This window comes from Fringilla coelebs (genome assembly GCF_963513975.1).
Source record: "Fringilla coelebs genome assembly, chromosome: 10".
NCBI classification, from domain to species: domain Eukaryota; kingdom Metazoa; phylum Chordata; class Aves; order Passeriformes; family Fringillidae; genus Fringilla; species Fringilla coelebs.
In genome coordinates this window covers 25,405,552-25,459,577 of record NC_140036.1, presented here as the reverse complement: position 1 = coordinate 25,459,577, position 54,026 = coordinate 25,405,552, and the positions used below count along the sequence as shown (strand labels likewise).

At 40.1% G+C, this 54,026-nt stretch overlaps 2 protein-coding genes across 2 annotated transcripts; one reads left to right on the top strand and one right to left on the bottom strand.

Annotated features, from left to right (window-relative positions):
- Positions 1 to 2,292: 2,292 nt before the first annotated feature.
- TM4SF4 (transmembrane 4 L six family member 4) lies at positions 2,293 to 6,814 on the top strand (the record flags this gene model as incomplete). The annotated part of the gene is made up of 5 exons (XM_084212203.1): positions 2,293 to 2,463; positions 2,713 to 2,802; positions 3,674 to 3,807; positions 6,393 to 6,582; positions 6,797 to 6,814. The coding sequence occupies 5 exons, from the start codon at positions 2,293 to 2,295 to the stop codon at positions 6,812 to 6,814; spliced, it is 603 nt and encodes a 200-aa protein (XP_084068329.1).
- A 3,970-nt stretch (positions 6,815 to 10,784) lies between these two features.
- WWTR1 (WW domain containing transcription regulator 1) lies at positions 10,785 to 50,928 on the bottom strand. The gene is made up of 6 exons (XM_084212564.1): positions 50,313 to 50,928; positions 29,003 to 29,139; positions 19,331 to 19,485; positions 14,601 to 14,734; positions 13,932 to 14,044; positions 10,785 to 12,865 (listed from the first exon to the last, which is right to left on the bottom strand). The coding sequence occupies exons 1-6, from the start codon at positions 50,699 to 50,701 to the stop codon at positions 12,681 to 12,683; spliced, it is 1,113 nt and encodes a 370-aa protein (XP_084068690.1). The 5' UTR covers positions 50,702 to 50,928; the 3' UTR covers positions 10,785 to 12,680.
- Positions 50,929 to 54,026: the final 3,098 nt, after the last annotated feature.

Sequence of the window (54,026 nt, the reverse complement as noted above, 5' to 3'; positions counted from 1 at the left end):
GATACAGTTGAACAGAGGGGTCTGGCTGGACTTCAGTGGCACTGGCAATGTTAGTGAGTGGAGGAAGGGAAAGTGCAGGAGTGCTGAGAACACCTGGCAACAGCCTGATGGAAGCACCTGCCTTTGAACCTCTTGCTGTGAATCAGGATGGCAGGGTGCTGGATGCAATACAACTTAAAACTTTTCCTCTTTACTGCAAACCCCAATTCACAACTGAAAAAAAAAAAAAAAAAAAGAAGCCACATTGTAGTCAGATAGAGAAGGGGAAGAAAACCAACTAAGACTTATATTCTAGCTACAGCAAACATTTTCCCAGTGCCTGTTACCAAGCCACTGTAAGCAGGAGACAAATTACAGATGTTCTCTACCAAATGGGAATGTTGTGAAATCCTATTTAATGTATCAGGTGACATACGGAGAGTTTTCAGGTTCTGAATCTTTGACACAGAATCAATGACTGGCTGTTGAAGGGCATGAAAACTGCTTACACTGGCCCAACCAACGTCCTATTGAATACCACACGTAGCTGTGCCTCAGGACTTTTCTTCTTTGCTTGTTCTTTGATTGCATAATAGCTTACTTCTTGGGATGAAAAGCTGAATTTATGAGCATGTGCCTTTCAAAATGCTATCCTCAGGGGCCATATGTACGTTGCTGTTACATCGACAGGACCAGCGGCTCCTCTCTCCTTCAAGGACCAACCAACAAACCAGTGGCAGCACCTTGGGCACTGTCTGCTCTCTGCAGAGGAGCAGCAGGGTCAGACACACCACACCTGGACACAGCTGGCAACGCTGGCAGCTCCCAGGGCTGGCCGAGCTGCTCGGGCTGAGCAGTGCGCGCTGCAAAGGGCTGTGCTTTCCAAACTGCACCAAACAGCATCTGTCACTCTAGCAAAAACACTAAGGGGAACCATGATAACACATGAAAAACAAAACCAACACAACCTCCAGAAACTGTCTGGTAAATCATCAGCTGCAGGCTGCTGTGCCAACAGCACGGAATGCACTGTGATTCACGGGGACCTTCCAGTCCGCCAGGAACAACCACTGCCACTGTCCAGGCTGTTCTGCTGGATCTGCACCTCACACCAGAACCTGTTCACTGAATTCCTCTTGCATTGTGTGCCAACTTGAGAAGCCACTAAAATTTTTTCTTCATAAATACCTGAATAAAATCTTTTACAAAGTAAACTAGTGTCATTTCCTCAGAAATCATGAGTCTGCTCAGCACTACAGACACTGCAGTTCCTAGGACTGGTCCTCACAAAAAAAAAATCATCCTCTGGTCTCCCTAACATAACAAATGCATATGATTGGCAGTAGCGACAAACATTTCTTGCCAAACTTTTTTGAATAAGCTTAAGTTTATGTGATATTAAATAATCTCCTATGAAAGTAAAAAAATGTGTGAGTTATCGTAAAACATGGCATATGCCATAATTTCAAAATACAATCTATGGAAAATACTGTCAGGTTTTTGTTCATCTTCATAACTTAATATTTGGTGAAGAGGGCTATTAAATATTAGAGCATTTCTAATTCAGTCTTTCCTGCAGTCTTCCAACATTTAGCATATGAAATTACAAAATAAACATATAATCAATCTTTTGATTCCAAAAACAGAGAAGAAACACATGCCCTGAGGCACAGTCCAATTACCTAATTTCAATAAATAAGTGCTTCTCATCTTGATGCAACCCAAGAACTTTCTTGGGTTTGTGGATGTGTATCTTTATGGGTCTAAAATAGCTAGTTTCCCTATTCTTCCAATTACAGAAGTGTCTCAGACATGTAAAAACTTGGACTATGAATATGTTATTCATATCAGCTGACTCATTACGCGTTTTTTTGCCAGTCCTTGCAAAATAAGTTTTTTTTAGTATGAAGAAAGATCAGGTGTTGTAAAAATGATGATCCAGAACTGAGACAGGTATCAACCCATGACCTGAGCCCAGATTATGAAATGTGTCAGCCACCGTAGTAAAATATTAACAGATTTTGTGGGTTGTCATAGTAAAATGAGAGGCTGCCCTGAACGTAATTTCATTTACAGACGCTCAGAAAATTGACACCACAGCTGCAAGGACATATAAAAAACCAGTAGAGTGCATTTTCAACTGACTGCAGGAACACTGACAGGAGCATTCTACAGGCTCAACTCCTCTAACACCTCAACAGAAACTGGATTTTGCAAAGAACACCGAGCAGCTTCTTTTTATAAATCACTTTTGAGAACATCTGAGAGATTTTATTTTATCTTCAATTGTGCTTACAATTCCTTTAAAGAAGCATGTGCACGGGTGGCTGTGCCAAGTGCCTGGGAGGTACCCTCATCCCCCTGGCCGTGCTCTGCACCCTTGCCAACATTTTGCTGTTTTTCCCTGGAGGAAAAGTTGAAGAGAGCGCACACATTACAGATGAAGTTTGGTACTTTGGAGGGATCTTGGGATCAGGTATATTGGTAAGTGTCTAAATTCAGACATTTCTACCTTCCCCCCACCCGCAGCCATGACTTGCACATTGTTGAATTTTCTCAGGACTGCAAATTCCTCTTTGATAAACAAATAAGTTATAAGCAATCCAAAGGTTTGGCAATAAGTAACTTAACCTAATGATAAGGGGAAAAAAAACCAAACATAGAATTGCTATATTTAAAAGAAGATGTAATTTAAATTCATCCTAATTCAAACTATATTTCTATTATTCATAGATGATCTTCCCTGCCTTGGTATTTTTGGGCCTTCAGAATAATGATTGCTGTGGATGCTGCGGTAATCGGAGCTGTGGAAAGAGGTTTGCGGTAAGTCAAAGGAAACACGGCAAAAAAAGTAAAAGCTAAATTGTTATGATATATGTATTTTCCTCTCACAGTCATTGTGAGTTTAGACAGAGGGACAAACAGCCCTGCCGTTTGTTTAAGTGCCGGGAAGTAGAAATTACAGGCTGTAAAAATTGTATTATGCCTCTGATGTTTTACCACAGGTACCACAACAGTATGGCCTCATTGGCTTTGCTATCAGGACAGCAAAAGGATATCAAGATACTTACAGTTATTATCACAATTAAAATTTAGTTCTCTGTGTGAATTTATTAGTTCTTGCATGCATTTCTTACATATTAGTATATATGGAAAATTCTGTAATAGAAAACCAGAAAAATAAAGACATACTTTCTCATTCATTCCAATTGGACTACTAGAGCTTACACTAGAGCTTACACTACCTGTGAGGAGATGAAGTATAGTAATATGAAACCTAAAGGGAGACTTGGGAAGGAAAACTATAATTATTTGGTCCAACTATAACCAAGATACCAAAGCTAACTTGTAAAGGATACTGTAGATTTTTTTAATGCCTTGAGTGGTCCAAGACTTTAGTCTTGCTTGCAGTGTCCTGAGAAGAACATCTGGGGAGCAGGAGGCCCCAGAGGGGAGCAGTGCCATCTGCTGCCAGCCCCTGCCTGCTCCTCCTCAGCCACACAGGGCCCATGCTGCTAAAGCTCTAAAATACCAATACAGGTATGCATTACACATTTACTATGCAGTGAAAACTAATAGACTTCAGCTGTTCAGGTGTTGATTATTTGACTATCAACAGCTGAATTTAGAGAACATTTCAGGGAACAGCTGATTTTAGGGAACCTAAAAATAACATTCTTTTTCTCTTCATCAGATGTTTTCTTCTATAATATTTGCTGCTGTTGGACTTCTGGGAGCTGGATACTGCTTTATTTTGTCAGCAGTAGCCCTAAACAAAGGCCCTAAATGTCAAAGTCAAGGAGATTGGATCTACCCTTTCCAGGCTGGGTAAGACAAGGCAATCAGAAAAAAAAGATATACATGTTTAAAGTTTGTGAGATGATTTAAATTCCAAATCCATTGTATAAAAATGGGAATGTTATTGCTTGTCCAAATTATACAAGCTCTTACAAGTGCTTGCAGCACACAGCAAGACTTGATAAGGTTCAAGAGCATGGATGTAAAGAATAGCAAGTACAATAAAAAGTACTGAGTCCCAAAGGGGCCAATAAAGAGAAATGCACAGCCTCTTCCTAGGTTATTCTTGGGATGATAAGCAACATACAGGGATAAATTCCACTTTGATGAATAGCAATGGCACATGGAGACACCTCTCAGAGTGTCTTGAAGGAATTGGCTGATGTGATTGCTAAGCCACTCTCCACATTTGAAAAGTCTTGGCAGTCAGGTGGAGCCCCAGGTGTGTGGAAAAGAGGAAACAATACACCCATTCTTTAAAAAGGGTAGAAAGGAGACCCTGGGAACCATCGGCCTGTCAGTCTCACCTCTGTGCCTGGGAAGATCAAGGAGCAGTTCCTCCTGGAAGGTCTGATGATGCACGTGGAGGACAGGGAAGTGATTTGGGTCAAGCAGAATGTCTTCACCAAGGGCAAGCCCTGCCTGACCAACCCAGGGGCCTTCTATGATGGGGTGACTCCATCAGTGGATAATGGAAGGACTACCAGAAGTCATTTATCTGGACACAATCCCCCACAATATCCTGCTCTCTAAATTGGAGAGAGATGGATTTGATGGGTGAACTGTTAGATGGAGAAGAAAGTGTTTGGACAGTAACATCCAGAGGGTGGTGGTCAGTGGCTCGGGATCCTTGGACAGCAGTGACAAGAGGTGTCCTTAAGGGATCCCCACTGGGACTGGTGTTATTTCATATTTTCATTAATGACACAGACGGAGGAGGCTACCAAGATGATCAGAGGGATGGAACACCTTTTCTATGAAGAAAGGCTGTGAGAATTGGGATTCTTCAACCTGGAGAAGAGAAGCTTCAGGGTGACCTAATTGTGGCTTTCCAGTACCTGATGGGAGCCTACAAGAAAGATGAGGGGGACTTTTTATAAGGGCATGTAATGACAGGACAAGATAATGGCTTTAAATTAAGAGTAGGTTTAGATCAATTATTAGGAAAAAAATTCTTCCCTATGAGGGTGGTGAGGCACTGGCACAAGCTGCCCAGAGAAGCTGTGGATGGCCATCCCTGGAAGTGTTTGAGGCCAGGTCAGACAGAGTGTGGAACAACCTAGGACGGTGGAAGGGGCCCCTGACCATGGCAGGGGGATCCGAATGAGATGATCTTTCAGGCCCCTTCCAACCCAAACCATTCTGTGATTTTATGATTACACTGAAATTTAATGGTATTCAAATAATTACTACTAAAAATATAATAGATATAATATTAATAACTATAATCTATATATAATTTTATTTTGGCTATGGCATTTGGAAGCTGCTTGGTCCTCACGCTCTGCAACTCAAACATGTTCACTGTCATGTATATTTATCACTTAATCCCAGCTATCCCACTGCTCAGACTGATGTCAAGACAAGTTCAACAAACAACAGGCCACAATGTGCTACTGAGGAGAGCAGGTGTGATCAGAACAGAATGGCAAGGGCTGCAGTAAACTCTTCATTACCTCAGAACCTTTAATGCAGTCTGCCTCAGTCAAAGTGACCTGGAGGCATTTTTTACACAATACACCCAAAAAAAAAATTACTTGAAAAGAAAAGAAAAAATAAAAGAAAAAAAAATGAAAGAAAACAAGAAGTCTACAGGTAGAGGATTATTTGTTCATGGGCCAGGGAGGGCCAGAAACCAACTCCCTTGGTGTCATTCTGAGTCTTTGGAAATAGGCTCTGTTTCAAACATAGTTTTGATTGCAGTCCAGAAATCACTTGACAAGAACTCAAACAAGTCAGCACTAAGAACATGCAAATGAAATATAGACAGTGGTTAAGCAGTTTACAATTAAATCAAAATGTGAAGGTAAAAATTATGGAAGTTATTACCTTTACTTTAGATGAGGCATATAGAACAGCAAAAGCTGTTATTTTCAGCTCAGTGGGCAATAGGTGACATGCATAATTTCATTATTTGTTTTGATAATTCAGTTGTTTTGATTACAATGTACTCCCTTGTTCTCAACTCTGCTTTGACATACTGGATTACATGCCCTGATCACAGTCACCCACTCACCCCCATACACAAAAAAATGCTGTAATCAAGTAAAAGAAGCAAAAATGCCCCTGACAAAACATTGGAACAGATAAAACCCATTTGGCACATGCTTGGCCAAGATAATTTCTTCCCAAAACACCAAAAATGTTTCAGTTGTATCAAACACATACTTGTCTCCAATTGCTCCCTTCTGATGTCTTGTTTTTTCCAAATCACTTTCTTCAACTTATCTAGAAGCTAAACTGAAGTGAATTTCTGGACAGGTAGCAGCAGTGTGACAATGGGAACGCAGCGAAGCGAGCAGAGCCTGGGCCGTGCTGCAGCAGCGACAGCCCCTCCGTGGTGAGAGATTCTTTGTGAGTTAATGCAGCCTCCTTCCTCTTCTGTTCTCGTGCAGGGACTACCTCGGTGACCACGCACTGTGGGAAAAGTGTGTGTCGCCTGACAACATTGTCCCCTGGCACCTGACCCTCTTCTCCTTGCTGCTGGTGATGAGTGGGATCCAGGGCGTGCTCTGCGGCATCCAGGTGGTGAACGGCCTCCTCGGAACCCTCTGCGGGGACTGCAAGTGCTGCGGGTGCTGTGGGGTGAGCGACTGACGGCTCTCCTTTCTTATTTCGTGTACATCATGATGAGTTACAGACAGTCAGAAAAGCTGAACTGCCCTTCCTCCAGCTCCATGATCATGTTTTCTAACATACTGCCAAAACCATACATTGCTGCCATTAGGAAATAATACAAGCCTTTCAAACTCACAGCAAGGGCAGCCAGGAAATTACCTCCATGTTTTTATTCTTCCAGGGAGAAGGAACTGTCTAACAAATAGGAATACTGCAGACAACTCTCCTCATCCTGGGAGAATCCCTTCTGCAGCTGCTCCACAAAGCAGCCATCAGATGCACTGGCTCTGGCTAAGACGATGAGAATGAAGGGCTCCTCCTCCCACCACTGTTATGAAGCCCTGACTCCCTTTCCAGCCTTCCTGAAATCCCTCATCATGGAATAAAAATAAGTGAAATACAACTCTCACATTCATAATTATTTTTATAAAACAGCTTCCATTTAAAAAGAGAGCATTCTCAGGCAAAATACAAATTTGGTTTACAATTTCTATTCGGGTCAGTTAAGTAGCTTGTAAATCCTCAAAGCTTCCAATCTACACATGAGCACAAATGCCGTTTATTAATGTTTTTGTAGAAGTTCAATTTAGCTCTATTTGGCACAGCACTATGAAAGAGAGAGGAAAGACAATAGAGAGCTAGCCCAAAGGTAAAAATACCTTTTAGAAAGAACTTTTAAAACTTTAAGAGAAAAAGCTACTTCCCGAAGGAATCAAGGAGAAAATAGGAGGGATTGGAGACATTTGTGGGATTAAAATAAACTAATATGCTTCTTTTAAAAAATTCTGAAACAAATTTTTGCATACCAGCCTGCCAGGCTGGATGTCTCAATGCCTCTCAACATTGGCCAAATCTGTTCTGAATATTTTCCTCCTGAAATATTGATTCTGTGGTCTGTGCTTTCAGAAAATGTATGTCATGTATTGTGTATTTCAGCATGGGTATTTCTGAGATTTTACAAAGAATACTGATATTTTTTCTTTTGACTACTATTATTTTTACTTCTGTATCAGTGTATGTTCATTGTTCTACACACTGTAACTGGTCAGGGTTCCTGAGGTCTGTTTACACTTTCAGTTATCCTTGTTTGTGCCTTCTTTCTTACCATCATCTTTCTGTCCCTTCTTAGCACTGCAGTCTCTTTATCTGTGTCTTCTTTTCAATAATTAACACTGGCTTTTTATGACACCAGGAGATACCTGAAGAATCTGGAAGTACTTGAAAGCACTGGAAGCTCATAACAATATGCAGAAATGTTAAACAGTTTGATATAGGCACTTAGAATTATGTGCTACAAGATGATAAATTACAAAAAAACCTCTTCAGAAACAGCTGTCTGTCCCACCTGTCCTACTGCACTGCCCAGGAACTTGAGAGCACCCTTTATTTCAACACACACTGTGCAACCATCTCATATCTATTCTTTCATCTGTGGTGAGCAGCTGTCCTGCACCTCATCTCACATTTGTCCTGTTTGATTTTTATGAAGCCTTTGGGAACAAGGAATGTTTCTCATCAGTGTTCAACAAGGGGACAGGTAGCTGCACAGTCTACAGCTTTGATATATCAATAAGCAGAGTACATCAATCTTTGTGGGAGATGGGATAAGAAATAACAGGCAGCAAGCTATGATACCTAAAACCATAATCAATGAGCTACTGCTTCTAAGAGACACCCAGCTACACGATGTCTTCCTCATACGAGCTAATATGTAACTGACACTGACACAAGGTGCACACATTCCATCCTGAGATCCAGACTGCATTCACACCTTGGCCTTCAGGTGTTCTGAAAAAGGGTAAATGAGCCAGAACCAGCAGCCCAGCTGAACCCATGCTTTGGAGTGCCAGCAGTGATGTTCCAAAATCTACTCAGTTAAACTAGCATCTGAGGCTCTCCCCTAGCACTTAATTTCAAGCAAATCACACACCTGCAGTGTCAATTCTGCAGTAACTGGAGATTGCTCGGTGTTTTTACTCAGCAAAGCTTCCAGTAAAATGAAGGAGAGGGATCAATCCTAGAAGCTCATAACAGAGAATGACATAAAAAGCCAGTGTTAATTATTGAAAAGAAGACACAGATAAAGAGACTGCAGTGCTAGGAAGGGACAGAAAGATGATGGTAAGAAAGAAGGCACAAACAAGGATAACTGAAAGTGTAAACAGACCTCAGGAACCCTGACCAGTTACAGTGTGTAGAACAATGAACATACACTGATACAGAAGTAAAAATAATAGTAGTCAAAAGAAAAAATATCAGTATTTTTTGTAAAATCTCAGAAATACCCATGCTGGCTGAAGCTTCATTATTCACCCATTAAAACTGCCTGCTGGGTGAGCAGGGTGCTGAGAGCATGGCAACTTCAACACTGCCTGGCACTGCTTTAGCTGAGAGCTCTCACGAAAGGATACACACTGCTTATCCAACAACTCAGATTACAACATGTGGGGTACAAGCACGTGAATTTGAGCTCATGCACTTCAGTGGGACAAAACTGGTTAAGCCCCTGCACAAATAAACCATATACAGTTAGTCTTTCCGGATTGTCTTCAATAAACAGACTGCAGAGAAATGATAAATTAGCCACAGGACAGGGTCATCTTTGGGGGAATGATGCATTAACTGGAGACTCTTTGCAAAAGGTTCATTTCTAAAGCAGGGAAGTAACATATACATTGTTGAAAAAATATTTGCTCAGCTCAGAACAAGGGATGTTTTCTCACATCATTCCAGTCTTGAATGTTCATCACCTGTCTCCAGTTCAGCTTTAGCTGCCTCTTAATGGATTGTACATCACTCATAACCAGTTGCAAGGCAAACAGTGTCAAACCCTGGAGCCACTCCAGCTTTCAGAGGGTGGGAAGGTTGGCTTCTTCCGTTACCCTGACATGGGTGGGGTCTTTGCCCCCATATTTTAATTCAAATGTATATTGAATTGAATATACATATTGAATAGGTATATTCATATATGAATAATTGACTATACAATATAAAATTGAATATTTTAATTCAAAATGCATGCCTTTTTCACAGAATAGTATGTCCACACCTTTATTCTAAGCAGTGCTTTACAGTTCCCTGGGAAGCCCATACTAAAACCTTCAAATCCACCCCCTCCCCTAAAAAAATTATTTTAAAAAAACAATACGCATCCAAAATCTTAAGCTCATTTGTATTTTTTCATGTAAAAGATCAAAGGAATAATAAAAAAAAAAACAAACAGAATCAGACCCAGGATATAACAGTTTGATCTGATTGCCTCTAGTACAATCTATTGCTAGGTACTAAAAATTAAAAAGAAATGCTCACACAAGTCCTATAAAAAATGAAAAAAATAAATAAAATAATTAAAGAAGTAGCATGTACATGGATGTATGTATTAAGAAACAAGTTTATTTGGACCACACACATTTTTCTGTAATTAAAATAGAGATTTAAATCCTTCCCTTCCCCCAAACAGCATTTGTTGACAAAAAGTCAAACCCAATCCCTCCCCAGGTTACATTCTAACAGTATTACCAGAATACAAACTGCAATTAACCATGGCCCATTACTTCTGTATCACCAAGACTTACATATGCCCCCTCAGGGATGGTCACAGCAAAATTGTCCAGCTGGCACACTGGTTGTATTCATACTACAAGTAGACAGTACAATTTAGTACAGTAAATGCTCAAAACCTGAAATAGTACAGTGAAATATTTTCAACAATAAATTTACTTTCATATTACATATGCTTTGAATACTGAAAAATTCTGCCATAAGCCTGTTTAAAGCCATAAACTTTTTTAAAAGATAATTTTGAAAAACAGATTTTATTGTCATTGCACTTCATCGGATACATTATCTCCGTAACAAACTTTAAAAGCTGACAGTGTAAAGAATTACTCCTAATTTAACCAAGATTTGTTTCATGACTGAGTAAAGATCTAACCTAAGAAATCCTCAAAAGAGAGAGATTAAAACTAATTACAGTAATATTGGTCAGCTCTGCCCAGTCCCGTTTATTGAAAAGAAGTTTATGCTATCTCAACAGTTAGCAAAACTAGCAAGAATTAAAAAAAAAAAAAAAACTAATAACCCCCCCAAAAGGATAAAAGAAACACAATGCCCATTCAGCGATTAAATTCTGTGCAGACACAACTCTGCTTGTTACATGCCTTTCTCTATTTAAAAAAAAAAACACAAAATGAGAACATTTTTTAAAAGTTACTTTTTACTATGTCATAAAACCTCACAACTGTAGGTCTTTGCCTAATATCTCTTTTTTCAAAATTTCAGTGTGTGTGCTTTTCATTTTCCATCCTGTGACATCATGTACACTTCGAAGTTCATCACAGACACGGTCATTTACTTTATTGAGTGCTTCTCTTATGTTTTTCACTGAACACTGGAGATTCATTTGCTATGTATCCCTGTCTGCAGCCATCCTTCCCAGCAAGGATTTACATTTATTACCTCATCATTCACCTTCCAAATCTACTCTGTATCCCCACCACTTCGTCGCTGACCTTTTCACCTACCTTCACCCAACCAGATGGAAAAAGGGTCAATATTCTGATGCATCAGTAAGATCTTGCTAAGTGTTATCAGACCTGGCAAACAGACATTTACACTTAGTGCTACATCTCTTCTCTTTACATAGACTGGATTAAGCTTAGAGAAAAGTTATAATGCCTTTCATAAAATTACCTATTCTTCAATACAAAATGCTTATATCCATTAATTATAAATAAGATAATTTCAAAACATTTAAGAATATTCAGGACTTCATTTGCATTTCAGGGGAACTGCAGACTTAATGTTCTTGATGTCTTCTCAGTCCCAAACCTCTGACGAGGAAGTTTTATAGGATATATAACAGGCAACACCACACAGCACATGCCTCGTGTCCTGTGCACCAGTTATGGGAAGTGAAAGACATAAAAACTAAGCAGCTTTACCAGGTGAATCCCAATGCTGCTTTAGCAGTGCCCTGATAAAGTTCCTGGTTCTTTTTCATGTATAGAACTACATGTATTTTTACACTGTCAGTTAAAAACATCACTGAAAACAGTATGAGGAAGGTTTTCCTCCCTCCATGTGTGACATTAACAACTTGTGCCACCAGAACTGATTTTAAAAGAATATTTTTGCACTAAAGATACTTGCCACAGATTTTATATATATAAAAAATTGCTTGTTCGTGTGTTAAGTTACAAAACTGTAGTGCTTAATATAATAAACTAAAAAATCTAAGATTTTTTTTAAAAATGCTTGTTTATAATACATTTCTTTGTTTTTAAAAGGCAACAGTCAGTACCAGCCTGGTTTATTTTGTAACAATATTGTAGTGTAAAAATGTTGCTAAACAATTCTGGTACTTTGAGACTAGAAGTAATTATTTACTGAAAACTATACAGTAATTTACTGAAAAAAAGAAACTGCTATAGCATTGTTTGTGCCTTCACAAATATATAATGGTAATTATTATGCTTGATATGGATCATATTTGAACTGTATTCTATACAGAACAGTTAGTCACTAAGAACTAAAAAATCTTTTTAAGGCTTAAGTAAGTTGATTTTAAGAAAGCTTCTGATAGTATTGTCATAAACATAATAATAAAAATGCTCTCATGCCCTGATGCTTTGCACTTTTTTTGAACCAAGTGACCTAGGAGTTAGCTTTTCTGATTCACAAAGGGCCTGTGATGTCAATCAGCACCCAGGGGATCAGTCAGGGATATGTACAAACATCAGCAACTTTCTGTCCTAAAAGTGAAGCATTTCTGCCTGGTTTCAAAAGGTAAAAAAGTACACAGATGTGTAAAGTGGTATGGGTTTTTTTAAAGAAATATATACCCATGTATGTATTTTATATATATATATATATATAAAAATGTATTTCATACTTAAATTAGTATCAATCAAATTCAGACAGATATTAAACTGACCATAAGATGATGTAACAAAAGTCAATACGGCAGTATGTCGCATCTCTTGAGGATATTCAGATATTCTATGCCTACCCCAAGAGCAAAAAGAAATCTGAATTGCACTGTAGGCCCAACAAGCATTGCTTGGTTACAGCCAGGTAAGGAAGGGCTCGTTTTTGTTCAGCACTGACTCCACGTCGTTGAGAATAGGGATCAAGTCCTCTGACTCCAGAGTCCCAAGGTCAACGTTCGTCCCGGGAAGACAGTCGAGGAAGTCGGGAAAACGAGTTTGCTGTGGATTTACGTTCATCGTTGTCTGGGCTATAGTTTCTCCTAGGAAAAGTAAAGAAGAAGTTTTGAAGTACCAAAGTCTTATTGTGGGTAATTTAAAACAACAGAATTACATAAAAATGTATTCTCCCTTTCCCGTGAGCTCTTGGGAGCACTCCTACTCAACACAAATGTTATCTCAAAACTGCATTTAAGTATAGAGTACATATCCTCCTAAGAACACATTGCACATCCTTGCTTTGATCTCAAAAGCACAAAAGGTCCTTTCCAGCAGAGCTCAAAGCGTCCAGCTCTGGTCTGCCACTCAGGAAGCATAACAGTTTCAAGTTTGTTTCCTGGTCTGCCCAGGAAGCAGCAAAGGAACCTCATGTAAACCTGCATCCTGATCCCTGGCACCAGGGGCAATGCTGTCTGTAGGAAATAACTGAAAAAAAGTGTTTTACAGCAATTTAGATCTGTAATATTACTCTTTTTTCCCCCCCCCATAAATTAATAAGAACAAGCATGAGAAGCTGTAATAGATAAATCTTTCATTCTCTGCATAATACTGAATTTCTAATGACTTCAAAAGGAAGTTTAGGTGAGGAAGTGCTGAGAATTTCACTCTCTGAAAAAACCCTTTATTTCCTAGGAAATTACTTCAGTATTTTAAACACCATGAGGACACTAACATAAAATAAATACGTATCAAAATGTAAGCTAGCTAAATGCATTCTGTTTGAAGGCAAATGCAACTTTGCCAATGTAAGAGACTTACAAGCAAGACTGATTTCCCAGAGTTAGAAAATGTATTAATTTGTACATGTAACCCATAATAAGCTTTTTAGTCCCCCTACCGTGGACAATATGTATAAAAACAGAAATTAAGGCTTGCATTTTCCAGGTTTTATTTTGGTTAATATCAGTCTGAGGTAAAAGGGCAGAATCTGGATCTAAGTTAAAGCTGAGAACCTTCTGGGCACTAAGCACCTTCTAGGCACTTCCTCCCACAATGTCAATCTGTTCTCTTGATTAGGAAAGCTGGAGATTATCATCCAGTTATGCAATTCTAAAACATTACTAGCCATAATACATGGATTATACTTTAAGTTGAATGTGAGTATTCTACCTGTATCCATCTCATCCACGTTGCTGAGGAAATCTTCAGGTGTTGTTGGTATACTGTAGCATCCTAATCCCAGGCCACTGTCTGTACTCTGTTCCCTGGAGTGGTATGGCCCACTACAAATTGAAACATGAAAAACACTCAGCAAAGATGCTCTGATAGACACAGTTCCTGAGCACAGTGCTAGAGGAGAACACAGGTGGTTACATACCACAAATAGATACTGAGTCATTCAGCCTCATCCTGTAACTGCTGACCACTGATCAGCCAACATAACATTTGGGCCACATCAGCCCAAACAACAAAGTAATTTAAGCGAGGTCACACTTAAATTTTGAAATACACACATGCATATATAACTCTCTAGCTGAAATCAGTTCTGACAGCCTAAAAAGTTGTGTGTATTTATACTTAGGTAACATACCTATTCTACCTAGTCTTCTACATACACTAACAATAGAATTAAAACCACCTGTTACGATTTATTGCTTTTTTTTTAAAGATTCCTTCTTGAAGCATAAACTGAAAGATTTCAGACCAGCCACTCAGCCATCCCACCTGTTTACAGGAAGTAAAAAAGGAAGATGATATAGGGACTGTTTTAGAGAGACACCTGTAACAGCCTAGAGAAGGCAACAGAAGCAATTGCCTAATGAAGAAAAATGAACTTGCCTGTTCAAGAAAGGATCAGATCCATTATTTGTAATAGGCCTCATGTCCTGTGTCATGGCAGGGGTGTTCACAGCTGTCTGAACTGGGACCATGTTTTCTGGGTCCATAGGAAGCTGTCTGCAAAGAGCAGCCTCCTGAACAGACAAAGAAATACCAGGGAAGGGTTATTCCAACAGCTCAGAAATACTGTAGTCTTGTAACAACATATATAACATATGCACTGAAGGAAAGTAATTCTGAGTGATGTCACTAATGAGTATTTGTTTACACTGATAGGAAAAAAACCATGATTTAGGCAGTGTCTTTCACGCCCACCTGTGCTGGCTTAAAGCACCATAGAAACTAGCTGTCAGTTCTATCATGTCTGGAAGCCAGGCCTGTAATTCAGCTACCATAAAGTACTTAACATGTTACAAGAAAACTACTGGAACCAAGACTGTCATCCAATAATCTTTAGAATGAACGCTCTGCCTAATAATAAGCATTTGCTTAATGACCTGTCTCATCTCTACTATCTGCAGGATGACAAACAAGCAATCAGAGACAAAGGAAACTTATTTTGCAACCCTTCCTGAAAGACAAATTCTTCCAGCATTATCTCTGTGAAACACACATGACATCTAGTGGTACAGAGTTCTATATAGAGATTGTCTGACTCCAAGTGGATGTTCCAAACAAAAATCCTAAGACCTTAAAATAATAAAGCTGTATCTATTTTTACCATAATTAATTAAACTTACTTTTTTTAATGAAACAAGCAAAGTAAATATTTCATTTAAATCCTAGTAGAAAACTTCTCTCCTCTGACTCAACCATTCGGTCTCTCCAGCACAGAAAGGATTAACAGGTCTTCAAGGCTAGAATATGATGTTTTACTATGTTTTCAATTATTTGTTTCATTGAGGAGGAATGGTTTGGTCTCTTTGTGACTAATGTAGCCCATACTGGTGCCCATAAAAGCAATATTTCCTTTATAACAAAATTATCAATATATTAATTGATAAATTACAATTTACATTAGATGGTGTCAGTATTTAGCAAGTGTTAAGAACAAACATTCTTAAGATTCTTAATAGATTATGTATGATAGGTTTTTGATTAAATTTGTCAAGTGACAATTTTAATGGTGACATTTCTACTTAGAATTTAATCAGCTGGAGTCTGTGAAAATGCCCAAACTGCTGAGAAGGGGAAGGTGTTTTAGTTGTCTACATGCAGATATTTTCAGTACTTTTAAAAAAATATAAGAATGACATCTACAGCCACACGAGATTTAGACAGGCCTTCCAAAGCAAAACATCTGTAAGCTGAAAAGCCTGCACCACCATAAAGAAAAACTCCCACTATCAGTTACATAATCTAACTTCCTGTCTCTTCTTTCTTGCAAAAAACACCATATTTATTATAGTTACTTGATTGACTCTCCCTTGGGGAATGGCTCACCTCCCATGCCTTTATTTCAACATATTGCCTGCTGCTTGTAATATTAACTCCATGTGTACTTTTAAAATGTGGAACAACAGACTCTTGTACACTGGAGTCAGATTTGGCTGGGGAAGCAGAGTACTGGCTCCACCATACATGACATATGTTTTTCTGCTGTAGGTCATTTGTTCAGAAGTCACATTGCAATTTTATTACTGCTACAGATGTCAGATTCCTTTGCTCCTTTGACATTATTACAGCAAAGGTAATGGAGAAATGGATCAACTACACAGTACCCAAAGCTTTATGATACCCTACTATGTCCTGTTCTCTATCCTAAGCATGACTACAAGGTTTTTAAGAAGAATACTTGTAAATCTCCTACCCTAGGATGAAAGTCTGGCAAAAAATGGCAGAGATGTCCTGCAGCCCTGTGAGCAGCACTACCAGTCTCAGCCACACCAGTGAGCTCCCAGTCTCTGAGTGTAGGGGGGTGCCTCCACTTTGGCCAGCAGAGACCATCCCTGGCATTCAGCTCAGAAAGGACCAAGTGCCTTTAGCGGTCTGCTTGGCACTATGATGCACAGAAACCCAAAGAAGACTTTCAAAATAGGTAACAAAATAAAATAAACTAAAAAACCCCACAGTATTCTGATATCAAAAAGTCATGTCAAAAACTTCATGAGTGGTTATCTTCAAAACACTTTTAAAGCTTCACAGTATTACAGTGAGTGAAATGATTCACTGCCTCAGAACACAGTTCTGATGTAAACCCTGTTTCAGCTGTATGCCAGACAAGCACAGAAATTTCTTGTCAAATTTCCGGGAGCTCTTCTGGGCAGAACTGATCTGAGTTCCACCCTTAGTTGCCAAACCCTCATTTCCAGCTGGGGGAGATGAGTGAGAGCATTTTTATAGTGCATTTACATCGCTGGTAGATGCAATTCCTCTTCTGCCAGTCCTCATACTTAGGGTGGAAAGCAGGAGATGAAGACATTGCCTGTGCCACCAGTAAATCACGCCCTCGGCCAGTCTGTGCAGTGGAAGGAGCACAGCACAGGAGCACAGGGGCATTTTTCTCTTCAGGCTGTAGCAGGCCAGTAAAGGTCTACTCTGAGAGGACAAAACAGTGATAAATGTTCCTCTGCATGTTCCTCCACTGCTTCTTCAGCCTCTTCTAAGCCCCTGCAACCTTCCGTGGGCAATTTCTGCAATAGGAGCCCTGGACCAGAAAGAAGCCTCCGAGAAGTACTGCCTTTTTGGGACTATTTGTACCCTCCAAATGTATACACAAATACAGTGCATAATGGCCCTGGTGCACACAGAGAAGTGCAAGGGCACCTTCTCTGCAGGACCTTTCAGAGATTTCTGGCTGACATTACCTCTACCAACTTCCATTTCCAAGAAGCTCTTTAGTAGTAAGCAGATTCTCTCCTTTCCTTTGGAAAGCTGGCAAAACCAAATTAGTATAAAAGAACACTAACTCCTTACAGAATGATAAATCTGAGTAAGGAAACCTTTAAATAGATGCTATCATACTGGTTTTCTGAAATGCTGCCCTTCTGGCATGTACTCAATCTAGAGTTCTAGGGTTTTAGCAACTACATGAAGAGGAGGACAAAGAAGGAAAGAAATTCCCTAAGCCAAGAGCTTCCAGAGCCATGACCCCTTCCCGGCTGGGCATGCTGCTCCACCCCAGCAGCTGCTGCCAGGAATGGCAGTGGGGAGCCAGCAGCTGCTACTGGGCTGAAAGGTTTGTGACCCTCCAAAGAATCCTTTCCCTCTCACTCAAATGCTCTGCACCTCCTCACAGCTGCTAGCAGCAGCATACACCCTCACTCAGCACTCCTCCCTTAGATAGGTTACACTAGAAAAGCAAGGGAGGGTCAGGACAAGAGTAACTGTACTTGGACACTGATGACCCAAAAGGATAATTGCACCCTCAGCTGCCAGGACTCAGGCTTCTGAGGTTACTGGAAGGAAGTTCACAACATTCTGTTAGGAAGAAGAGATTTTGCATCTTGCTTTCCTTCCTAAGAGTTACACCAGCTGTAAAACTTCAGTAATACAAAGTGGCACTCTACTGCTTCATGCAATGTGGAGCTTCAACAAACACTACCAGGGCAGGGTGGTACTGGGCACAGTAAGTGGAAGCCTTGACTGAGTATGGCACAGCTGCAGAGTGCTGTGAATGTATTGGTTTCAAAGACAGCAAAGCAGAAAAACCCTCCCTTGTGTTATTTGCACAACTGTTTTGAAGCCTAATTTGCTCACCTTGAAAAAAGAATAGAGCCAAAGAGAGTGAAAATAACTAAACATGTTGTTAGCATGATGACAATCATGACTAAGCTTACAACAAATACCTTCACTCTCTTCTCACATCCATCTCTGTCATGAGCTCTTCTCCGGAAAGGCAAAGCCGCACAAAAGACTTGAAACCACTGCCCGTGTCAGAGACTGACACTTTAATCTTGTGGAAGTTGCTGTTTTTAAAGGTTCTTAGAACTGGTAACTGCAGCATTTGCAAGGCCACAAATAATGATATGTTTCTTGATAAAGTGTACTTCTTTCATGCTGTTTCTGAGAGAAACAGATTATCTTTTTTTTCCACTAAGGAATTCTATTAATGCGCCATACAAACACAACACCACTAGTGGACTTGTCTGTAACAGATGAAGCACAATTCTTAAAACTTTGTTTTCTTAAGGCAGTATCAAGGAAATTACATATCTATTTTGTAGAGTATGAGTCATTATACAGAGCTGAAACTTAAGAATTAGAACAATAAGCAAAACATCTACAAATAACCAACTCTGAAAGGTCTTTAGATCAGAGGTACTCATGTAAGATGTGAGCGTAATTTTATTTTAACTAAAAGGCAAAGGATGCAAATTAAGAGAGTGCAGATTGGAGTCAAGAACAACTTTATATGTTCTGCCTTTATCTTTGGTGAAGCACGAACACGGTCTCCTATGCAAAGCAAGTTAAACTGCACATGATTCAGTGTTGCCCTAGTTGCTTACAGACAGACACAAAACAGAATTTGGCCCTTACGTGACTATTAAGAAAGACTGCTAAGAAAGATGCCAGGTCAGTTACTTCTGACTGACGGCCATCCTGTGCTCCGTTCAGTGCTAGTTTTGAGAAAAAAATGAAATTATCTGTTTATATTAGCTTTTTGGTTACCCTTCTGTAAAACCACAGTTAGCCTTCACATAAAGCAACAGAGCTACTAAGCGTACTTGTTAAAAACGATGCATTGAACTAAAAGCTCTTGAACGAACTAAGAGTATCTTTGGCGTTACCTGTCGCAGTAACTCCTCCTGACGCATCCGAATTCGCTCCCTCTCCATCTGGATTCTCTGGAGCCGCAGTTTCTGCTGCTGCTGCTGCGCGGCCAGCGCGGCGGGCAGGGCGGGGGGCGGCGGGGGGCGGCTGTGCGGCGGCGGGGGGCCCGGCACTGCGGACGACAAGAGCGGCTGGCACCGGGGCGGCCGCGCTGCCCGGACACCGGGCCAGCACACCGGCTGCGCTGCAGACGATCGAGAGAACCACTCCGTCTGGCAGGTCTGCACTAGCACTTGCTTAATAAATGATTTTGTATGTTCGGAGTGTATCAAACAGGAATATTACAATATTCAAATATTTACCTAATGAACTAGTAAATAACATTTTTTAAAATTGAAAATTCCTAAAAATGTGTGCCTATAAGAGGCAGCAAGCTAGTAAAAATATTTCAACATTTTCTTTATTGACAGATTTAAATTAATTATTACGGGAAGTAATTTCCATTTAACAACTGAAACCTTTTCTGTTAGGATATGACCCATCAGTCCCCCACCTATGGTAGGATATTCTCAAGGTTGACAGGGGAAGAACATCATAGATGGCAGGGTTAGAAATGGGACCTTTAGTAAGCAAACCTGAGTTATACCCAGGTAAACCCCTTCACTTGCTGACAGAAGGCTGTTGCTGAGCTAGTTAATACTGCTTAGATTGTTAATGATTCTTATATCAGCATCATCTTCTCTGATCCAATTCAGAAACTATAAATCAGAGCAGAATCCTCTGTGAGATGGACTTTTTTAGTCATAGAACTGCTATGAAAGAAACTGTAAGTCTGTGTAGCTCTCTGTATGCCACTCTGGCACCAACGCGTCACAAAGCTAATAGAATGCCCTGTCACCTCAGGCAGCAGGTATCCCTCCTGACTTACCAAGACAAATTTCTTCCTGTTTATGGTGCTAAGAATAGCATCCAGCATTGAAATCCTCCAGACAAGTCAGGAGTGAAACACAGTGAATTTTCAACATTTTAACTCTACGGTTTGTTCAGGACCCAGGTTAGATTTATTACTAATGCATATCAGGCCTAGCTGCATGGACCAGGTGAGAATTAGTTCTGGGCCATCTCCAGGACCAGTCTGGATCTAAGGGCAGCTTTACTACCTGTAGGTGGTGCAAAGCCCACACTAATAAATCCTTCTGGACCTTGTGGAAAGCATGCAGGCAGATCCAAACCATCTTTGCATCTTGCTTCCAGAAGCAGGTGTTCTGGAGAGTACTGCACAGATTGATGCCTGGATCTTATTCCAATAGATGCCAGTGTGTCATCCCACATGAGGTTTAGACTGGAGATTAGGAAAAATTTCTCTGCCAAAAGGTTTGTCCAGCTCTGGCACAGGCTGGTCAGGACAGTGATCCATCCCTTGAGGAATTTAAAAGCTGTGTGGTTGTAGCACTTGGCTGCTTGGGTCAGTGGTGGCCTTGGTAGTGCTGGGTTAATGGTCAGACTCAATTATCTCTGAAGGCTTTTCCAACCCAAATGATTCGTTGATTCCAATTCTATCAGATCTGGCCTAGATCTTTATGCAATTTCATATGCAACACTACAGGTAATGTCAGGTAGATTTTGTCTGGCAACCCTACCTACTTGGGCAAGCCCAAGCACCCAGGCAGAACACCAGCCTCTTCAAAAGAAGTGTGGCAAAGTGTGATAGTACAGTTATTACAGGACTAAGACTTTTTACTGCTTTACCAATTTTCACCCTGTCAGTTTTTCAAACAAGAAAAAAAATGGAATAAACTAAGTTGCTTTTCTTAATGGTAGAGTTACAATGATATGCATAGGGCAAATGGAAAAATATTGTATCTGGAACACTTTTAAGCATGCTTGATAGGTCTGATACTGTCTAGACTTCAAATTAACAGTGCATCTAAATACACTGGTAGAATAAAAAGAATCCCAACAATGGACAGATTACCCTTGTGGTACATACTTGAGCTTAGTTTGTAAAAAATATTTTACCTAAGTGCTTTTCCTGGGACTGCTCAATTGAACCAGAACTGAACCCAGGCAGTAAATGTGGGTCGGTATACAGCTGGTAACTTCAGGTCACTAATGGTCTGAACAAGCCCAGGGAAAGGAAAGTCTTGTGTCAGCCCCTGTGAGCAACTTAACAAACAATGACATTCTACAAATCTCTGTTCCTTGTGATACAATCATATGGCACATCTCTTGTGCTACTTATGAGGTTTTAGTAATTCCTGCTTTAATTTATATTTCAGCTCTGAATTTGTACTTGAATGGTATGAGGATCATAATGAAGTCTGGATTAAAAAAGAAAAACATGCAGTTCACATTCCAGCCAGGCTGCCCAACACAGAGCCCACTCTGACACCACCAGACACACCAGGGACCCCTGACAGCTTCTCTCAGCCAGAGCTCTGCAAAGCCTTTGGACCACCGGGCTGGTTTTAGAGGTTAAAATGTTACTGAAGGAAAAAAAAATCGGTCTTCAGTAAGCTTCAATTCACTAGGCAGGGTCTGGGACTCCAATGTAACATTTCTAAAGTTCTGCAAAGAAAAAAAAAATTCAAAAGCTCAAATCTACCACTCTGTGGTAAAGGAGACTGGGTCTGACATGAGAGGAGAAAAGTATCATCATTACAGCAGACAGACTCAGGATGGCCTTAAATTCAGTTCTCTTGGGGAAAACCTAATTTATTTTGCAAAATGAAGTAAGTCTTTCAATAAACAGCCATTATGCAATTATCCAGCCCAAAAGAAAGCAAGTAAAAACACGGAGCTAAGTTCCAAACCTGAAGTATGCAACCACAGTTCCATTGCAGTCCATGAAATTGCAATTATTTAGTTTACATCCAGTTAGACCTACATGGTTTTCTTTTTCCAGTTAGAAGAAAAATAAAATAATTCTTTTATTGGTTTTGTTTGCATTTAAATTAATACTGATATTCTAGTGAATTAGGTTTTCTTACATTGTAGAAGACCTTTCTGTGGATGACTTTGCTGGATATATACTAGGCAAGGATTATTTTGTGGACAAGAGACATGCAAGTTGCAGAAGCCAAAACATGCAAGTGTCAATCATTTTTGACATATGCATTGAACTGATTGCACCTACTTTTATTATTTAAGTGTCAGAAGTGTCTGGACACTTATTATTTAAGTGTGGGTCTTTCTGCTCTGTTTATAGGCAGCCCAGACCCAAATTCAGATGAACCAGCCAAAGCCAGGTCTCATGCAACACAGTCTGATGAAAAACAAATGTCTACAAAGGTTAAAAAAAAACCCAAAAACTGAAAAACCAGCCATACTACAGTTCTGACTTAGTCATGGCACTGTAAAGAAAAAAAGACTGGGCTCCCCTCCTTTTCTCACTCCACTTCAGCCAACAAAGAACTGCTTGTTTCATTTATTTCCCAGAAAGAAGCATTAGCCTTCTAACAAGGTCAGCAAAAAATGCTGCTTTTCAGTTCTGGTGCATTTTGTTCCAAAAATCTGTAAAGTATTAAAGCAAAAAGTTGCACTATCCCAGTGCACAGAGACTCCTTTATTCAGACTTCTGAGCTGAAAATAGCTATATAGAAATTTCTCAACAGTTTCAACTGTTATGGCCTGTGATATCCACATTTAACTAATCTTTCCTGTCTTCAATGATTTAAAATTTAAAAAACCAGTACAAACAACCTGCAGGTGCAACATCAAAGCTATGATTTAGCAGAAAGTTATTTAAAAGATTGGAGATTTACTCTGCAAGCACTTTTAACAATAAATCAGTAACAAAAAGTGATGATGGGAGCTGCTTGAGTGGACAAACAGCTTTAATGCTAATGATTAATTACTGATGACTGTTAGATTTAAAATATTTAATAAGTTATTTCTCCTTTTGCTTCATGCAGTCTTCAGCTTTTACATTTCATTTCCTTTGAAACTATGGAAATGACCCTCCACTCTTGCACTGGTACATGTTTGGATTACTAACCTCGAGGGGAAATGCTTACACCAACAGGAACTTTTTTGTGTCAAAATTAAAAATTGCTAGAATTTGAAAAAATGCCAACATCTCTCTTAAACACATCAAACTTCAGCATTTCAGATTTGCTAGATGGTCAGTTGCTGGTTTGAAGGTGTATGTCCTTTGATTTAATTTACCTGATACTGAAGTTACTTCCTATTAGACTCTGGACCTGTAAACCACGGTTCTTAAACATAAATAAACTATTCCATTTGATAAATCACTTGTTAGAGATTTTAATTGCAAACTACCAAAATCCCCTCATTCTTTTGAGAGCTGCATCACAAAAGACTCATTCCCACAGATGAACGTGCAAGTCCTCTATAATGCTTTATGGTCTCAGAAAGTAATCATCAGAAGCAGGTGCCAACATTATTCACACTGACCACAAATGAATTGTGTTTGCTTCTTTCAGGATATCCAGTAATTAAAAATTATCTGGAACAGGAAGCCTTTCCACCACGCAGGTGGTATGAGGGTATGGACTACAAAGAGGGAAAAACATATTCCTTTCTAGCCAAGGCAAACCAAGACTTGAAAAATCCTGGACATTAGTGAACACTCTTCACGGACATTAGTGAACACTAAAATACATATAATTTGGTTTTGAACACTTTGGGAGTTTCTGTGTTCTTATCTCCAGAGACTGCTTTGACATAGTTACCAAAACTGCCTTTTATCATCCTTAAACAATAGTAGCTACACCTCTTGTATCATGGCAGGATATGGAAACTTTGGTTCATGTGTTTATTGTTCCTAGACAGGATTTTGGCATTGTTTTATTGATTGGATTTCCTGGCTGGTTAACAAAAATTAAAGCAGAGGTAAAGTTAAAAGCAGAGGTAAAGTTAAAAAAAATTAAAGCTATAACTCCCAGTTGTCCAGACCCATTTGAAATACCATTACCAATACAGCTGAAAGCTAAATCATGGATGATTTTCTATTAAACAACAAGTGTCACAGGCTCTTCACAATAAAAAATTCTAATCTGCAATACCCAATGTCCTACATCTTAGAGAACCAGTGAATTAATAGTGAAAGCCATCCTGCTCGTATCACTTGGGTCACTCCTGCTTGTGGGTCTTGACAGAGTACCTCCTGAGGTAAGGTTCTCTGCTTCAGAAAGGAAAACAAAAATTAAATAGTTCTTCACCTGGAGTTTTGATACAAGAAGTAAACATGGTTGAATTCTCATGATCAATGCATACAGTGACCCTAAACAATTAACATCAGGTTTTCCACTGTCTTCTGCCTGAACTAGTTGATTTATAAAATGAAGATAAATATTACCAGCTTCTGCCAGAGAAGAGCCATGTTATTTACACATAATCTGATCAGGTGAAAGTGGAGATGTCAAGAACAAACTACAGTACATGTGGTACCCTTCTCCCTCTGCCAGAAATTCTTCTCCATTCCCACAAGTTCTCTTTTGTACCAGAAGGAGTAAAACCAGGCAGACCTTTCTGTAATTGCTGCTGCTGGAGTGTGCAGTGTGAAGAAGGGGACAGAGGTGTCTGGGCAGCAGGGAGCACCAGGGACACCCCACCTGGCTGGGCTCTGGCAGCTCGAGTTAGACCAAGCACCAGTTTTAGCCACAGTTAGATAAATTGAAAGCCCCTATCCACACCCAAACAAACTCAGAGGCCTTTCACAAAGTGGCAGTGCCCAAAACTCTCAAAGAGCAAACTCTGGGCATTGCTTAACGCACATTTCTGTCACTCACACGGGACGTAGAGTAACTGTGCCTTGCAGCCTGCAACTGCTATTTGCTCCAAGGCCCAAAGCCCACATCCAGCTGTGCCCCAGGGCGGGCAAGAAGTCTGCTGAGGTTTTTTGCAGATAGGATGTTCTTTTTGTATGAGCTTTTTAAGGAACTCACATACAAATTGAAGCTAACTCATACAGAAAATGTAAATACTATTAGAGAGGTTCATTATTTTATGGGAAAGTAAGTTGCAAATTGTTAAATTTGGAAAATATTTAAATGAAGACCAGATTGTGTTTACCCACTGGGTGAAGAGTACAATCACAAAAGAAATCTGTTTAAAACACTTTGAAGGGAGAAGGATGGAAATAACAATGATTTTGAGTGTTGCTTAATGTAGAATAGAGAAAGACTACAAAACAAGTAGCATTTAATTAAAAAGGTCTTGCAAAATAAAATCCTGTAAGGACCTAATTTTTCCTCTAAATCTTGCTACATGTAGTCCAAAATCACCCTGACAATCTTTTGGCAGCAGGGAATGCCATGGAGGCAGAAGGGCGTGTGCAGCACCCTGAGGCAGCAGGGTGACCCTCAGCTGGGGCACTGCAGCTGCTCTCGCCCTCCTCCCAGCACAGGGACCTCAGCCTGATAGCTAAAACAAGGATTTAGAGTAATCCCTCCTTCCACAAATGGCCCTTGATTCCACTGCAATAACTGATTGGCAAAAGATAGGTAATACCTTATCAATCAGCTGGAAAAGACTCTGTTTTAGAATGGACAGAAAATGAGGATCTCTGCAGAATCAGCATCATGATAAACAAGTTTCTGAAGATGCAAGAAATACACTGTTTCTGCTTGTCTTTAGTCTGACACTGATCACTTTCCGTTTGCTTCCAACAACAAAACATACACTGAAAACATTCCTGTTGATACTGGGACGTCCTTACATCTACAAATATACATCTACAAATCACCTTAGAACAACAACGATGGTAAAATGTTAAGAAAAAACCAAATTGAACGAGTCTAAATCTGTGCTAACCTGCCAGAAAATGTTTTCAATCTATGTGACAAATATTCCTTTTCATTCATGAAATGTCACTGAATTTAGTCATGGTGTGTAAGTTAGCACAGAAACCTGCCTAGCATATATTACTTTCTTGTAAATTCAACAAGATGCATCAAAGGAAAAAACACCTGATGCCTTTGTTCTATAGCATTTAAAAGGCAGTGCTTTAAATGTTAGTGTGAAACTAGCACTAATGAAGCGTTCACATATAGCTCATAAATAGGCAACATAAAACTATAGTAAGAGAAAAGCTAGAAAAATACAGCAGATTTTTTTATAGTATGACTACTAACTTCAACCAACTTTTACTATATGCTTTTGTATGCCTCCAACACAGGCATACTACGATTTGGTATCACTTAGTCCCCCTCTGTGCTTTGATAAAATGTTTGTAAGCGCCTTTGTACAATTCCCAGCAAATATTGCTGAAACAAGTTTATAAACCAAAGCAACAAGCTGTACAAAACAAACCATATTTTCCTCCTCTTCATAAGCAGTACAAGGAAAACACATGTGTTAGTAATTGGAAGTGCAGACCAGTGTGCAGACCTGAAATACTTAAAGCCTTTTCTTTTAAGTGGCATTTCTTCAAAAGAATAACTTCTTTTAGTTCCTACGGTACAAAAAAAAAAAAAAAAAAAAAAAAAAAAAAAAAAAAAAAAAAAAAGCTGAGGCAAAAGAGAGATGCAGTGTCTTCATTTGCTGCAAGGTCACAAAGCTGGGGCCAGAGGAGTGGTGTGGCTGCAGCTCCCACCACGTCTGTGAGCCGCGGGCAGGATCCCCCGAGCGGGCACAGGGCTGAGCGCCTGCACCCGCAGCACAACCGCCCTGCCTCGGGAACAGAACTCAAAAACAGAGGAATTCTGCTTCAGCACTGGAAATGACAGCCCCATGGATCTCAAACTGCCACGTGCAGTGCTCAGGGGCTGCAGTGTTCTCTGCAGATTACTGCAATCTTTCTGTGTAATTCCTCTGTGCGTATTTACATGCATATACACGCACTTTCTAGATTAAATCTTGCAAGATAAATTTTTTAATAAAATAGTGTCATCTTTAGTGTGCCTTGGAAAGCCATCACAAGGAGAAAAAGCTCACCAAGACAAACTGATGGAAGGTTTTCTGGAGTAAATAAATATGGATACTGTGCAGATTTTTACATACTATTTCTAGTGGGAAATTCAATCACCCATCTGAACCACTATGCCAAGAACTACATATAAACCTACACAAAAAGTAGAATCTCATATTTTACATATATATATATATGAAGAGAACTGGATGAAATACAGACTGTATTTAATGGGACAGATTTTGAAGTCTGTGGAAATAGCCTTATTGGGCACATGAAATACCTTCAAGAGCAGACTTCATTAGGTATAGACTTTTATTTCAAATCCTTTGAATATCAAGAAAGACCCTCCTCTAAAATTCAGTATACATGTGTTTCAGTCCAGGATTTGGCTTTCATTCACTTCCACTAATAAACCAAGGGGAAAAATGTTCTGCACACTGCCCTGATTTATGGTACTGCTGTTTTTTAACTAGGGACAACGCAACAGATGTTAAGATAAGTGGAGGAGTTGGTATGAACAAACCCCCTGCTGTCCTATTCTTACCTCTCAGCCATTCCAGCACTGCTATAAACAGACGGACCCACACGCAGCTGTGCTCTGAAGCCACAGCAGAGCAACTGTTAGTTTCACCATGTGCTACGACACTCTGCAGATACCCTAAACTTTCAGATTTTATTTGGGTTTCTTTTGCAGATATCCACTCTCACATTATGGCTTGCTACTGCCCACTAAATCTTGTAATGTAACCAACACTCATATCCAAGCAAAGCAGTTGATGAGACAAAGGTAGAAAAATAGAACTGAAGCTAATTACCTCAGAGGTCTTAGGTGTTTCTTATAAATTTAAGACCAAAGTAAACATTGCACTACTTCTATTGGTGATCATTAGCAGACAAATGTTCAGCGTTTTCTTGTCATGTGAAGAGACAGCACTCATGAACCACACTGCAAGTGGACAATCAAGAAATCATGAGATCAACTTGCCAAAAATTAACCAGAACAAGAAACTGCTATGTGTTTTAAAGTCTCCCGTTTTGACATCTTGAGCCTGTACGCTCATATTCTTGAGTACTAGAAAAGTTAAAGCTCCAGAAGTGAAATATTAGGGATTATTTGTAATTCTAAATTACACGTGAAAATGTTTTCTTCCATTTACAAATTTACTTTAAAATTTTTGAGTTTTAATGGCTTTACTTTCACTAAGGCTTAAATCTGGCAATATCAGATTTATGTAAGTTGACGATTAAATTTACACCTGAAGTGCTTAACAGAAACAGCGAGGGAGCCACACCAGTGGTAAGAATTTTATGGGTAATTCATACTGCAAAGACTTTTTAGTAGTTTGCAAGTTGCTGACAGTGCAGAACCTAGCTATGCAAAAGCCCCACCACCATAAATAAGCTAACAAGCAAACCAGCTACACCTTCTGATCCGAGGAAACGTAGGACTAACTGTGCACAAGTTATCCAACAGCCTGGACATGATATGGAGGGCTTATGGGGGTTTGATACCACCTCAGAACAGAAAAGCACAGACAGAATTTATTTTTCTATTTCTAACACTATGCCAAAAAGCCATGGAGGCTCTAAAATAGATCACAAGATGTTAGAACTTCACCTCAAACAGTACCAATTCACTTGCTGCCAAGTCTACACAGGGGAAAATTAAGTAAATGAAGGGGAGAACATACTGTTAGGTCTGACAGCAGAATCAGAGCTACTTTTTGAACCAAAAATTACTTTGACAAACAAAACAGGAGGTGTGTCTCCTATCTGTTCTGTGTTTTCACCAGAGGTGCCATGCAGTACTCACTGAGGTTAGGCTGAGACATTGCCATGGTCCTCTGTGGTGCCGGCGTGGACGTGGCTGCAGGGTGGAGGCTGACGTGATTCAGCGGCTGGCTCACAGCTTTTCGAGGATCTTGCCATGTTGTAATTTTTTCTATATGACTGAGAAAGAAAAGAGACAAGCTTAACATAAAATACCTGGTATATTATATAGACAGTTAAGCATAATGTCATGAAAGTCCTATTTGGTTTTTTTATTCCCCATCTGCCCTTGTCATCTTACGCTCACCCACTTGAAATTATCTATCATCTGGTTGCTCATTTTTTCTTCTGATCTTCTGCCCCTGCTGTTCTAATTTCTTTTTGCTCTACTGCTGAATAATTACTTTTACTTGAACAGTTGGAAAATTCTATTGTCGTACTGAAAATCTGTAATACGTGCTCATCTTCAGATTATTTAATTGTCTGAAAGTTGTTTACTCTTGTCCTACCAGTCTTTATCTACATACTCAATGTATGGCCATTCCTCACTCAGCAATGGTCATTTTCCTGAGTACTGGAAAGACAAGTATTTGTCTTGCCAAATCCAACTGCTTTCTTGCTTTCCACATTATGAAAACTATGTCTCCAAGAATACCAGCATATATTCCCACTACCAAAGCAATTTATGACTCATGTGGAATCACCAGTTTCTCTGTAAAGGCACTAAGAGTTTTTATTGCAATGTAGTTAACAACATGCCTACCATTTCAGGATGCAAACTCTCATATACATACATTCTCCTGAAAACAGTGGAGTCATGTACAAATCCACATAAATTTTACTGTGAAGTAACAATAACAGTGATCACTGTAAAATATTTTTGGCCACAGAATTCAGCAGTGAAAGAACTATGGTTTTGTTGCAACTGAAAGTTTACACTGAAACGAATCTGTTTTGTAAGAAACTTAACAGGAGATGCATTTTAAGGATGAGCATTTAATTCCATTTGAAGCAAGAAAAGAAAAAGGAAGTATGTTGAAGCAATCAATAGTCTAGTATCTATCAAGGGATTGCCTGGCTCCAAGCCCAACCAGCTCACCAGGTTATTGTCTGTATTTGATTGGGTTCTCCTCTATTAGCTTTTTTGTCACAAAGAGGTAAGTCTTTAAGAAGAGCACATCAAGAGGCATAAAAATTTAAACATTCTGTGTCTGGAAAATAATTTTGATCCAACTTTCATAAAAGAACAGCCTAAAATTTTTACTGAGCTCCATCTTAAACTTGCCATTGCTTTTGCTGACCCCAGTGGCACGGCCACCACCACTGCTGTCACCACTCCACACCCAGCTGATCACCAGACCAATTTCACAACCAAGTTTCAGTCTGTATTGTGATGCACATCTCAGGTATTACCAAAAATAGTGTGAATTATTGCCAAAAATAATGTGAATAGGAAGATAAAAAAAAAAAAGAACCTAGACCCTTTTTTAAAGAACAGAAAAATGTGACATCTTTATGCAGTCTGCAGCTATTGTCTTCTCTTAATATTTTGCATTCAATTTACAATTCTCAAACAGAAGATCAGACTTTTACATGATTGTTACTCAGCTTCAAACTGCTGAGTCACATCCTTTCTTCACAGCTTCCAGAGTATTTGCTATTATTCACAATGAAACCACTCCCCATTGCTTCTCTTTAAGATTAAAACACTTTATTCTCCCATCACTGTAAATTTTTATTACATGTTAGCTTTTATTCTCTTTACTCTTATATTTCAAGTATAAGAATTCTTGCACACAGGGCATGAAGTCACAGAGCCTCAAACTTTAACAATATCTTTCCTCATCTGTAATATTGAAATAGAACTATGTAGATAAGTAAAGAACTTATATGACTTACTTCTATAACTTTTATAAGATTCTTATTTGAGGCATATTCAAACATATGACAAGGCAGCCCCAAAATCCAAACTAAAATTCTCACTTTCAAGTTTTTCATAAGCAATTTTTGCATCTCTTATCCTTAAAAATACTAATGTCAGAGCTGGCCATTTTTCAAAAAGGTCTTCGTTCATAAACAAGCAGAACAGAAAAGCAGAGATGCCCATTTTAACTTCTGTTTCTGCATCATGAGTGAGATTGATGAGGGTCTCCATATGCAAACAAGAATTTTACATGTTCCAATAAAATCAGGGAAAGTTAAATATTTACAAACTCAATGATAAAAAACTCAAATGAGATACACAAGAATCTGACAAGTAGGACAAGGAACATGCCACCACAACTGCTTCTCCAGCCTGCTCAGATCATCCCATTCCCACCCATCAAGTCCTGCAGTGCTCCAATTCAGCAAGTGGCAAATTGTATCCCAACAGTTGACCCTCATTAAAGAAGAATTAAACCTAGCTCGGATATAAACAGCTGAGTATTTTACTCAGACTTCAGGATTCTGTTCCACCTGTTGCACCTTAGGCTTTTGTTAAATGCCTCCTGCTTGGGTGTCAGCCTCCTGCTTTGAAATGTCAGTGTTCCTCTGAATTTGTGCTGCTGCTTTGTCCTGCATTTTGTAACTGCAAGGCTCTAATCCCTGACTTCCACTGCAGCCTTGCCAAGCCATCTCAGTGAGTTTAAATCAGCAAGCAGCAGCATGAGGGACACCAATTCTTTCTGCTTGTATGCACTCCAACAACCAATGTATCTCAGTGGGCTCTATTTTCAGACCTTTTTTCCGTGGTTTTGTTTTTTCTGGTATTAGGAAATTCAGAGAAACTTATCTAAAAAGGTTGTAGGGGAGCTGAGAGAGACAAACTGATTATTCCGTAAGTGCACTATCACCTGAAATAACACAAACGTGGGGTTTGCCCAACGGGGTGGAGCTTTTTTGGGTACTTTATCAGGGCTCAAACACGGGGACTGAGTGTGGGTTTTGTGCTGAGCCACATCAAAGGGAAGCTGCTTTGGAGGGGGAGGCTGGTGACTCACCAGAGGCACAGCCCTGGGCTCTGAGTCAGAGCCCTCCGAGGGAGCCACGCTCACACTGCCCTGGAGCACCTCCAGCCTCCAAAGCCAAACCTTGGGAAATCTGTTTACATGTCCTGGATGGGAGCCAAGACATTGCCCAACCTCCTCTTTGTCCCTCTGCTCCCTGTAAACAAAAACAGCACAGAAAGAAAGCGCGTTGGAAGTCAGAGGCCGTTCACACTGCTCTGACACAGTGCGATGTGGCAGAGACGCCTTTAGACAGATGGGAAGTTTTTTAAATTTAAGAAAATTACCTCAGGGACAGGACATTTGAGTCTATTGTCTGAGCTTGCTCAGGGTACTGCAGGGCAATTTCTGGTAAAACTACAACCAGAGCCAAGCCCCACACTATTCCAGTAACAGCCACCACGCAGGATGGAGCAGCAAAAGGGGAACTGTGTACAAACTCACAGAATATTGGGCATCTTTAAAAGTCTAGTGCCACCTACTTCTTAAAAAACTTACCTCTAGTATTCTTTTTCAGGTGATCTTTTATTTCTTACAGTCACAGGTGAGGAAAACGCAAGATGTGAATGGGAATGATTTTTAGCTTTAGAAACAATTGCCCTATGTGCACACGTCCAATTCTCCCAGAAACTAATGGAATTTGTGAGTACACATGACACTGCACTGTGACACTGGCCTAAACTACTACACCAGTAGTAGTTACACTTATTTGGACATTTAGAGACTTCCAAACCCACTGCTCACCACGGAATCGCCTCCTCCCCAAGGACGGCAACAGCAGAGGTGCCACTGTCACACCTCCACGGCTGCCTTGCCTTTAGGTGTGAGTTTGGCCAAGGGTAGGGCCAGGAATCTCTGAGGGGATCAAGAGGATCAGGAAAATGCTATAATTAGGTGGCACTTCACAGCAGCTTATGGCAGCTGTTGGAACTGGTGGGAGGACTGGCTGGGGGTGCCACAACAACTGCTGCCAGAGGGAATACAGCCTGCCACCCTCAGCACTGCCCTGTCCCCACAAGGTCACCTTGTGCCAGCACCTGCCCGCCCTGCAGACCTGGGGATGCACTTGTGTTACTGCCATCCTTCTAATCCAAAGGCAGGAGGAATTTATTGCTCACTAGAAATCAGTAGGTGAGAAACATTTTAGATTGCCTCTTGTAAAACCACCTGCACATATGCTATGTGTTTTCCTGCATATTGAAAGAGAATTTGTGAATGTTTCTTGCTGGGAAAGGCAGGACGTGGTCCAACAACTGCATGAGAATACAGTGTTCTGTCTTTAGATGTAGCTGGATGTCTTCTTTTGCCATGCTGCTTTTCCCCCTCTCTCACCACAGACTGGAAAATTTCAAGAGCCAAGATCTGCTCTCATTACAACATGAAAAGACTTCACAGAAAGTACAGAACCATGACCTAATGTTACACATTCACCTGTACATTTGATAATTGTAACTCTTAAAGCAGACTGCAACAGTCCCTGTGATGTAGGAGCTACCTTCAAACAAGTAAGAGACAGTCACTTCTCCTACAAGTACTTGAAAATCCTCCAATTTCAGTAGGTCAGCCCATTTTTTATGGCTTGTAACTTGTTTACAGCTCTGTTAAATTTAAACTTAAGTAGAAATGGGACTGAGTTAAATTATGATCTGAATCTCATCCTGCTAAAGACAATGAGCTTCACGCTGGCATGAACCCACACAGAAAACATTTGGAGAAAATTCTTGGTTGGCATCAACAGTTTACATGCCAGACTGTGCCGACAAAGCATCAATGTCATTAGGCTGGCAGTTGTCTCAGACTTTTTTTCAGTTTATATTCACACTACCCAAGAAAAAGCAAGGTGGAAAGTTTAACACAATGAACACAGCTAACTCAGTGCTAGCTTCTCTTGGTTCCCTGTGCACTGTAATACCACAGGTAATTATCTAATCACGTGCTTTTTCCACAGAGTACCTGTCCTACTCACTAAGTGCATTTCACTATTCAAGGCTCTGTTTCTGATGTGCTATGAAGTATTTCTTAAACTAACAGGCAGCTTCGTCCCACACCTACCGCAAAATTTTCAAACTCCGTTCTAGTGACAAGTATAATAAATTATCTTTAAAAGATAATGAGAAAATCATCACAGTGAAACTTCAGACATCTCCATTTGGATGTTTTGCAAGGCTATCCCCGTTCTACAGATCAGGGGTACAACACATTTAACAGCATTCAGCGCTTTCAGGAAGTACTCTGAAACATCTAGCCCCTGAATCTACAAAATACGTATTACTGATCTGCCTGAGCCTGACCAGTCAACAGACTGATCTGCCTGAGCCTGCTGCCCCGTGTGAAAAAAATGGAGAAAAATATTTGAAAAGAGGAGGACAGGGCCAGGCCACTGCTCTCAACTGTGCCCTTTAGCCAGGACAGCATCAGCTGTGAAATGGCTGGGACAGTGTCAGCTTATTTCAGTCAGTTCTGCTCTTGTGATTTCTGACAGAGGAGGAAAAAATGGGAGAGATTAACAAAAATCTACAGCAGTATTTTCATTTTACGCCAAATCAGGCATCAAAAGACACATGCTGTACCAAGGTTTCAGTATGAAGAACTTCCCTCTGAAAAGGAAGAATTCTGCCTACTCTTCAGCTCTTCCAAAGCACTTGCTGGCACTTCAGAGTGACCTGGTGCAGCCACCGTGCGTCCACAGCTGATGCAGAGCGCTCAAGGTGCCGCACTGACACCTCAAAACAACCTAAACAGCCTAAACAGCTGCCCCAGCAATTTAATTACATGCCGACATTACTCTCTGTTAACGAGGAATGGACAAAATTTTGCCTTATTCAAAGCCAAAATGTTAATAGTATTTTGCAAAAATCACGTAGCCAGTATACACACGAGAAACTAAAATAGCAATCAGGGGGAAGAGCTTAGAGATGCATGCTCCTGATTCCATTTCTGCTGCTCAGCAGTTGGAAAGAATGAGAATATATCATTCCTTACATCACTAAAAGCACATAAATATAAAGTCCAGTATTTCTCAATCACTTTCCTTTAGAGTGTAGGAATTAATAACACTCAATAGTCCGGCCACTTGTTGCTGTGGGAGTTCAAGTGATGCTCTGCAGTACTCCAGCTCACAAGTCTGAGCTAATCAAATTCATGGCACTTGCTTTTTAAACACCAATAATGTTTCATGAAAATTACATGAAGCTTTAACAAGGAGCCACAATGTAATTATTAAACTGATTGAACCATGGACTTTGTTCTCCTGTTGCGTATTCATCCTCATCTCTGATCTTGAAGCTGGAACATTACATCTGTATTTGAATATTTATTACACTATGCTAAGTAACTCCTTCAGCGAAGACAGTTGCTCTTTTCCTGAATTAGTTTCAGCATAATTTGCTGTGAAGAGAACTTCGAGAATGTCCTGCTAAGCTCCCCTGTAACTGACTAATTCCATTGTTGGTGTACATGGAGGCCTTAAAAAACATTAAACTAGTTATACAAATGGAAACAAAACACCCTTTGAGTTCTATTGACAACTTAACCTTTAGAATTTGGAAGAAATCCCAATTCTTGAGAGAAAGGAAAAAAAGGTACTGAATGAAGCTATTATATAGAACATTCTTAGGGTTTTTTTAAAGTATACAGTATATATTAGCATTAATGCATTTGTTTACTTGATGAGTGCCTGTAGCACTCACATTTAAAGAAGCATATAATGATTTATTAAAACCATGTTTATTTTATTTAGGGGAATATGTAGCAATTTGAAGACAAAGCATTCTTTTATGAGTGATACTTGACATTTTCATATGCGTGCAGTTTCTGAAATTGTTGAACAGGTTATAAAATGAAAGGTTCTATCTGTCCTCTGCTTGAGCCAGAGGGCTATCACCAGACCTTGCTGTGAATGTCTCACTTTACCACTATTAATCCATGTCAAAAGGGACCATGAGCAATCAGGGTTTGCATACATAAAACATAAACTGGCGCTGTCTTGTAACAAGAATGGGAGAAGTGGCCCCACCATTAAACCCTCTTTTACTACCAAGGTGGCATTTCTAGACAAGCTGTTATTACTTTAACATATCCTGCATTCTGGTGGAAGTGAATGCCTAAACAAGAACTCCCCCTCAAACTACGCAGAGTGCCCTTATAAGGACACATTGAAAATCTTCCCCAGGCAAAAACAGATGGTAGGACAGAAAAACAACCCAAAGCAAAACAGGACACAAAATACCTTTGAGGTTATAGAAAAAATACCTAACATTATATTCTACTGCACTGGCCAGAGGCAGAGAAATGTATGACTCCAGAAAATTTAGTCTCAGAATTCTCCTCTGTAATCAAAATTTTTATTTCATGTTTTGGTTACTGAGTCTGTCAGAAAATGACTGGTTAATGTTTCCAGGGCATTGTGCATTTTGGCATATTCATTAGCATAAAAAAATTAAATTAACTAAAAAAATAAATTAAAAAAAGTAAAAGGGGTTTTTTCCCTCGTACTGGTGCCTTTTTAATCAGAGAATTTAGAGGGCTGAATTAATTGTCATAACATCAATAAGACTCTATTTTGCTATTTAACTAACAATTATGCACTGTTTTTTCTTTGTAATTTGAAGAATTACTTGTCAAGAGCTTCAGATCATTGCAATATATTGAAGTACACGTCTGTAAAAGGTTTTTGTTGCAGAAATAAAACTATTTTCTACTCTGTAAGTAGGCCCATCTGCAATCCTGCCTAGCTTCTGATTTTGAAATCATACAGAGAACAGCATTTCTTCAAAAGAAAACAAAATATTGTTACCACAGTCTCTAGAATTTCTTTCCACAAATACACTGCAGTTGTTCTAACTTTTTCCTGTGACAAGCTTTTGAACTGCTTGGTCAGGATTTCCAAACAATAACACAGATTGGTTTGAGGAATACCTTTCCCAAACAGACAGTCCTCCCTCACTGGAAACTGAACACTGGCTCAAAATACACACATTTGTGCAAAGCAGCTCCTGGTACTGCAGCTCTCACTCAGAGATCATTCTCACAACCTCAGCTTTCAGGTCAGTACATTTATTAAGCTCCAAAAAGGCCAAAATAACTTCTGTTCACTGAACTTCACAGACAGCAATACTTATATTTTAATATGAATGCCAGTAGCTACAGCTCAACAGACATGCAGAGCCAAACTAGATACTAATTTTTTTTTTCCCTCCATGACCCAAATCCCTTACTCTTCAGACCAAGATTTACATCTTGCAAATAAGACTTTGGTCTGCCAAAGAGCAAATGCAAAAGCATTTTCTCCTGTGATTTAGTTACAACATAACCAAATAAAAATATTGATTAGGCAATAAACTTAATTCAATATATCACTGACATAACTAATTAGATGAATAAAATTATTTTGGGTCTATATTTATCTACCTCAATAGTGGGTATGAGGCAGAAAGAATTATTTAAAATAGCAAGCCACTCAAATCTCTCAGTATTATAGAAAATAATTTGTTATTGAAATATCATCAGGAACAATTTTGTGATTGGTACCTGTAAACACTGAAGTTTTATTCACTTGCCCATGATTCATAACACTTCTATTTTTATCCAACCACAAATTCTGGTTCTTGGTCCCTGCTATCCTTTCAGGTGTTATATGATGCAGATTAATCACAGAATCATGAAACCATTGTTTCAAACCTATGTGTTTAAAGGTGAATAAGCACTACAAATTTCTTTTCCATGTGCAGTATGTGCATAAGGACATGAACACTCGGTTACTTGATGGAGTTGTTCTGCCCAAGCATTTCTGCAAGGTCTAAAATCTAAAAACCCTTCCACTCAGGTCTCTCCTGACATTCCTGCAGACTCCAGAGGGGGTGAGAACCCACTCCCACCTATAAAACAACCAACCAACACAGCTGCTTCTTGTTCCCCTCCAGCCCCAGCCCTACAAATCCAACACTCTCAGATCTCGTTCCTGGCGCAGACAAAAGGCTCCAGACACCCCGGGCAGAGAAAGAAGCTATCAGGATGCCTTTGGCATTTCCTCAGCAAAATAAATTCAATAGGAAAAAATCTGCTTCACTTGAATGAATGCTGAGACAACCGTGACCTTGAATGCATCAGGACTTATCTTACTTCCTCCATTTGCACCATTTAATCACCACTGAGAGCACAGTAAGGAAAACAGACAATTCAGGAGATACATAATTCTGAAACAGACAAAAGGTAGAAAAGAATGTTGCCCTCTTTCTAAGTCCTCAGAAGGTGAGGAAAAGGAAAGCAATCAACCAAACTCAGCTGCTGGAGCTCAGGGATGTGGAGCAGGGCTCTTTCCTCTTCCCTATAAGATTAAGAAATCCATTAGGACTTCTGATACTCAAACACACCCCTCACTGTCAGGGCCTGAAGAAATGTCTGATGGATTCTATGCAAATAATGACAAAACCCTGTCTTTTATCAACATCAGCATCTTCTCTACTATCCCCTGCTGCCCATTTAGAGGGTTCCCTGGCAACATGGAAAAATTTCTATGGCTTCAATCACTTACATGGCATATGCACATGAGAAAAATCCCATCACTTCTTTCAGTGGAGTAACAAGAAACAAATTAAAATTGGTCAAATTTCTATGAACATCTGTTGGTTTACCTGTCTTTATTACCCTCTTAATTTTGAAGATCAGCTTAGAATATTTTAAAAAAAGGTCTAAAAGAAATGGTTCTTTTCACAGTCAGCACTAGTTATCCACTTCTCTCTGTTCACACAACTTAGAGTTATGTGCTGAGAGGGCCTCAGTACCTCACTCTAAGAGACAAAAATGGGATCAGGTTATGAATAACTTTTTTCAGAATGTTCTTACAAAACTCTGACTCCAAACATATTGGTTCCAGCTGTTCAGAGTTTTAGTATACAAAGGTCAGGAGATGTCCTACTTGGATTATTTTTTTCATTATAATTCATGGTGGAGGTGATCAGCTACCAGATGAATTTTTCTTGGACACTATTTCTACCTTCCCTATGAGCTGATTAGTTCCCCTGGAAGAAAAAGCAGGACAAATAACCAAACTAATCGCCAGAGTTCAGAAAGTTGACCTTTTACTCAAATCTCAAAACTAATGTGTATCCAGGAAATCCTGCCAGACAGAAACTGTTTGCAAATGGTTGGGAAATGTGATCATTTGCCATGAAAAACAGATGAAAAGCAGGAGCTGGTTAAAAGACCAAGTCTTTTCTCAAACAAAACATTTCCAAAATAAAGAAACGATGTCTCAAAACTGACAGTTGACCTGAGTTTAGGAAGGGTGACAGTTCTGCACTGGTGTTCTCTGTACATGAGAATTTAAAAATGAGACCAGAATTTCAAAGAAGATTTAGCTGAACATAAGGAATTTCTGTCATTTCTGACACTGAAGTAATATTCCAATCAAACAAAGTATATTTGAAAATAAATATTTTTAAGATTGAAATGTTGACATGCAAGGCTTCCCTTAAGCTCAGAATAATGCATAAAAATATCAGATGTTTAACAATGTAGATGCATCTCACTGATTTCTAATGGGGTGCAAGGAAGCCATGCCTGAGGATTACTGGTATGAGAAGATGGGCACATGTCACAGGAATACACTGTGCTGTACTCAAAAGGAATAATGCCAGGAAATGGAGGCAGCACAAATCCCACACATTATTAGCAAGTCAAATGCAGTCCCTAAATCTATCTATTTAGGAATGCAAGAGAATGACTGCTCAGGCCTAGCAGAGATGATCTGGAAGGTCAAGACTCTTGCATATGGCAACTAGAATTACACTACCAAAGGAATATTTATTCAAATGTCTCAAAGAAATAATTTGATTGTAAACTGCAAACTCTCAGGAGCTAACATGAAATAAATTTTTTAAAAGCCGTGGTTTATGTAAAATGTCACATATAAATTAAATTTTAAAAACTGACATAGCTTTGTATCAAAGACCCTTTGGTAAAACACCTTTGCAATTTTTCTTTTTGATGAAAAAACTGGAAACTGAATGACTTGAAAACATTTCCCTTCTGCCAGTACCTAAAACACAAGCCACAACAGGGACCTGCCCAACAGTCAGGAAAAATTCAGGTCTGTATCAGATGGAATTCTTGCAGTGATATGTTCTTCCCATATGCACCCAAGAGGAATTTTATTTCAGAGTTTTCTTCTTCTCTGCTAGTACATTCATCAAGGAAAACACCACCACTTCGAGTACGACAGAGGCATTGCTGATGGCTCTGCACTTTGCAGGTGCTTTATAAATAAAGCCAGGATAATCTTTCCACACAGTATTTTACTTATCTACAGAAGGCAAAACTGAACTTCACATATTTTCAACAGAGCTACTTCATTACAGCTCTGGGAAAGTTTATCTCCTATCTGTCAGTGTACAAAATGTGAGAATAACAGCAGTTTTTTGGCTTGATTTTTCCTTAGGGCGCATCCCACTGTCATGGGTAATAAAACATGAAGGACAAATCTTCAAATTTTCACAATGGTTTTGCTAAGGGAATAATTTTTCATTAATTTCTAATTTTTGTATTTACAGCAACAGTAAGGACTACGGCCCCCAGAGAGAAAAGAACAGGTAATCTGGAGGACCAGATTATTCACAGCAAGGTCAAGACTAGAACCAGAGATACAGCACAGCATCAACACCTCACCACTGAGTTAATACTTGGGATTGCATGTGCTTAGAACCATAATCCTACTGCAGTGATTACTGTGGTGTGGGATTTGTAAGGCTCCACTTCCCTTTCAACATGTGGTCATTTACAGGTGCAAAATGTCTGTGGATATTTCCAGCACCCAAGAAGGTCATAATAACAGATCTGTATGCAAATCTGAGAATAATCTACCTCTAGGATCAATCATTTCTATCACAAAAAAAAAAAAAAAAAAAAAGAGAGCCATGCTTAGTAACCTGATTATGAATATGCAGGGCTTTTCAATCTATTAAAATTATTGTAACATTTTATCCATTAATCATGTCATTCTATTTAAAAAAGATCTCAACCTCACACATGCCGGAAAGAACTCCCAACTTCAATCTCCCCATTTGGTCTTTTCTCTTGCTTTGAAAAGTAATTAGTTGTGGTGAAAATCTGTCAGACCCGGTACAGCAATACTGAACAAAGGCACAGAAAACATCACTCACAAAAGTGCAGAGGCTGCATGCTTTCAAAATACATGCTGCTGCACTGAAACTGCTTTCATCTGAAGTTTTCATATGAGTAGGTGTTTTTTGGGTTTTTTTATAATATCTTAAATTGTTCTTCACATGAGGTTCAGCTAATAGGAGTAAAAACAGTGAAACTGTAATATCCCCTTAAAATCTAACAAAGAGTTACGTCCAGTTTGCTTTATACCTTTAGAAATGACATTTTAGGTAACAGCATGCATTTCTTTTTCAGTCTGTCTACTTCACAGCTTCCTGTTTTTTCTAGAAAAATGAATCAGACATTTGTTTCTCTAAGATAAAAAAAGACCACTGAAAATATTGTTCTAGTAGAAGCCATCCTGACAGAAAAAGGAAATGTTCATGAGACAATATCCTCAGTAGAAGGCATGCTTTTAGTAAAGCAGACCAGGCAGTACCACAAAATGACTCAAATAAATGCAAACATATGTCTGTATCTGCAGGAAAAGCAGCACAAAATGGAAACTGACAGTGCTTCTGTGTCTTAACTGCATCCCAGTTTGTTTCATCGGCAAACTTATGCTCCTTCTCCCTTTATTGTCCAACTCCTTGTTACAAGAAAGATCTGTCATGATTGCTAAAAAAAGACCATGTGAAAACCTCAAAATTTAATGAATGTTTTGAGCAGTATTTGACCATAAATATACAGCATAAACACCAGGATCATTCCAGTGCCTAAGTTTTGGCAAATATTTGACAAGAGAATCAGCTGGAATGCCCAGCACCTGAAACCATTTCTGTTGCAGCAGACTGCTCAGGCATTTCCACGCTGCAATACAAACCAGGGACCTGCCATGGCAGCACGACCCTCCATCCAGCTGTTTGGCAATGGAACATCGTGCCAAATTTGCCAAATAACTCACAAGATATAGATAACTAAACAGAGTTTATGGAATCAAAGTTAGATCTTCCCTCTGTCCTCAAACAAAGACTACCACAGAAAGAAAATAAATATAATAATGTGAATTATCCAGTCGCTATGGATGACCGCTTAAAATAAGATTTCTTCATATATTTGGGTGAGCATTAGCATGGTTAACACCAAGAGCTATTTTTTCATTTACGACTCATGGACTAAAATTGCTAAGGTTTTTATAAAGTTACAAATCTCAAACCAGGACCTCTCCTAGCTTTGAAAAAGTATGTTTTACAACATACATACCTTTACTGACTAGTCTCCCTGCTAAATCTTTAACAAAACCTTAATTTATTCTACATATCAATAATTTACTACTGCACTTCCAGTAAGTTATAAATAGTCTCACTAGAAATCTCATTTACTCTATTTATTAAATTTTACATTGTCTGCTCTTTTGCAGTAGCATAATTTCATTGATTTTCCATTTCCACAAAGTCTTCCAGTAACAGACAAAAATCAAAATGCCAACTACAGAACATGAATAAAGAAGTAGAGGCCCCCACCACTTCTAATAAAAATTAAGCTTTATCTAATATTATAACATACTATTGGTAATGTCAGGGCTGAGAGACAGTGGTGGCAGCATCTGTGAAAATACCATTCCATGACTGGAAAAGTCTTCACCAAAGGAATGGCTGTCAAAGCATTATACCAGGTATATCCTCTGCAGTGTGAGGGGATGGCAAGGAACACTGGCACCACTGTACCCTGCTGCTGGCCAGGCTGCCACGGCAGTTAGAGATACACGTTTATTCAAAATGAAAATGCAGAGATACACGTTTATTCAAAATGAAAATGCGATCCGCAATTTCCGCATTAACTTCACTCACATCAAACCCTCAGTTTTGATGGGCCGATACAATTCAGCCTGCTTTATACCTTTAGAAATTACATTTTAAGTAACAGTAGGCATTTCTTTTCATCATCTTTCCTTCATCATTCATTTTGCTTCATTTGCAAAAAATATTTTCCCCAATCTCTGAAGCAAAAGCACTTATATTTCTGTTTAAACATATACAATGGAATGAGTAAAACATGAAATGGGAAATGCAGTACCAAAACCAAATGTGAAATAAAAAAACCTTCTGTGAAGAATTCCCACACAAAATCCTGGTTGTCAGCTCCAAAAGGCTGACCTTTTCTACATTCCCCACAGAGCTGCATGATGGTGCCCACATGGCACGGGCTGCACTGATTTACTGATGCAAAGCCTGCTTTGTTTGAGTCCAGGAACTCCTCATGTAGGTGAGGGCACTGGCAGGAGGCTGCAAACACAGGCATCCACAGGATGGAACTGCCTGTGTGCTCTGAGATGAACCATATGGAGTACATGTCAAAATTAGATAAGCTGCTTTTGTCCAAACAGCCTGACTAAGCAGACAATCCAAAGCTTTTTTCATATGGCAGTCACTTCTATTCCTGAAGCATTTGAAAATACAGGATTTTAAGAAACTTCTGAAAACAACTTTGGCATTTCTACCTTCAGATTACAAAAGGCTGCTTAGGCAAACAAACAATACCCAGCAATTCTGTTCTGTTCTTTTTTCTTTCATTATTTTTAAAGAAAAGGTGACTTACAACCCACATTGGTCAGATGATTTTATCAGGTGAAGAGACCTTTGGAAATATGGTCTGAAAATCTAACAAACTCCAGCTGGGTAAGGCGCCTTCCTTGCACGTACCTCTGTGTGCTCTGTCTCCAAAAGTCTTTGGGGAGTTGCTGTAGTTTGTACAAACTACAGCTAGCTTTTGCCAGCAGCAGAAGTGTATTCAAAGAGCAATCTGTATTCTTTGAAGGAATTTTGAACTCCTGTTGCTGGCAGCAATCAATCAGGAATTACCAGCAACTGCCTGTGATATTTTGGTGATAAAGTCTGAGCTGATCCATGGGTACACAAAAGGGTGTAAGCTTGCATGGTAAGAAGCAACATCCATGAAGTAATATTTAAGTTTTATTACTGTGCACTGCCTGTTTCAATACGCAGAAGTTTTTTCATGGACAAGAACAGATGCTGAAATGAAGCCCAGAAAAGAAGGCACGGAGGAATTGGGTGATTTCCGCAGAGACACAGCGGGCAGCACAACAGGAACCGCGCGGCCGCTCCTCCGGCCGGGTCAGCTCCCAGCCATTCCCCCTTCCTGCACTCAGGGCCGGCACACTGACCGTGCAGACCAAGGAAATACATCAACCAAGAAGTTTGAAAACTTCTTTAAAAGCCTACACAAAATTTAAGGCTCACAGCTCACACACTACCTTTGGTTTTGGAAACAAGACGCTTTAGTACAACTTCAATAATTGCGTGATGGAGAACTATGACTGCATTTTGTAATGCTTACACCTTTGCTCACCAATCCATCGCTGGGAAGCAGGAATCTAGAACATTTATTTAAAAACTCAGTAGACAGACAAGGAAAATTGATCACAGGTAGGAAAAAATGATTACTTCTGGTACAAGAAAAAGCTCAAAAGTACCATGGAAGCATCCTGCCACTCTCAAACCTGGAAGACTGTCAGAATAATGCACCCAAAAATTATCAGGGACAGATCAATTCCTAATAAACAAAAAGGAACATTTTGATCATGCAAACAGAGAGGGCTCAGCAGACATGATCTGAGAAACAAGTCACGGCAGGAAAAGCTGTGTCTGAACCTGCAGCTCTGCTGCTGCTGTGCTTGTGCTGTGACTGCTGATGCACATGCTGCAAACCACGAGGACATGGGGGCAGCCAGCTCCTCTTTCACATCTCCCTTTATACTGCATTATTTTCTGGTGATACTCGAAGCAATTATTTCAGTTTTAATACAATATGTTCTGCTTAATTCTCTTAGTAAGTCTGTGTCTGTCTCTGCAGTGCAGCTTCCATCACATCTGCCTTTAAAATAGTTATAAGTAGGGAAAGCTGCAAGTCAGAGCAGTGTTCCCAAGTTTTCCATTCTTGAAGAGTTCTCTAGGTCTGGACTTTGAGTTAAAGAAAATAATAAGATCCACAAACAAATCAACAAAGAAGCAAGTAACCCCCAAATACCTCCACCCTACATCATGCTGACCAATGAAGAGGGAATATGCCACAAGTCTCTATGTTGAAATTCAGCCCATATGACATATCCTTTGGATTTAATTGCTTTGATACAATTTGTAACTGCCAATCAAGCCAAGCCCCTGAGCACCAACACTCTGTTACAAAGAAGCTCTTGTCCTGTAATAGGCCTCGACATCAAAAAGACAGAATTTTCAACTTCAGGCAAAGCATCCAAAAGGAAACAAGCCAAAGCCCAACCACTGACTCTTCCAACACTATTTGAAGCAGTGAACAGCAAAAAGCTTGAAAGTAAGACTTTACAGATTCTATATAGCCTGTTTAAAATTGAACACATCCATAACCTTTAGAAGCAGACAGCAATCCACACTGTCATTTACTAATTACGGAGTAAAGCTGGTCAGGCAGGTAAAGCTTTTAGATATTGACTATAGCAGCTCACAAACATGATAAAAATAAATCTACTATTCATTTTCTTTCTTCGTGCAACCCAAACCATTTGTAAAGACAAAACCCTTTCAGATGGTTTCAGAGAAAATGTCTAGTTTTCATGGTAGCACTCTTAATTAACACCTGTATCAATTCTATAGATGTCTTTCTAAGAATATGCTAATTGTTACTATTTCCTAATCATTAATGCATAAAGCAATTGTATTTTCAGCTCATCTAACGAGATGAATGTATGACAGTCATTATCCATTAATGCACAAGTACTTAAGGACTTTGGGTTTAACACTATGACTAAAGGACTAACTTAAGACAAATTTCATTAAACCAATAATTCCATGTGCACATTATTAACTTACAATCTTAAAATTGTACATAATAAATCAAATATATATCCACTTGTCCAATATATCAAATTCTACATCAACACAGTAGTTTGTACAGGACATCTACCACTGATTCCTTAAATAATTTAGAAATGCATACAGCAAAATTCAAATTCGGCTTCTAGACAGCCCTTTACAAGAAGTTTATTAAATATTTCCTCAAAGGAAATTTTTCTTGCAAATACTTCTAGGTCAGTGCAGTCTTGCTTAAAGCTTTCTTCACTGATGTTTCACTGATCCTCTGGGATACAAAATGTAGCTTGTATCCTAACTCAGAAAACTCAACAGGAGAGGGAACTGGATCACATCTTGCAAATCAAATGTGTCCCTGAAGCAATTTTATTCCATATCTGCTTCTGTCCTCAGATTTTATTAAGCTCCACATTAACCACCAAATCCTTTAAAGCAGCACATGATTTTTAGATTCTGAAAAAAACAGTGTTCATCATGGAAAGACACCATCTTGGACCAGAAAATGAATAAATACCAGCCTTCATCAGAAACTCTGTAGCTGGTTCTACTGCCAAATTCAGAGAAGAGCAGCTCATGGGTCCTTGGTAGTTTTGAAGTGGAACTCCAACATCATTAAACCAGCTCTTGAGGAGCAATCAGACAGACCCCTAATGCTGTCAATTACAGGTTGAAAATTTAGTTTTTATGTGTGCATTCCAATCTCAGAACTTCTTCAGTATCTCTAAAATGAGTTATAAATGTGAGCTATGGTTGAATTTCTGACAATTAAACTTCAGTGGTGCATCACAGCTTTCTTGCCTGTTAAGAACTCTTTAATGCACTCAACAATTTTGGATAAAAGCCATTGGCAATAATAAATCCTGGTACTGTCTAGTACAATAGAATTTATTTTTAATAAAGAGATGCTGGCAAGGGGAACAGTTCAGGCTCTAAGTCCCACAGGAATAACCACTGGAAACAGGGAACAAAAAAAATCACTCCAGGTGTGGACTCAATGCTCCAAAAGCCACATGACTCTGGAAATGTCTCTCTCTGCTGCACAGCACCAAAGCCAGCAGGGCTGCAGGGCCTCTTGCCTTGCAGCACTCCTCTACCAGGACCAAGGGAAGCAGAGCCAGGTGAGCCCCTGGCAGGACCCTTCCCACCCTGCCTGAGGTCAGGCTCGGGCACAGCAGCGCAGAGGCAGCAGCGCCTTCCCCATTCTCACAGAACCTGAGCTCCTCCCCAAGCACTGCCCACCTCCAGCTGTGTAACTGCATTCCCAAGGTGGAAAACTTCTCTATGATGAATGCTGTACAGGACCAAGCACAACGTATATTCCCCACGTAAAATAACAAGTCTCTAAGAATTAACACAAATGCTTTTCAAGGAAAAACTAGATTAAAAAATCACTTCAGCAGTTCAGTTATCTTAGTACTATTTGTTTTGTCATTCTCAGGAAAAAAGTTTTTCATTGTATTTGTATTACTTTTTATAGTATTTATATTATTTATATTATTCTTCTGCTGTCCTGCTGGACATGCTTAGTTATATTAAACTGATCATGCGTTAAATCAAGCTCTATTCCAACAGAAACCAGTAAGAAAAAATCAGAACATTTTGAGTAAATTAAATATTGTAAGTAATTAGCCTCCTTATCCCCGAGCAGAACTTACTGGCAAATATGTCCGGGTATGGCAAATGTTTACTGTAACATTTTAAAAATAACAGTGATAAAAGATAACAGTGGCAAAAGTTTCACAAATCTGTTTATGAGAGTCTGACCAGGAAGATCTCTACACACACTGAGAAAATATGAAACCCTCAGTCTTCATTTGAAATATGAGGCTGTACCACCTAAACCCAAACTGGTATAAAGTAATACTTGAAACATTCTTTTTACAGAATATGCATACACAGCCCAGCATGTAGTTCAATATGCAGCTGACATTCCCTGCTCACGGCGTCAGAGCAGGCAGTAGGCCTGTCTCTACAGAAATGCTTTTTATCACAAATAAATCACATTTTTTTCCACACATGCTCACACAGAAAAATGCTTTACATAACATTGCTGCAAGTGTGTGTTCATTAGCCTGTTTTCCAGCCCCCACTTATGTGGTTTGGTATTTAATTACAGGGTGGAGTGGTCCCCAGGCTACTTATGTTTCTTCCAGTCACAGCCAGAAAATTTCTGCAGGAACTGACATGCAGGATTGCAACTGCTTAAAGTTGTAGCTGGTTCCCCATCAACAAGGTTAGCTCACTGTTCATTGAAACTCACACTAGTACTTCTGTTAAATAATTATTTAAAATCTGTTTTAATACAATGAATTGCATTCTAAACTTCAACAGATAATAAAGGCTTTAATAAGACCTAATTTGGCTATTTACTTTTAATTGGTTTCTTAATTTTTTTTTTGCTAATGCCAAGAAACAAATCTTTATCATTACGCTGGAAAGCACTGGCTTTTTGTTTTTCCTTCAGTATAGGGAAATGTAACTTTGTATGCCTAGTTTAATCAAATATGATTTTTAGCACATCACCTGACTCAAATCCTCTATTATTTTATTGCACACAGCTTTAAATGCTGTTTTCCATAATCAATCTTAAATTGTATTTTCACCTGAAGAATATTACACCATTTGTAAAATACTATAATTCACATGTGAGCATTTTATAGCTAAATATTACTCCCTAAAGCATTGGGGTATAACAAAATACATTAAAGCTATAAAGAAATGCATTATTCCAATTAATTTTTATATAAACGAGAGAAGTTCTATTGGACGGATAAAAGTGGGGAAACAAAACAAATATTAACTTAGGTAACAAATTACATGCACAATGCATTTTGTATTTTATATTTAAAAGGATGCTGTTAATCAGAGTATTGCTGTTGACAGGATTTGGAAAAAAAAATTAAAACCACTTGGAGTTTTTACCTATGCTTTCCGTTTACTAAAGGCCTTTTATTTTTGGCCTAAGCAACAAGAATCCATTGACTCGGAAAACTCTGTCTCTAGGTCAGAAATGCATGACAGGAAGGTGAAACCACATGAGCTCATTTTGATAATTGTCAAAAGACACAGAGCATACAAAGATTATATTATGCAATTTTTAGCCAGAGGTATCTGAAAACACTCCCTAGCCAAACCCTAGCAAGAATTTATATTGAATAATTATTTATGAATGGTCTGTTACAGTGTTCCTGTCAGTCAGCTACTTCTCTGTAGCTTGTTCTATTGAGAAAAATACATGCAAAGTGCAGAGGCAGGAGATCCTCTCATTTAGGTGATAAACCAGATTAATAACAAACTTCTAAGCTTGGACTCTGGGACATATGCATACAGTATCATAAACAACATACAGTGACATACAGAAAGGTATTTACATGCTTTGCTGGTAGCTCAGAGTGTGACAAAAGGAAAAAAATCTAAACTCAGCACAGTTATTCAGAGACTGCGCTCTTGAGTAATCTGTTAGAGATTCCAAACCCACAAGGCAAAGAAATCATTATACAATCAAGTAATTTTTTTTTCACTTTTCTAAACAGTTTTGTCTCTTATTCCCCTTACACATTGTTTCTATGACATTTATGCTGGCTGAATACCCACACAAAGGTGAACATATGTGAACTCAAGATTTTACTCTTCTGAACAAGAAGGCTGTAGTGAGCAAGTAAATGACATCCTGGAGCCCTGGCAGTTTAACTCCCTCAGTATTCTCAGGTAGATGCTTCATCAGTAAATGTTTTATTTCATTAGCAAACATTTTATCTTATTTACCAAGTTAATGCAGTACGACTTAGTTTGCAATGAATCTGTAGCTGACTTACAGAAACTACCAAAATAAGGCACTGTTGCCTTACCACTTATTACAGCTATTACGTATTTTCAGATCTATTAAACGGCTTTGAATCAAGTGTCAATTGTCATAAATAAAACACTCTGGCGAAAATGACTGGCCAGAAGAGATATCGGCAGCTGTGTTACCACACTTCCCAAAACCTGTCGCTAGAACAAGGCGGCCTCCTGCCGCGTCCCCGCAGACGGGGATGCTTCAGACACACCGCGGCCGGAGCCGGGCCGGGCAGCTCCCACCCATCCACAGCCCCTTCTACCTCCGGCACATGCAGAGCTCTGCTCCCACGTTCCAGAAACTCCCTGGAATAATTGGTTTTGAACTTTTTCTTTAAAAAATTAAGTTTCAGAATCTTGGACGTGTGGCCAAGCAGAAAAGAAATTCTTTATCAACAGATTCGGCAGGACTTCTCCCTCGCCTCTCTCCTCCCATCGGGAAGGGATTTTCCCCCGGAATGTCGCACACACCCCGGACCCGGAGACCACCCCGACGCCTCCCGGCGCAGCCCCCTCCCGGCGAGCGCCCCGGGAGCCCCCCGGCCGCCTCCCCCGCCGCACTCACTTGAGGAAGTAGCGCTGCCCGGTCTGCGTGAGCGCCATCTCCCAGCCCGGCGGCAGCGGCCGCTCGTCCGTGACATCGCAGGAGCGCTGCCGGAGGTGCCCGTGCTGCGGCGCCGCGCCCGCGCCGGGCAGCGAGGCGGGCGAGGAGTGCGAGCGGACGTGCACGGGCGCCAGGCGCGGCGGGGGCCCGCCCGAGTCCGTGCTCGACTGCCGCGAGTGCGAGCCCGAGTCGGGCTCCCTGAAGAAGGACTCGGGCAGGATCTTCTTCCGCCAGGAGCTGGGCCTGGGGTTCATCACCGCGTTGAAGAGCGCCTCCAGCTCCGTGTCCAGGTCCTGCGTGACGTGGATTACTTGCTGCCCCGGCGGCGGGGCCGCGGCCGCGGGGTTCATTGTCCGCCCGTCTGGCCCGCCGGCGGGCGCAGCCGTGCCGGGACGGGCGGTGGCCGGGGCCGGCCCCGCTGCCGGGCCGCCGCCGAGGACGTGCCCTCTGGAGCGCGCGGGCTCGCCGGGAGCAGGGCGGGCGAGGCGGGCGGACGGAGCCTCTGCGCCCCCGCCAGCCGCGCCGGTGTCCCGGGCGGGCGGGGCGGCCCCGGGCAGCGCGGCGCCCTCCCCGCGGCGGGCAGCGGCGGGACGGGGCAGTGCCGGGACGGGGCAGTGCCGGACGGGGCAGTGCCGGCGGCTCCAGCCCGGCCCCCGCGCCGCCCCGCCCGCAGTTATGCAACTGCCGCGGAAACTTTGGGCACGGGACGGCCCTGGAGGCCGGGGCCGGGGCCGGGGCCGGGGCCGGGCGGTGTCGCAGCCCGCCCCGCCCGCGCCCCCTCTCGCGTCGCGCTCGCCGTGCCGCTCGCTCGCAGCCGGGGCGTCGGCCGGGCGCTCCACCGCCGGCACCCCGCGCAGAGCGGTCGCTCCCGTCCAGCCCCAGCTCGTGGTGCCCGGGGAACCGTCGGAGCGCTGTCTCTGCCAAGCTGAGGAGCTTTGCTCCAAAACCGTTATTCAGAAAGTTAATGAGCGATACTAATTTCTGAAAGCAAAATGATGCTTAAATTAGTTCACGTACAAGTTTATTTGCATGATTTAGTGATGCTATAGCTATGGGAGGAATTAAGCACTCGTAGTGACACGGACAGCAACCACTTCGCCGTAATTTAGATAAGGTTTGGCCTTTTGCTGGCAAGTAGGAGTCCTGTGCAGAGCTGTATGTTAAGTCCTTCCAGCTCCTGTCCATAGGGGTAGTTTCAAATGCAGGTGTCATGCTTTGTGGATCTCTGCTGACTGCCCATCCAGTCACTTGTCTTTGATTTAGCCTATACTAGAAATGAAAGCTGTCATCAAAATGCATACCCGAGGCTTTCTATAATTAATACATACAGTTGCTGTTTTAATCTTGTCTCATTTTTTTGGTGCACTTGGAATAGCTTTTGAATGGCAATGTGACCAAAATTTGTTTAAATTCAGAAGCTGTGTCTACAACGAATAATATTGTTCACTTTCCAACTTAAGTGTTGGTTTTTACAGAGGGAAGCATCCAGCGTTTTTATGACTACTCACATAGAGATATCACACACCGGCTAAACAAACACAACTTTATTTTAATAATGCATTTTGTTATTTTATTTCTGTGTTTTGGACAGACTTCAGGCTATGCTGATTGATAAGAATACACCCTCTTCAGTAATCAGAATCTATGCTAGAAAAGTCTTATGCAAATAATTTTTTCTGAACTTTATTCCTTACTTCTTTAAAAGAAACATGAACTTCTCTAAACTGCATTTGTCTTCTCTAGTGGAAAATGTGGGCCTGACTGAACCATCCTTGTCCCTCAAATCAGTGTTACATATAATGTTGGTTATGTAGATTCTCAGAGCTGGAGTTTAAACCTGTACACCAACTACAGCTAGCTGTGTGACACAGATCCTGTGCATTTCCTGATGGCTTTGCTTCAACAAATATTCCCTGTCAGTTACATTTCGACACATTTCCTGTTCATATTTCCATTGGCTTGGCAGATCTCCTGGAGATTTGCTTTATTGTTTTTTGTTTTTGGAGGGTCTAAGGGTTTTGTTGTTATCGTTTTGAGGGTTTTGGGGTTTTTTTTTTTGGTTTTTTTTTGTTATTTTTCCTGACATCTGCTGTGTTTCTGGTCAGGAAACCCAATACTCCTGAGACTTGTTTATGTTTCCCTTCCCAGAGAATTTTCGTACCATTCTGCTACTACTTCATACTGGTTCCTTGCTGCAACAAGCTCAAAGAGCAGTGCTAATCCCAGTACCTGCTCCACGTCTATGCAGACATCACATATCTTTTTTTTTTTTTCCTGCAATCCTTATTTAAATCCTTTGCATATGAGATTCTGGGTATGTGTGCATGTGGTTCTTGCACAGGTAATGATCTGAACAGGAGTGATTTTTCATACGTCCTTTAAAAGGGCTTTTTTTTGCTTCCAGAGCTCTGTATCTTTGAGTAAAGGCAAACCACACACCTGTTCCATTCCTTTCCAGGTACATGTCCATTTAAGGGAAGGCTTTGACAGTCTCATGCATGGGGCCATCTCATCTATGTTAATTAGACCACTTGCATAAGCATGGCATCTTATGGGTCAGTATGTACACATCTGTCCCAAACCTAAGCCACATTTATTACAGTTAGAACTGTCTTCTTCAACAAGATATATTTCAGCTGCACTTTTTACTGAATAATACAATTATCTGCTATTGTACCACTTTGTATAGGCTAAAGGATTTTTCTCCAATAATTTGGAAGTGATTAAAACTGTAAGAATAAATGTTCCTAGTAGTGTTGTCATTAGTCTTTGTTTAGAAATATTAACTTCCTTCTTTGGACAAAAAAAATATGACCACCAGCTTTCAGGGCAAGTGACTCAATAAGCCTAAGTTTGTGGAAGACAAGGAAACTACCATCACAATGGGGTTGGATTAAGTGATAAAGGAACCAAATCACAAGTGTGACACAGAAAGCTTCTTATCATAATTTCTTTGTTCTCATTGCAAGATTTTACATTGTAAAAAAATAAGCCAAAGGTTATCAAATGTTTTTGAATAGTACAGAGATTTTATGTTCATCTGAAGGATTTATAAAGCCTAGTACTATGACTATACCCTATTTATTGTGGATTTTCTAGCAGCAAGTTCAGTCTCTTCTTCAATGAAAACCCCAGCAAACAGCTTAGAAGTAAGTGCACTTTTAAAAGTACCCCTGTATGATGAGCATCTAATGAGTTAAAGAAATGTCACATGTAGCTTTTAACCTAGATCTATCACTGCTCTACGTGAAAGCTCTTCATAGATTAACATTCTTCTGAGAAAACCTATATATGTGAAGCAACACCTGTGATGTCTGTCATAAAATAAAACATTCAGGGTCCCTGGGCAAGCCTTGTTCTTTCTCAGTAACCAAGTGACCAGCACACAGCACAGCCTGGCATGGTTCTGCCTCTGCTTTAGGTTTGCTCTGTGCAAGGAGACTCCAAGCAGGCAGTAACTACAGCTGGGTGCTCCATGTCCATCTGTGAGCAGCCCTACAGGAACAGAAAACTTGTGTTCCTCTGAACTAAATGGCAATGGAGAACAAAGAACACAATGGAACAGTAGTAAATTTTAAAAACCCTGTTAAAAATAAAATGGGTTAAAAGTAGCACCGTAACTGTTTTTTAGTAACCTGTGGAAAATGCTTTGCAATCGTCATGTTCAAGGGTTTC

Bases quoted from the DNA above. Each gene is read 5' to 3' on its own strand.
- WWTR1 (XM_084212564.1), bottom strand. From the start codon at position 50,701: ATGAACCCCGCGGCCGCGGCCCCGCCGCCGGGGCAGCAAGTAATCCAC. The intron at 29,140-50,312 runs GTGAGTGCGGCG...TTTCTTTCTCAG, and splicing joins GGGCAGCGCTACTTCCTCAA to TCATATAGAAAAAATTACAA. The intron at 12,866-13,931 runs GTAGAATACTCA...TACTTTTCCTAG, and splicing joins CGTGGATGAGATGGATACAG to GAGAAACTATAGCCCAGACA.